The following is a 72089-nucleotide window of genomic DNA, read 5'->3' as shown; positions in this document are numbered from 1 at the left end:
AGACGGACAAGCAGCGCATCTTTCCAGACCACAGCATGTCTATTTATCTTGCGGAGACTGTGTCACCCGTACAATGTATTGGGCACAGTTATTCCACATGGTTCAATGAACACATGCGGAATCACCTTTGTTCAAAAGCCGGCAGCACTTTGGACGGAGTGGACATGTGCTGCCAGTTACTGACCGTGGGGAGTGGGGACATAGCCTAAAGCAATTGGAATCCCATTGGCCAATTTTCATTATCTTATTGTCACACAAACTAATCCGAGCTGCTTCTGTTGCTGCACCGATTCTAAGAGAATGTGAAGAGATTTTTAACCCCTTCACGAGATGCATCATACTAGTACTGCGCATGTCGTGTCCCCCCCCCCCCCCTTTGACGTGAGCTCCGACGGTGAGCCCACATATTTCCCGGTACATGTCAGCTGTTTAGAAAAGCTGACGTGCCCGCAACAGCCGCAGGTGGAATCGTGATCTATCCACGGCTACAAACCCGTTAAATGCTGCTGTCAAACTCTGACTGCGGTATTTAACACGCGCTTCCACCCATCGGGCCGGAAATCTGCCCACCGGGTCACCGGTGGGTTGACATGACAACTGGTTGTCACTGCCGGCTTGCTGTGAACACCGCCCAGTGGTCGGTACTCATAGCCAGTGAGTAATTCAGATATATATATATATATACACACACACAGTACAGACCAAAAGTTTAGACACATCTTCTCATTTAAAGATTTTTCTGTATTTTCATGACTATGAAAATTGTACATTCACACTAAAGGCATCAAAACTATGAATTAACACATGTGGAATTATATACTTAACAAAAAAAGTGTGAAACAACTGAAATTGTCTTATATTCTAGGTTCTTCAAAGTAGCCACCTTTTGCTTTGATGACTGCTTTGCACACTCTTTGCATTCTCTTGATGAGCTTCAAGAGGTAGTCACCGGGAATGGTTTTCACTTCACAGGTGTGCCCTGTCAGGTTTAATAAGTGGGATTTCTTGCCTTATAAATGGGGTTGGGACCATCAGTTGTGTTGTGCAGAAGTCTGGTGGATACACAGCTGATAGTCCTACTGAATAGACTGTTAGAATTTGTATTATGGCAAGAAAAAAGCAGCTACGTAAAGAAAAACGAGTGGCCATCATTACTTTAAGAAATGAAGGTCAGTCAGTCCGAAAAATTTGGAAAACTTTGAAAGTGTCCTCAAGTGCAGTGGCAAAAACCATCAAGCGCTACAAAGAAATTGGCTCACATGAGGACCACCCCAGGAAAGGAAGACTAAGAGTCACCTCTGCTTCTGAGGAGAAGTTTATCCGAGTCACCAGCCTCAAAAATCGCAGGTTAACAGCAGCTCAGATTAGAGACAGGTCAATGCCACAGAGTTCTAGCAGAAGACACATCTCTACAACAACTGTTAAGAGGAGACTTTGTGCAGCAGGCCTTCATGGTAAGACAGCTGCTAGGAAACCACTGCTAAGGACAGGCAACAAGCAGAAGAGACTTGTTTGGGCTAAAGAACACAAGGAATGGACATTAGACCAGTGGAAATCTGTGCTTTGGTCTGATGAGTCCAAATTTGAGATATTTGGTTCCAACCACCATGTCTTTGTGCGACGCAGAAAAGGTGAACGGATGGACTCTACATGCCTGGTTCCCACCGTGAAGCATGGAGGAGAAGGCGTGATGGTATGGGGGTGCTTTGCTGGTGACACTGTTGGGGATTTATTCAAAATTGAAGGCATACTGAACCAGTATGGCTACCACAGCATCTTGCAGCGGCATGCTATTCCAACCGGTTTGCGTTTAGTTGGACCATCATTTATTTTTCAATAGGACAATGACCCCAATCACACCTCCAGGCTGTGTAAGGGCTATTTGACCAAGAAGGAGAGTGATGGGGTGCTACGCCAGATGACATGGCCTCCACAGTCACCGGACTTTGGGGTTTGGGGTGAGCTGGACCGCAGAGTGAAGGCAAAAGGGCCAACAAGTGCTAAGCATCTCTGGGAACTCCTTCAAGATTGTTGGAAGACCATTCCCGGTGACTACCTCTTGAAGCTCATCAAGAGAATGTCAAGAGTGTGCAAAGCAGTCATCAAAGCAAAAGGTGGCTACTTTGAAGAACCTAGAATATAAGACATAATTTCAGTTGTTTCACACTTTTTTTGTTAAGTATATAATTCCACATGTGTTAATTCATAGTTTTGATGCCTTCAGTGTGAATGTACAATTTTCATAGTCATGAAAATACAGAAAAATCTTTAAATGAGAAGATGTGTCCAAACTTTTGGTCTGTACTATATATAACTGTAGCTTTACTGATCCATCAGCATCAACGTTTTGGCAGATTTCTGTGCCCTTCTTAAGCCGGACGTATATATACACTGCTCAAAAAAATAAAGGAAACACTAAAATCCCACATCCAAGATATCACTGAATTAAATATTACAGTTGAAAATCTTTATTTGTTACATAGTGGAATGTGTTGAGAACAATAAAACCTAAAAATGATCAACGTAAATCACAACTAATATCCCACGGAGGTCTGGAATGATGCTCAAGATCAAAGTGGAAAATGAAGTTACAGGCTGATCCAACTTCAATGTTAATGCCTCAAGACAAGGAAATTATGCTCAGTAGTGTGCTTGGCCTCCATGTGCCTGTAAGATCTCCCTACAACACCTGGGCATGCTCCTGATGATGGTCTCCTGAGGGATGTCCTTCCAGACCTAGACTAAAGCATCCGCCAACTCCTGGACAGTCTGTGGTGCAACGTGACGTTGGTGGATGGTGTGAGACATGATGTCCCAGATGTGTTCAATCGGATTCAGGTCTGGGGGAACGGGCAGGCCAGTCTATAGCTTCAATGTCCTCATCTTGCAGGAACTGCTGACACACTCCAGCCACATGAGGTCTGGCATTGTCCTGCATTAGGAGGAACCCAGGGCCAACAGCACCAGCATATGGTCTCACAAGGGGTCTGAGGATCTCATCTTGGTACCTAATGGCAGTCAGGCTACCTCTGGCGAGCACATAGAGGGCTGTGCAGCCCTCCAAATAAATGCCACCCCACACCATTACTGACCCACTGCCACACCAGTCATGCTGAAGGATGTTGCAGGCAGCAGATCGCTCTCCATGGCGTCTCCAGACTCTGTCACGTCTGTCACGTGCTCAGTGTGAACCTGCTTTCATCTGTGAAGAGCACAGGGTGCCAGTGGTGAACTTGCCAATCCTGGTGTTCTGTGACAAATGCCAAGCGTCCTGCATGGTGTTGGGCTGTGAGCACAAAACCCATCTGTGGATGTCGGGCACTCAGACCATCCTCATGGAGTCGGTTTCTAACAGTTTGTGCGGACACATACACATTTGTAGCCTGTTAGAGGTCATTTTGAACTGCGCTGGCAGTGCTTTTCCTGTTCCTCCTTGCGCAAAGGCTGAGGTAGCATCCTGCTGCTGGGTTGTTGCCCTCCTATGGCCCCCTCCACATCTCCTGGTGTACTGGCCTGTCTCCTGGTAGCACCTCAAGCCTCTGGACACTACGCTGACAGACACAGCAAACCTTTTGCCACAGCTCACATTGATGTGCCATCATGGATGAGCTGCACTACCTGAGCCACTTGTGTAGGTTGTAGAGTCCATCTCATGCTACCACAAGTGTTAAAGCACAACCAACATTCAAAAGTGACCAAAACATCAGACAGAAAGCATTGGTACTGAGATGTGGTCTGTGGTCCCCACCTGCAGAACCACTCCTTTATTGAGTGTGTCTGTCATGCTGCTGCAGTGCAGAATAGTGCAACCTCCACCAGAGGGAGCTTGAGAGGGAAGTGAGACTGCATACAGAGAAGCAGCACAGGCGCTACCAAGTGGCAAGACAGTGGTCAGACAATCAGAGGCAGAACTACAAACGGAATCAGCAATACACGTGGTCAGTTACAAACCAGAAGGTTCAGCAACGGTTGGAAGCAGATAAGACAAAGTCAGAAGGCAGAAGCAAGTCTGAATACAAGCCAAGTCAGAAACCAGGGAATCAAACCGATGAACAGGGAAAACGCTGAGAAAAGGGCAGACAGAGGGAGACAAGAGACACGGTGCAAGTTAGGGATCACAGCAGGACAAATCAAGAGCTACTTGAGTCAGGTTCACACACCGAAGGCAGAACTGTAGCTGACACTGCCAGCAGGATGCATAGGAGCGAAATAGCAAACCTGAACCCAGAATGAGGCAGAGCAAAGTTAACCATTGACATGATCCACCCGGGAAAAAGGAGAGACAGGATAAAACCCTGAAACGGATCATGACCGTGTCTTGATAATTACCAATAATTTCCACCTATTGTCTATACCATTTGCACAACAGCATGTGAAATTGATTGTCAAACAGTGTCGCTTCCTAAGTGGACAGTTTGATTTCACAGATGTTTGATTTACTTGGAGTTATATTCTGTTGTTTAAGTGTTCCCTTTATTTTTTTGAGTAATTATATAATGTCCAAATCACCCCCCCCCCCTTTTCGCACCATTCAAAATAAAATGTTTAAAAAAAATAAAGTAAAACATACACATATTTGGTATCACCGCGTTCAGAATCAGAAGCACCAAAGAAACAGCAGCTAAATATACTCTATCCCTGGCAGTCAACCAAGTGTTGTCCACCACACAGCTGTTGGTTCCCGTTGTACAGGTGCAGCAGAACTATCATTTGATGTGCTAAGTGGCTCTTTATTGCAGCTGTAGTTAATGCATAAACTAATTTCATATAAAAGATATAAAGAAGATTCCGCTTCATTTTACAGTAGCCAATCCTTTAACATCGTAAAGTGTACAATCTGTAAAAAAAAAAAAAAATAAATACTGTGCAGAAATGTGAGACACATCAATGTAACCCATGCCAGCTTCACATTAGTAATTTTATCTCATGACAAAAAATGTTACTGTTTGATGGTCATGGTTAAATTCTTTGTCAAAGAATCTAAGATCTAAAGAAATATCTATCTAATAACTTAGGCCAGGAGTGGGCAATTTACTTTCCCAATGAGCTATGAGAGACGATAATTGTTGTGGCGGGCCAAATAAGCCAGTTGAATCTGTCTGCTTATAATTGGATATTACTTTTTATCACTAAATGTTGAGCAAAATTAAAGTGGTTGTCCACTATTAGGACAACGCCTTAATCTAAATGTTTGGCCCCGATAAAATACAAAAGCCTGTACTCTCCCTCCCATGCAGGTGTAGTGCTTGCGGTGTCGACACTCGCTCACCTGCTGGTGTAGTGACACGTGAGCCCGGCACCCAATCAACGCTGGCGTCACTGTCTCTGCCTTCTGTCAAATTGAGCATGAAGAGGAAGTCAGATCAGCCACCCCGGACTTTCTCTTCATGTTCATTTCAACAAAAGGCAGAGACAGTGACGCCGATTGGGCGCTAGGCTCACATTTCAAAACAACAACACTGGAGACCTGGGGAGAGGGAGTTCCAACACTGTGGAAACGACAGCGCGGCATGGGAGGCTAGTATAAGCTTTTTTTATTTTATCAGGGCCAAGCGAGGGGTATGAGAAAGGGTTGTTCAAGCTGCTGTAAACTAAATTCTTACCTGTAGCTGTTAATCAAAATCATATCATTTAGTGATTTTTATAAAAACCAGTAATCATATTGCTCCTGTAATTCAGCCTTAGGGCTCACTCATCAGTGCAAATAAAATTGTTCCGCCATTGATTCAGAATAGTAGGATGAGTGTCATGCAAGTGCAGCGCCCCAGAGTCCTGGTCGTTGCAGTATTGTCGCTCCGCCTCTAAGGGGAGTGATGGCACGTCTGATGGCACTAAAGGAGTTCACCTGACCAGGTATCACAGTCACACATTACACTTCACACTCTGGCCACCAGGGGGAGCAAAGGGTTCTATGTATTAGGCCACTCCTCACACTCTGGTAAAACTGGGTGTTGGATAGGAAGTTAGAGAGAAGCTGACTGGGTTTTGCCCAGGTAACATCTAGTGAGAGAAGAGGTTACTTGGAAGGACTCAGGGAGGTCCCTGTCAGGGGTGGGATCCTGACAGTGGCCTAGCACAGGACAGATCGTTACGGAGCCATGCCTGCACCTCATTGCGGCGGCATCTTAAGAAAGGACACGAAGCGAAGTATATTGTGGAGAAGTGAGAAACGAGATCACAGCACAAAGGCGATAGAACCAGAAGGAGTCGTGCCCCGAGATCGGCAACATCCTTCTGAGGAGAGTAGCCGGCGGCCGGAACGCTGAGGAAGTAACAGACTCTACGCATTACTTTGAACTACGGCAGGGCAGTTAACTCTAGGTTGGCTGTCTCACCTTTACACCTAATGAAGACAACGGAGGCAATTGTGGGAGAGGGGCGTCTCTAGGGTCCCTATAAAATAACTCCAGGCCTACCCCGTCATACGGGTGCATCCTATCCAAACCATCTGGGGGACGGAGAGAGAGAACAGAAACATACACGACAGTTGTGAGGACGATCCCGTGGTGCTCAGCAGGGAGGTACTACAACACCCAGGCGCTAGTAGGTAGGCTACTGATTTCCGCCTGCAAAGGGAACTCTGGATGTGCCTTCGGACCGGCCAGTCTGAGCCAGCCCTGTTAGCAGTGCTCTGGATTGCGGATGCCGAAGCCTTCAGTGAAAAGGTAAAGAGACTGCAACCCTGTGTCCTCGTTATTTACTGCGACCTACATCATCACCTACATCTTTAATTGGGCGCCCCTTAGCAGGGCCACGGACCGGGTCAGGCCACCGTGACATCCCCAGAACCAAGAGACCCGGTACCGAGTACCCCGCTGCCCCGCGTCTGGGGGCCGCTCCACAAGTACAATGCGATTTTTCTCACATAGCATCCGCATGACATGAGAATCCAATGCGTGTTTTTTTTTTTCTCTGCAACTATTATTCTAGAATCATTTACAGGACCAGTTAAGTGTTCTATGCTACAGAATGATGTATTTGTAAAACGGAAGGTCCAGGTGACGTCTATTTTTTCTTGCACCCATTGACTTGCATTGGTGAGTCTCGTCCAATACACGCAGTCACTCACAGCATCCAGATTCCAGCTGAGAAGAAAAAAAAAATGCAGATCAGCTGTAACTCATTGAATAACATTGGAACAAGTGCAATCCGAATTTTTTTAATCCAAATTATTCTATATTATCTCTTGTAAAAGGACAGCGGACTTTATTCAAGTCTGGTCTCCCAGGGCTTGCATGACGTTGTTATGCCACGAGCCCTGCAGCCAATCAGCAGCCACTTCCCTCAGGAAGAGCATTGAAGATGGGTTGTGGCTGGGTCTTCCAGCATGACAATGACCCGAAACACACAGCCAGGGCAACTAAGGAGTGGCTCCATTCAAAGCATTTCAAGGTCCTGGAGTGACCGAGCCAGTCTCCAGACCTGAACCCAAAAGATCATTTTTGGAGGGAGTTGAAACTCAATGTTGCCCAGTGACAGCCCCGAAACCTGAAAGATCTAGATCTGTATGGAAGAGTAGTGGGTCAACATCCCTGCTGCAGTGTTTGCAAATTGACCTCTGTAATTGCAAACAAAGGTCTCTGTACCAAATAATAAGTTCTGTTTTTCTATTGTATTAAATAATTAATTTGCATTTTATTGCATGAAATAATGTAAAACTCATACAATGTGATTTTCTGTTTTTTATTTTTTGATTTTGTCTCTCAGTTGAAGTGTACCTACGGTAAAAATTACAGACCTCTCCATTCTTTGTAGGTGGGAAAACTTACAAAATCTGCACTGTATCAAATACTTATTTTCCCCACTGTAAACTGGGACTTTTTTTTTTTAGAACACCATGTTAGTGATTCACACATTCCATCGCTAGCAATACATTGGGGCAGTTTAATATGCAAAAAAAAAAAAAAGTGACAGGTTCTCCAAGTTTTAAAGGGAAGGTGCCACCAGTTTTTTTGTAGGTTTTTTTTTATGAAATTAAGCTTAAAATAGTAAATAAAATGTATTAATGCAATGTTTGCACTGTTTGCAAACATTTCTATATGAAAAATATTATACATTTTCTTACAAATATGTATATTGACCACTAGGGGGAGCATTTTCCGTTTTAGACCTCAAGCACCTATATTAAGACTTACCAGCTTTACTGTTAGCTGGAAAATTGGGGCAGTAACTGCTGATATCACCATTTCCCTCCCCTTTTGGGTGGTCTAATATCCCTAGGGTAGAATGAAGAGCAGCATCACAGGGCAGAGCCATTTTGTGTGTGACTGCCCTGTGATCTGCTATCACCAGCAGTTACTGCATCAGAAACACAGCTACAGAGTTTACAAAAGAGCAGAACACAGTGGGCTCCGCAGCATGGTGGACTGGAGGAAAAGTGAAGACATGTGGTGTGTATGGAGCAGCATTATCTGAGCGGAACTGTCTGTGACTCATCCCTCAGTAAGATAAGAAGGAGATCCAGGTCTGCAGTGAATGGCCAGGCATTGTGGAGGGAGGGGAGAGATACATTGGTATGGCTGAGAAAGACTGATGGGAGAGAGAGCTCCCTCTCTGCAGGCTGTGAATGCAGCTTACCGGAGATCTCCGGGACTGTGTGTGAGGAGGTGGAGACAGAGCAGGAGAAGCACATAGGGAGGGCAGTGTGTGAGAGCAGAGGATGTCTGCCCAGTGCCTGGAGTACAGAGGAGCAGGGAGGTAAATCACCCGCACTCCCCATCCTCCGGTTCCAGCGAGTGCTTCTCTCCTGTGATAGAGTAAGTGGAGCTGGGCAGATAGCACTGGGCTATAATAAAATGGCGGCCAGTCACACCTACAGCAGTGAATTGTGCAGCCCACAGAGGCGTGCCCAGCTCACTGCTAATGCTGCTACAATGTTATAGATAGGAGATAATAGACCGGCGCTGACCCTATGTCCATGGGGTGCCGTAAAATGACACTGATAGTGTCGTGAACTGCTGTGAAACCAAGATGTCAGCCCCCAGTTCCTTCTTTAAACTCATATAACACACGAAATCTGTTTCACATGCATTTAAAACTTGGTTATAGTAGCATGTTATGCTACATTACAGTGATTTATTAATGATCTACAAACGCGGTACCTTCCCTTTAAGATGGATTTTTATCACTTTTGTTTTTTTTTTTATATGTCATGTGTTAAATAAAAAAATTTGTTTTTCAAGCTTCTTGTTATTTAGCTTTGATAAAGTTGTATTGATTAAGTCCAGATTTCTGTTGTAGAAACACATTTAACACATGCATTTTTTTAACTGCAGATTTTTTGCATCTCATTCAAGTCATTATGGGGAGAATCTACAAAAAAAAACTCATTTACTGCAAAATAAATTGACATGCTGCGGCTTTCAAAAAGAGAACCACAGGTCAATTCCCCTATTTTGATAAGGAATTTGTGACTTGATTCATTTTGCTCAAACCATGGGCAGACTGAATCAGAGCCTCTCTGCAGCCAGTTAAATTTATATCTGAAACACTTGCATTTCAGAAAAAAATAAAGTTGGAAGATGCAGCCAGGGACCATAGCCAGAAATGAATATGTTCTGGTACTGCCCCATCTGGGTTTCCCAGCACTGCTCCAGGTGATTGACAGGTCTTTCAAATACCAAGAGTGAGGCAAGGAGAAGCTATCCAGGGGTGGCACCTAACTAGGCTCCTCTCTTCCCATGGTGCCAATCTGGATCTCCTTACTATATTTTTTTCTAAAATGTGCAGCAGAAAGAGAGAGCGTGTGTATATTCTGTCTTCATCTATTAGTCGGTGTCTGAACCGTAGTATCTGGACTGGCCGTGTTTTCTGGGGTTATGAACACAGCAGATGAGTATATCAATTTAGTATGAAGCCTTTATGACTGTAGGTTACTTTGATGTGTTCGGCTATTTTACCCCCGTGTGTCAGCCAGATGTAAAGACACTGTAATTATATATTTATATATGGCAATTATGTTTATGTTTATTGTATGTGGTCAGCTTTCTATTGTTATTAGGTGCATACTCAGTTCATCTTTGTTTATATAGATACTGCATTAGTATATACAGAATCCCTATCCTCTGCCTTACAGCACACCTAGGGGGGAGGGCCTGAGATTTGATGTAGCTTGGTCACATATTAATACAAGTTAATACCAGCCACCTGGCCTTCTTTTTCTGCCCTATTATCTTATAGGGAAACAATAGGAGATTAGGGGCAGCCATCGCACGAGCGGGGGCGCCATTCTCGCTACCTCTTAGGGTGTCAACCTCCGCATCTAGGTAGAGTGATTTGGGATGTTGTTTTGCAGTGTGGAGGGATAGGTCACATATATCTAGACACCCTTCTAGCAGTAGGTGACACATATGTTGATCACTGTTTATATTGTATGTACTATCTTAGTAGATATCTATAGCTTTGAGGGAGCTGAGTATTTCCCTTCTTCAGCTGACTTTTTATAGGGTATGTTCTTGTATGTGGGTTTTTGTATTTGATGGTAACAATAAAGTATCTTAGTTTTAATAAAAAAAAGGGGGGTTTATATGTGATACTAAAATGTGCAGCAGAAAGAAAAAAATATACTCATTGTGAGAGCTTAGCCTTAATGCCCACTGTTATGCCTTTTTAACATGGTCATTAAAAGTTGTTGCCCACTAATATGACAACCCCTTCTTGATCAAAATGTTTGGCCCCAAAAAAATAATAACGCTTATACTCCCCTCCTGTGCTGGCACAGTTTCCACGGTAGCCGAAGTTGCTCTCCCCGGGGCTCCTGTGCGGTTGTTGTGACACGTGATGCCGGCACCCAATCACCACTGGCATCACTGTCTCAGCCTTCAGCCAAATCGAACATGAAGAGGAAGTCTGTGCTGCAGCTGATCTCGGACTTCTTCTTCATGTTCGATTTGTCCGAAGACGGGGACAGTGACACCAGGCGCTGATTGGGTGCTGGCATCACGTGTCACACTAACAGAACGGAAGCCCCAGGGAGAGAAACTGCCGACACTGCAGGAACGTTGCTGGCGCGGGAGGCGAGTGTAAACTTTATTTTATCAGGGAAAAGTGAGGGGTATAAAATGAAGTTGTCAAAGTAGTGAACAACTTCAAGTGTCTTTTCCTCAATGCTGCTATAATACAGTTCACACCTTGCTGCATCGGCCATGATGCCAGCAATTATCATTGTCATTTAACCCTCTAGACGTTGCAAAAACATTGCAGAGTATTAGATTAGTGATCAGGACAGGCAAAGATGATTTCCCATGGAGGGACTAGTTTAAAAAAAAAATTAAATTGTACAAATATTTAACCCCTTTACGACCTTTGACATATCCATATGCCAATGTAGGTAGGTACTTACCGACATTGTACATATGGATATTTCTTTATCATTTTTTTAACGCAACATTAAAGGTGCTTGCTGATTCCTGGATAAATTGAGTCACCGGCAGGGAGGCGGTTTTGGTGACACCCCCAGCAACTATGATCACTGTGATTGGGTGTCCAGAACTGAACAATCACAGTATTTCATGCAATGAAATTGTCAGAAACACGGATGTCCAGCCTATGATCGGTGCTGTAATAGCAACGATCATAGGCTTGAGCCTAGCAACCACAGCGTCACCAGGGCCAGCTCTGTTTGGTGCGATCGGACGATGACATCGATCTCACCAATCAGAGTGCAGAGACGCGATCTTAACTCTCAAAACTCTCAGTGACTGCTCTGCACTTCCTCATTGTGGCTTCCAGATATAAGGAGAGCAGTCACGGAGTCACTCTGTGCTGGGCCTTGTGATGCCACAGACTTTCAAGCCTGTGCCATCAATGCTGGTGTTACTTCTTTCTTCTGCAGCAGCAAAATGTTTCTGACCCTTCTCTGATCCATCCTAATCCACCCCAATATCCCTCCCCGGCCCCCCTTCTGCCACCGAGCACTGGTCAGGACTTTATTGCTTGTTTTTGGCAGTTTTTTTTTTTTAAGTGCATCCCGCAGCCACCGAGCGCTGATCAGTGGCTTGAATCACCGATCTGCACTCATGCTCACAGTTTTCCACTACCTTTTTTTGTCCCAGTCCATTTTTCTTCCTCCTTTGCGTGTGTGCGCGTGTGTGTGTGTGTGCACGCGTGTGTGTGTCCTACAGCCGCCAAACTGCTGATCACTGAGGCACATTAGTGATAGGCCTCACTAATAAAATATATATATTTTATTTTTTCACACAAAAAGAAAATTAGATTGGTTGATGGGACTAGATCAGGGACAGTAAAAATATACCGTAGTAATTTGCATATACTACAGTATTTTTTAATCAATGTAGCCAGGGGTAGTGTAATACAATTGTGAATGTTCATTTTTAATAACATCCATTTAGTAAGTTTGTTTATTTTTCCAAATTTCTATATTTTTATCTTTTCTTTCTAGATTATTTTTTTGATTTTTCCTTTTTTTTTTTTTCTCTACTAAATAAGAAAAGTTTACACCAGGCACACACACACACACAAATACCGAATACGAGAAAAAATGTCCCGCTTGTCCCAATCACTGTATTCAGCAGAGGAGGTGTATGACTTCCTTGCCTCCGACACTGATGGTGAGGAAGAAAGGATACCACTTTCTATTTTTTCTCCTCTTCCTCAGCTGACCATTACTGACCTTGTATGTACCTCACCCCCTTATTTATGATCATGAGCCACTGACTCCTGATTTTGTGGCACAATCAGGAATAAAATTTGACACCACCGGCCTCACAGAAATAGACTTTTTCTGAGGTTTTCGTAAACTTCATGGAGGCCCAAACAAATTTGTACGCCCAAGCAATGTTTGCCACAAAACCACCCTTCATTTTCTAACTTGACCCCTGTAGGTGCAGTAGAAATGATGACATTTTGGGGCCTGGTCCTTCACTGTGGGTTAGTGAAGAAGCCAGAACTTTGGCAATATTAGAGTATTGACATTTTGCATGACACTCCACTGTTCAGCATGGCTATGATCCGTAAGTGATTTAAGGCAACCCAAAAATGTTTGCATTATAATGATAATGCACATTGTTCTCCCCGAGATGATCCCAAGTTTGACCGCTTCAGCAACAAGATGTAAACGTGCGCCAGAGGGACATCTGTGTGGATGAGTCCCTAATCCATTTCAGAGGTAGGCTCAAATTCCGGCAATACCTACCCAGGTACGAAATTAAACGTAAGGTCAGGTACACAAACTCTACAAGCTGTGCGAGAGCACCTCAGGGTACACTTACTGTTTAGCGTTTATAAGGGGAAGGATACCTAGATTGAATATCCTGAATGTCCCTCTGTCCTGAGAGTGACTGGGAAAATTGTTTGGGATTTGGAGCACCCACTGCTGAATCAAGGTTATCACCTCTATGTAGATCTGTAGATCAGAGGTCCCCAACCACTGGTTCGCGGACCAGGACCGGGCCCATTGTAGTTTTTTTGCCGGTCCGCGGTGCCACAGCTCAGAGCACACTGTAGGTGCCTGCCCTGGTGGTTCATTATCACAGGGGCGCATGTATGCACTCAGCGTTCATCATCTGAATGCTGCGACACACAGGGAGCCGGAAACTGTAGCACAGTGACAGCTGCAGCCGCCGGCTTCCAGAAGACATCAATAATCACCCTCCATCGCTGCTACGCTTTCCCAGCATCTTCCTGTGCTGAGCAGTCACGTGGTACTGCTTATTAAGGTCATGAATATGGATGTGACTCCACTTCCATAGGCATGGAGCGCATATTCATGACATTAATAAGCGGTACCACGTGACCGCTCGGCACAGGATGAAGCTGACGCGTCGGGATATTCAGCGACGGTGCGAGGAGGGCAAGTATGACAGGGGAGCCCAGCCATGCATACAAGATGGGACAGGGGAGCCATGCGTACAAGGATGGGTCCAGAGGAGCCATGCATACAAAAGGGGGAGCCACACAGAGCTGACAGGACGAGGGGAACCACACATACTGGGATAGGAATGAGGGGACAATACATACCCAGCTTATACTTGAGTCAATATGCTCACCCAGTTTGCCGTGGCAAAATTAGGTGCCTTATACTTGGGTCGGCTTATACTCAAGTATTTACGGTATATATATATATATATATATATATATATATATATATATATATATATATATATACATATACATACATACACATACATACATACACATACATACTTTGTGGGGCCATCATACTATACATGGGGGATTATATGTGTGGGACCATCATACTATACATGGGGGGATTATATGTGTGGGACCATCTTGCTATACATCGGGGGATAGTACGTGTGGTGCCATCTTGCTGTACATGAGGGATTATGTGTGGTGCCATCAAGCTATATATGGGGGATAATACAGTATGTGTGGGGCCATCTTGCTATACATGGGGGATTATATGTGGGACTGTCTTGCTATACAGGGGGGATTATATGTGTGGTGCCACCATGCTATATATGTAGGATTATACAGTATGTGTGGGACCATCTTGCTATATATAGGGGATTATATGTGTGTGTTGCCTTCTTGCTATATATGGGGGGATTATACAGGATGTGTGGGACCATCTTGCTATATATGGGGGATTATGTGTGTGGTGCCATCATGCTATATGTGGGGGATTATACAGTATGTGTGGGACCATCTTGCTATATATAGGGGATTATATGTGTGTTGCCTTCTTGCTATATATGGGGGATTATACAGGATGTGTGGGACCATCTTGCTATATATGGGGGATTATGTGTGTGGTGCCATCATGCTTTATGTGGGGGATTATACAGTATGTGTGGGACCATCTTGTTATACATGGGGGATTATATGCGTGGGACCATCTTGTTATACATGGGGGATTATATGCGTGGGACCATCTTGTTGTACATGGGGGATTATATGTGGGACTGTCTTGCTATACAGGGGGGATTATATGTGTGGTGCCACCATGCTATATATGTAGGATTATACAGTATGTGTGGGACCATCTTGCTATATATAGGGGATTATATGTGTGTGTTGCCTTCTTGCTATATATGGGGGATTATACAGGATGTGTGGGACCATCTTGCTATATATGGGGGATTATGTGTGTGGTGCCATCATGCTATATGTGGGGGATTATACAGTATGTGTGGGACCATCTTGCTATATATAGGGGATTATATGTGTGTTGCCTTCTTGCTATATATGGGGGATTATACAGGATGTGTGGGACCATCTTGCTATATATGGGGGATTATGTGTGTGGTGCCATCATGCTTTATGTGGGGGATTATACAGTATGTGTGGGACCATCTTGTTATACATGGGGGATTAAATGTGTGGGACCATCTTGTTATACATGGGGGATTATATGCGTGGGACCATCTTGTTATACATGGGGGATTATATGCGTGGGACCATCTTGTTGTACATGGGGGATTATATGTGTGGGACCATCTTGTTATACATGGGGGATTATATGTGTGGTACGCCGTTTGAATATTTGTCAAATTTTCTTACACCATGATTAAAAAATAATCAGCATGTACAGTACTCCAGTAAAATGTTTTCTAAGTACTCATTGCTCCATTTCCTTGTAGGTTCCAATCATCATCAGCAGTGACTGTCATCAGTAGGAGTAGCCATCTTTCAATGACAGCAGCAAAAATGAGATTACAGAGTAGACTGGACATAAGGAACACACTTCGGGTGTCGCTGTCTCCCATCACCCCTAGATGGTACGGTCTTGTTGCAGGAAAACAAGCCCAGTTCTCCCACTGATCCAGGTAAACAAGCCTGATGCTCCCACTCATTCTAAACCTATGGTGAGTTGAGTCACATTATAAATGTTATAATGATAAGCATACACTAAACTAAACCCCCACCCCCTCCATATTCCTGCCCTCATGACCAAAGCCCCGCCCTGTCCCACCCCACGCTCCCGAGCCATGGAAAAATAGTCTTGCTTGAAGCCGGTCCCTGATGCAAAAAAGGTTGGGGACCACTGATGTAGATAACCTTTATACCAGCATCCTACTCTTCAAGTTACTCTTTGCGCAAGCTACTGGAGCTTGCTGTAGTGTCCGCAAAAATCAGAGGCTAAGATGCTAATTAGGCAGCTGCTCAGTAAGGGTGAGAGCAGAGCCCAATGCAGCAACAAGATGCTAATGGTCAAATACAAGGACAAGAGGGATATCCTTTTCTTGATCACCATACATTGTGATGGCAGCACCCCCATCTCTCTGATCAAGTCCTCCAGCCAAGCCAAACAGTGTCATGAGAAAATCCAAGGTTTGGTACAAGAAGCTGACTGTGCACATCGTACAGATTGCAATGTACAACGCTTAAATGCTATCATGATGTGCAGGCCGACCGGTAGTACCTTCAGTTCCAGGAGATCGTAATCAAGGCCCTAATCTTTGGTGGTCAGGAAAGACCAGGCCATAACACTTACGGAACTGAAGGTGCTCATATTGTACCAGGCCAACATTTCCCTGGGACGTCCCTCACAGCACAAAAAAGGAAGGTTGCAAAAGAAGTGCGGATTGTGATACAGAAGGGGTTACGCAAGGACACCACTTATTAATTTTAGTCCATGGGTGCAGGTGTCTCTTTGATTTCTGACTTACACCACTCATGTATGCCAACCTAATGCACTGTACACTACTCACCTACACCACTACATTATAAAATTCAGATACCAGGAAACACTAGATCAGTTCCAAAATCGTGTCACTTGTAGGGGATTTCCACTGCTTAGGCAGTTCATGCTTTCTCCAAACGCGACAACACCTGCAGGCTATTCCATCAAATTCTGCACTCTCAAACGTCAGTCCTTCCCTTCCAAGCTCTGCCATGTGCTCAAACAGTGGTATTCCCCCACAAATGGGGTATCGGCGCATTCAGGAGAAATTGATCAATAATTTCTAGGGATTATTTTCTCCTATTATCCTTCTGAAGTTGAAAAATTTGGGGCTAAAATAGTTTTTGATGTGATTTTTTATTTTCACAGCTCTACATTATAATTTTCTGTGAAGCATGTGGGGGTTCAAGGTGCTCACCACACATCTAGATAACATAGTAACATAGTTAGTAAGGCCGAAAAAAGACATTTGTCCATCCAGTTCAGCCTATATTCCATCATAATAAATCCCCAGATCTACGTCTTTCTACAGAACCTAATAATTGTATGATACAATATTGTTCTGCTCCAGGAAGACAGGAGGAGGCCTCTCTTGAACCCCTCGACTGAGTTCGCCATCACCACCTCCTCAGGCAAAAAATTCCAGATTCTCACTGCCCTAACAGTAAAGAATCCTCTTCTATAAGTTCCTTGAGGGGTATAGTTTCCAAAATGGGGTTAACTTTTGTGGGGTTTCCTGTTTAGGCACATCAGGGGCTCTTCAAATGGAACATGGCATCCACTCTCGATTCCAGAAAATTTTGCATTCAAAAAGTCAAACGGTGCTCCTTCCCTTCTGAGCCCTGACTTGTGCTCAAACAATGGAGGTTTCTGCACATATGGAGCATCGGCATGCTCAGTAGAAATTGCACAACAAATTTTGGGGTCCTTTTTCTCCTGTTACCCTTGTAAAAATAAAAAAAAAATTGGGTTTAAAGTTGCATTTTTGTGCCAAGTTAAAATGTTCATTATTTCCTTCCACATTGCTTCAGTTACTGTGAGGTACCTGAAGGATTAATAAACTTTTTGAATGTGCTTGAGGACTTTAAGGGGGTGCAGTTTTTAGAATGGTGTCACTGTTGGGTATTTTGTGTCACATAGGCCTGTGAAAGTCCCTTCAAATGTGATGTGGTCCCTAAAAAAATGGTTTTGCAAATTTTGTTGGGAAAAAAATGAGAAGTTGCTGGTCAACTTTTACCCCTTATAACTTCCTAACAAAAAACATATAAGTTTAAAAAATTATGCTGATGTAATGTTAACATGTAGTAAATTTTACTAATTATCTATTTGTGTGATATAACTATTTGGTTTAAGGGAAAAAACAATAATAAATTTAAAACTTGCAAAGTTACCGCTTTTTTTTGCTAAATTTTCGATATTTTTTATAAATAAACGCAAATCATATCAACTAAACCTTACCACTAACATGAAATACAACATGTGCTGACTGCTGAATAAACAATCTCAGAATCACTTTGATATGTTGAAGCGTTCCAGAGTCATTGCCACAAAGTGACGCTTGTCAAAATTTAAAAAAATTGGCCTGTTCAAGGTGAAAACAGGCTAATGGCTGAAGGGGTTAAACTGCCAAATTGCAAACAAGTCAATGATCGGTGGTCATTTAGTGCCGCATATTGTGTATTGTAAATGAACATTATGAGAGAGTCCCTGTAAGGCGGCCAGGGTGGTAGTCGTGGCAACTAGCTGTAGTGTTCCCACACCCTGGCGCCCCAGATGAAACAATGTTCCTTCTGCAACATGTATAATGAGCACAACAGGACACTCACATTAGTTGCTGGAGCTCCCTCATCATCTGTCACTCCGGCTCCCGATCCACGGACCTCATAAATCACTTCAGATTCGTAATCAACAGGGTTTCCATCACAGATGCGGCACAATGTGTACAGAGTGACATTTCTAAGACTTTCCCTGCCTTCCTGGAAACCTCTATTTTTCCTGGCAGTCTCTACCTCGCTTCTGGCAATCCCTGCTCTTCCCAGACAATCCCTATCTCTCTCCAGCAATCACTGCTCTTCCTGGACAATCTCTGCTCTTCCCAGACAATCTGTTTCATCCCTGCTTTTAGGCCTACCAACTTCCTGCCATTCACCTAGCTTGGCTTCGAATTATAGGGTAACAGGCTCGCTGTCTAAGCTTCACCTAATCCCTGCTGCAAGCTTCGGATTCTCTTTAGAACGGTCCTGATTAAACTGGTGATCTCCTGCACGAAAGTCAGCCTGGGGCCCCTTCTTGCCGAAGCAACCTTATCCCCATGGCTGTCAGACTGTCTCAGTCCCCTGCTGCTACTCAACTGCTTCTTGCCCTGGGTAAGGCTGCCTGGGCAATGCTGTCTAACCAGGAAGTGTCTTCTCTATATCCCCACTGTTCTGCACTACATTACTCTAACTCCTCCAAGTCTGGAAAACCCCTACGCTGACTATACCTAAGCTTATACTCTTATTCCCCCAGATCTCTAGTATGCCCCCTCTATTCTAACCCCACTATTGTACTATACCACCTTAGTTCTATCGCTAATTCTGTACATAACACATATCAAATACAATCATATTGCAGGAAATGAGCACATTAACATTTATAAACATGATGGAATCACATGTAATGAATGTGAACAATGTCCAGAGAGGGAGGAAGCACATGACGGTCTCCGTCACCTCCTTACATCCCAGAAAAACTCCTGTAGAGGCTTACCTTCAGTAAAACAGTTGGAAACACAACAGGCCAGATCTTTACCTCCCCCTTGACATCTGTTGGAGAATTGGGTACTCCTGAATACACATGACAGTAAGTTCACACCACCAAACTACTGATTCAGCCAACTGTAGTCTAATGGAGGCCTTCAGCTGCAAAATGTTTCACGCCACCATAGTTCTATATTCACTATATTGTGTGTAGGATTAAAAATAAAAAAGCAGATATAATGCCAAAAAATGTTTAATCAGTCTATAATTAATGAAAGTCAGTAAGAGGCCGAGTACAGACTGCCATGTGAGGTTCGGCGATGAATCTCTTAACACGACTCCACAGCCTCATATAGGCATCTTAAGCTGTTGAGTTTGGATCAGAAGACGCATGGCCGGTCTGTAAATTGAGGTTCACACTCAAGCTGTGAATGTCAGATGTGAAACCGTTCTAACTATTCTGCGTCTATATCATAGAAGGATGTGGGAGTTGAGAGAGGAAAGGCAAACTTAGGCCCCTTTCACACATCAGTTTTTTGCTATCAGTCGCAATCCGTCGAATTTTACAAAAACTAATCCGGCGACTGATGCCGCCGGATCGTTTTTTTTCTCTCATAGACTTGTACTAGCGACGGATGACCTCACATTTCATCAGTCTTTCGCCGAATCCATAGAAAATGGTTTGTCCGGCGGCCGGAGACCACGGACAAAGTAACATTTTTGGAGTACGTCGAAAAATCGGACAGTGACGGATCCGTCGCTTGCTCGAATGGAAGCCTAAGGGTGCTGGTACCATCAAATGACGGAAAACGGTGACTGATTCTGTTTTTTTTTTTTTTTTAACTGAGCATGCTCCAATTTATTTAGGACCCAATTAGCCAGATCCGCTTGTCGGATCCGTCGAAAAAACTAATCAGTCGCATCAGTTTTTCACAATCGGCGACGGATCGAGCCAACAGATTGTGACTGACGGCAAAAAACTGATGTGTGAAAGGGGCCTTAACAGGAATGTACCACACAGAAAAGTACTCACAACAGCACAAAAGCCATCAGTGTAAAATGTTGAATTATGAGAAATTAAAGACTACAAATAATGTTTTTTGCCCATTTTTTTCACTTTGATGTTTCTAAAGAAGCCCTCTAACTAGACATCACAAAAGGAATAATATTGGTAGGCTCAATCAGCACATGCAGCAAGGAAAAAGAAAACAAACAAAACGCAAATCTCTACAGTTATTGCACCAAAATGAAGTACCTCAAGAATTTCGGAAGATACAATTTAAGATGGCTCTCTTGGTCTAAAAAAAATGTATGCCTAATTTGTTTAACTGAGTCCTACCAAAAATGTTCTTCATGTACTGATATTGCATTTAAATATTTTATTAACAGCTATCACATGAAATATAATGCTTTTCCTTATCCTTATTGTCTGCTTTACAAAGTATCCTTCTTTCCCTTTTTTCATATTTGTCCCTGGTTTCCCTAATTTCCCCTTTTTTTTGTACCCCTATTCCCCCATAAAATTTGAAATACTTTCAATAAAAACATTTTGAACAACAAAAAAAGTGCATAATGAAATTTAGCTTTTACCGTAAATCAAAGCACAGTTTCAAATAAAGTTAAGAATTTTAAAATTATTTGGATGCCAATTAATTTAATATTTACTTTTATAAATTAACAATTTTCAGAACAGAAAAAAACAAAATCATTCAACGAGAGAGCAATTATTGAAAACAACTTGAACATAAATATTATAAAACAATTTCAGTATTCAAGCATTTGCAAAGTCCACATTGAAACATCTGCAGGTTTTTGTGGAGAGCTATATCCAGCTCAAAGACCACAAGAGAGACAGCACCATTAATAGACAATTGTGTTTAGGAACTCATGGCTTTTCTCCACGTGACAATTATACCCAGTGTTCAGTGTATACATCATTGATTTTTTGTTCACTTCCCATAAAAAAAAAAAAAAAAAAAAAAAAGATTTTTGTCATTTGAGCCTTCTCCATGTTAAATATATAAATCCAAGGCAAAAAGCAAGCCTCCATTCATTACAGACGTTATCGTACCTAGGAGAGGGCTCGTAACGCTTTAAACAAGGAGGGTCACAATGTCCTATTGCCAACAGATAAATGAACTAAGAAAATAAATCTTTTGACATGTGTTTTCTCCCGAAACCGGCCAGGAAAACAGTTATTATAAAAATAAAGTCATTTTTTTTCAGGATTTCTCTCCTGACTTCTTCCAGCCACTAAAGGATGTTGACCTTCCGAGAACAGGTTAAGTTACTATGCACAAGTTCCCACATTTGTAGTAGGTCAGCAGGCAGCAGTTTGTGCACGACAATCATACTGCGATAAAAACATGGCTCCTTGTTCATTTTGCTGCTTTTATTCTTTACGATGCCAAATGTTTTAAACCCATCATGCATAATAGGGTTGACTTTAATAACTTCTAAGCACATCCCAAGAAAGACGTCATCAATAGGATACAGATCCAAGGTTTCTGAAGCTTTGAACAGTCTCTTCACCAAAGAATCTGCCATGATAAATCCACCACCACCAGCATATGGAGGATAGAAGCTTTTATTATAGAGGGAGTTTGGGATGTAGTATTTATTTTCTTTTTTCCGGATGGGTTTTGCTTTGTAGAGTACATCTCCAACGAAAAGGTCCGGTGAGGTTTTGCCATCCAGATAGTCCAAAACATTATTTGGACTGACAAATACATCATCATCTCCTTTAAAAATGTAGGTGACATTCTGACAGTAAATAGTCATCCACTTTAGAAAATGCACTTCCTTTAGAGTCAAGTTAAAAAAGGAATCTAAAAAATCCCATTGTAAAATATCTCCATATATCTGATTCTCAAAATCCAACAGTTTTTGGTAATTAGCTCGTTCCTCTTCTTTCATGGCAGTCCCTAGAAGAAATATGGTTTTTATTTTCTTGCCATTAATCTTTTTCTCTTTTCCCCACGTTTTGCGAATAACGTCCCGGCGATCATGTTGAGTTATTATTGACTTGACCACAATTAAAAGATCAATGTTTCCAAAACACTTCTGAGGGTTATTAATAATCATGGGGAAATAACGGCAGTGCCGATACAAAAGAAACTGCTGGAAGTTAGGTTCCAGCATATTGAACCAGTCCAACTTGGTAAGGTTCCAATTAGTAGTGCAGTTGATGGAATTTACATCCCATTCAGTAGGATATGCATCAGTAACAGAAGCTGTGGTCACTTGTTTCTCTGTTTTGACTGCCCAAAACCCGTCTGGGACAAGATGGGTGTCCCTTTTCATAGTACTCAAAAGCTCCTCTGAATCCATACTACTTTCAGTGAAAAGAAGTCCAGGTGATGTCCCCCTCTGGAAGATGGTCAACATGATTACCAAGCATAATGAGATGCACACACTTTTGTAGACTCTCTTTCTCCTGCAAACAGACCAGATGCCATTATTAGATTTTTAATTACACGGCATGTGAAGAAAAATAATAACTATGCAAAATCTATATACAACCGATCTTTTCTGGCGCTAGAGAGGACTGTCATGATCAGTTTCTATTTCTAGCATTACTACTTTCAGGTTACCGTATTTGTTTGGTGTCAATATTTTCTAAAATGTAAAAATGTGTCATTATTCCTAGCGCAAATTACAGTGTCAAACAGAACTATGTAAAGGATACCATACCCAATGGCAATAGGCTACTGCATGCACAGTTTGTGATTTTTTTTTCCCAACCAAAACTTCAATTAACACTTACATGTCGGATTTTGAGAAAAAATTTGCCTTAGAACTATTTGGATATTTAATGTACAAACTGCTGATGAGTAAGACAAGATTGCATAGAAGCATGTGGTAACATAAGCACCCCTAAAAAGAACACACCTAAAAACAGATTTAGGCTACTTTTAGCATTCTGAAAGTTTCACTGCACCCCATTTATTATTACAGGATGTGTACTACTGCTTCTAATGTTTACCTTGTACTTTTTTTTTCTTGAGACGATTTAGGAGTAGCTGGGGGGGGGATGTGAGAATTTGTAGGTTTGCATTTTCAGTGAATAGCACAATTATCAACAGGCTCTCCTGATCTTATGTGGATAGAGGCTTTAGAGGTTAACGTGATTCGGATCACCATCAGAACGCCTCTTACACACCCTACCTGGCACGTTTACATTACAGAGAAGCCTCTTCAGTTTCGTAGCAATTAAATGGGGCTTTGCAATGAAAGACGTCTTTCTACTCCATGAGCAGTAACATGCCGGTTAACGGGAAGGGAATAGAACATGGAAATCAAACTGAGCTTTGTAAGCAATCTGGCAGAGGGACACTTGGATTTGTATAAAACAGGAATACCTATGTAGAGATGTGTAAAATATGTGACCAGGGTAAGGAGGGGGAATTTATTAAGAAGAAGGTGCAGCAGATACAAGACCGAATACTTTAGGACAGGTTGCCCTACTGTCTGGGTGACATTCATAGCATGGTCCCCCAAACCTGAACATTTGCTCTGAAAAGCTCTAGTATCCTCATTTCCAGACTTGAGCTTGACACTTATAGCACTTATAAGTACCTTCTAATCTATTCATATAGATTAATTCCAAGTAGTTTGACAGTTTATTCGAGCTCCTATAATATATATTATACACACACACAAATGTACATACACACACTCAGCTGCTTCTCATAAAATTTGAATATCAAAAAGTTAATTTCAGTTCTTCAATATATAAGGAGTTTCACTTTTTGTAGAGTCATTACAAACAGTGATCTATTTCAAGTGTTTATTTTTGTTAATGTTTATGATTATAGCTTACAGCCAATGAAAACCCAAAAGTCATCATCTCAGTAAATTAGAATTAACAAAAAACACCGGCAAAGGCTTCCTAAGTCTTTAACCCCTTCACACCCGGAGCTTTTTTCGTTTTCGCTCCCCTCCTTCCCAGAGCCATAACTTTTTTATTTTTCCGTCAATATGGCCATGTGAGGGCTTATTTTTTACGGGACGAGATGTACTTTTGAACGATATTATTGGTTTTACCATGCCGTGCAACAGAAAAGGGGAAAAAATTCCAAGTGCGATGAAATTGCAAAAAAAGTGCAATCTCACACTTGTTTTTTGTTTGGCTTTTTTGCTAGGTTCACTAAATGCTGAAACTGACCTGATATTATGATTTTCCAGGTCATTACGAGTTCATAGACACAAAACATGTATAGGTTCTCTTTTATGTAAGTGGTAAAAAAAAATTCCAACGTTTGCTAAAAAAAAAAATTGCGCCATTTTCTGATACCCGTAGCGTCTCCAATTTTCGTGATCTGGGGTCGGGTGAGGGCTTATTTTTTGCGTGCCGAGCTGGCATTTTTAATGATACAATTTTGATTAAGATATGTTCTTTTGATCGCCCATTATTGCATTTTAATGCAATGTCGCGGCGACCAAAAAAACGTAATTTTGGTGTTTTGATTTTTTTTCTCTCTACGCCATTTAGTGATCAGGTTAATCCTTTGTTTTTATTGATAGATCGGGCGATTCTGAACGCGGCAATACCAAATATGTGTAGGTTTGATTGTTTTATTTTGATTGGGGGGAAAGGGGGGGTGATTTGAATATTATATATATATATATATATATATATATATATATATATATATATATATATATATATATATACACACACACACACACATACATATACATACACACCACAGGGTGAGCTCAAAGCAATCGGCCATCAACAACCATAGCGGTCTCAAGGAGACCTCTGGTTGTTATGGCAATGCACCGATGACCCCCGATCATGTGACGGGGGGGTCAGCGGTGCGAGCACTTCCGGCCGCACAGCCGGGAGAGCTGGTTAAATGCTGCTGTCAGCGTTAGATGGCGGCATTTAACTAGTTAATGGGCACGGGTGGATCGCGATTCCGCTCATTGTGCGCACATGTCAGCTGTACAAAACAGCTGACATGTCGCGGCTTTGAGGTGTGCTCACCACCGGAGCCCACCTCAAAGCAGGGGATCTGCCAGCTGACATACTATTCCGTCAGCTGGCAGAAAGAGGTTAAAAAGGTCCCTTAGTCTTAGTAGGCTCCACAATCATGGGGAAGACTGCTGACTTGACAGATGTCCAGAAGGCAGTCATTGACACACTCCACAAGGAGGGTAAGCCACAAAAGGTCATTGCTAAAGAAGCTGGCTGTTCACAGAGTGCTGTATCCAAGCATATTAATGGATGGTTGAGTGGAAGGAAAAAGTGTGGTAGAAAAAGGTGCACAAGCAACAGGGATAACCGCAGCCTTGAAAGGATTGTTAAGAAAAGGCCATTCAAAAATGTGGGGGAGATTCACATAGAGTGGACTGCTGCTGGAGTCATTGCTTCAAGATCCAGGACATGAGCTACAAGTGTAGAATTCCTTGTGTCAAGACACTTATGACCTTGGCCAAGAAGAAAAAGAACTGGCCTGTTGCTCAGTGGTCTAAGGGTACTGTCACACAGTGCCATTTTTATCGCTACGACGGTACGATTCGTGACGTTCTAGCGATATCGTTACGATATCGCAGTGTCTGACACGCAGCAGCGATCAGGGACCCTGCTGAGAATCGTACGTCGTAGCAGATCGTTTGAAACTTTCTTTCGTCGCTTGATCACCCGCTGACATCGCTGGATCGTTGTGTGTGACAGCGATCCAGCGATGTGTTCGCTTGTAACCAGGGTAAACATCGGGTAACTAAGCGCAGGGCCGCGCTTAGTAACCCGATGTTTACCCTGGTTACCAGCGTAAACGTAAAAAAAAACAAACAGTACATACTCACATTCCGGTGTCTGTCCTCCGGCGTCTCAGCTTCTCTGCACTGTGAGCGCCTGCCGGCCGGAAAGCGAGCACAGCGGTGACGTCTGATGTCACCGCTGTGCTTTCCGGCTGGCGCTTACACAGTGGAGAGAAGCAGAACGCCGGGGGACAGACACCGGAATGTAAGTATGTACGGTTTGTTTTTTTTACGTTTACGCTGGTAACCAGGGTAAACATCGGGTTACTAAGCGCGGCCCTGCGCTTAGTAACCCGATGTTTACCCTGGTTACCCGGGGACTTCGGCATCGCTCCAGCGCCGTGATTGCACAGTGTGACTGCAGTCTACGACGCTGGAGCGATAATCATACGACGCTGCGACGTCACGGATCGTGCCGTCGTAGCGATAAAAATGGCACTGTGTGATGGTACCCTAAGGTGTGGTTTTCAGATTAAAGTAAATTTTGCATTTCATTTGGAAATCAAGGTCCCAGAGTCTGGAGGAAGAGTGGAGAGGCACACAATCCAAGCTGCTTGAGGTCTAGTGTGAAGTTTCCACAATCAGTGATGGTTTGGGGAGCCATGTCATCTGCTGGTGTAGGTCTACTGTGTGTTATCAAGACCAAAGTCAGCCCAGTCGTCTACCAGGAAATGTTAGAGCACTTCATGCTTCTCTCTGCCAATAAGCTTTTTGGAGATGGAAATGTCATTCTCCAGCAGGACATGGCACCTATCCACACTGCCAAAAGTACCAATACTTGGTTTAAAAACAACAGGGTCACTGTGCTTGACTGGTCAACAAACTTGCCTGACCTTAACCCCCATAGAGAATCTATTGGGTATTGTCAAGAGGAAGATGAGACACCAGACCCAACAATGCAGACGAGCTGAAAGCTGCTTTCAAAGCAACCTGGGCTTCCATAACACCTCAGCAGTGCCACAGGCTGATCGCCTCCATGCCACACCACAATGATGCAGTAATTGATGCAAAAGGAGCCCCGAACAAGTATTGAGTGCATTTACTGAACATACATTTCAGTAGGCCAACATTTCGTATTTTAAAGTCATTTTTCAAGCTGGTGTTATAAAGTATTGTAATTTACTGAGATAATGACCTTTTGGGTTTTCATTGGCTGTAAGCCATAATCCTCAACATAAACAGAAATAAAAACTTGAAGTACATCACTGTTTGCAATGACTATTTATGAGTTTCACTTTCTAGATTGAAGAACTGAAATAAATTAACTTTGAGGATATTCTAATTTTGTGAGAAGCACATGTACATGTATATGCATACACACAAATATACAATATTCTAAGTCAGACTGCAGAATAGCTGGGCATTGAATGATGATTATTATGATGATTAGCCACAGCTCCACCACAAAAAAAGTAATCAGATGGAATGTTCCTTGGCATTTGGACATTTGGTGAAGTCTTTCAAGTTCAGCATACCTTAGTAAAAGTGTGACAGCATCCAATGGGTTCTCCAGCAATGAATCATAACTTATTTAATCAGCAAACCAGAACAAAAGAAACCTGTCAAAGATCAGGGTTGGAGCACTTTTCTGGTTTGCTAATGGAATAAACTGGATCTGGTCACACAAGAGAAACTTATAAAAGGGGTTGTGCTGCTGATCACTGTTCTGTGAAAGTTCACACTCTAGTCCATTTCAAAATCGTCTTACACATTGTAAGGAGACTATACATTTGATGGAAGCAAGGGATTTTTTTAAAGTAAAGCTTGAGATGGCTGATAAAATTGTGGACTCAAGAAGTTTCTAAGCAATTATCCGAAAATAAAGAAAATAATCTATTGTTTAAATCAATTAAATGCGAGTTTTGGGGGGCATATTTTTCCATGTTACAATCGGTGTTAAAATAAAGTTGAAATCTTGCAATTTGCACACTGCCACTGGGGCTTTTTTTTAGATGAACTTCCTGTTTCAGGAAACACATGTACATGGCCACAGTGAACAGTCGCGGATTCCATTTGGTTTTGAAGCATCTAATGCACGGGTGCAAAGGTCAATGTGAGTAAAAGAGGAGCAGGGTTAGCTGTGACATCACCTATTGTGATTGGTGGATGCGGTGTTATTTGCTGCTTATAGAGGAGTTACTGTCATTCCATTCCTGGCTCTGATGACATGGAACCTTGTTGAAACCTCAAACTCTAATAAAGGACAGGAATTTTAAATCTGAAAGAGCCAACAAAAAGACCTCATCTGTGACTACAGTGAAAGCTAAGCTTTAGTATTCAGCTAAAAACACACAAAAAAAGGGGCTCACGGTACAGACCTTCATTACATAAAAACTATTCTTAAACATATGATCAGCTCACTTTTAGGGGGCTTCCTGAATCTTCCCACCCCACCTTGACAGATGACATAAGGCATAAAAATAAATCGGTCATGTTGAATTTAAATGCCTAAGCTTTTTAGTCCTGGGTGATAAGATGCTGCTTGAGGTGTTTGCAACAGTCTCCCCTCCGCCAATTGAAAGTGCACATGGATTCTCCAAAAGGTAAACCCAACCCCCACCCCTTATCTACGCTTCAAGCTACCTCCAGGGTCCAACACTCTTCCTCCATAAATCTGGTCTGAGCTAACCCAGGGTCCAATTTGCAATAAGGATTATAGTTCCTATGGTATATAGTTGTAAATTAACCATATAATATAGGTGGTCAGTTGTAGAAACAATTGGGTTACCTTTTCACTACTCCATCCTTAATGGGAAACACAGATCCACTCCCTTGAATACATTCAACGGCTGTTTGATGTCCGAAAAAGGATAAATGCAGGTGATCCTTAGTTCATATTCTCCTATACTGAAAGTCCCACATATTAAAAGGGAGTTTTCAGCTATCAAAACTGCTGGCGGGACCATATAGAAAATGGGGAGGGCAATGTGAACATTTCTTGGGTTTTGGTCTGCAGGTTACATGTCTGAGAAATGTATGTTTCAATGCCTCCTGCACCACAATCATGAATGCCCAGCAGAAGGCTTTTTACGTGCAGCTCCCGGGGCGCAGTTCATTGAAGATTCCCCAAATCCTCCATCCGTGTGAATGTTTTAAGGCTCAACCAGGAGACCACTAAGTCTGTCTCTCATAGCAGAGGAGACAGGCAGTGGAAGTTCTGCGCAAAGCCCTGGGAACTGCAAATGGATGACCGATTTCCAGGCATTTGAGAGCATAGCAATTGGACACTGAAACCCAGATTTCTTGCGTCATGCAAACGGGGTGATAATCACCCCATGTAGGTTTACACTGCTCTCCATATCCTCTAGTGCTGTCACTTTTTAGGGATCAAAAAGCAACACATTATACACAAAAGAAGGAAACAAAATTGCTAGTGCGAAACAGGAACAGTTATCTTTATTATACTTGCATGATATTACATAATTACAATCAGTACAAATATGCTTCCTGGAACAGAAGGAAAATTCCAGCCCACTCAAGTTTATGGACTTTGTATTAAAGGGAACCTGTCACCCCCCCCCCCCCCCAGTCGTTTCAAACTAAAAGAGCCACCTTGTGCAGCAGTAATGCTGCATTCTGACAAGGTGGCTCTTTTAGTTCTGGGTGCTGTAACTTGAGAAATAATCAGGGCGGCCGTGCAGGAGCAGTCAGCTGGACTGCATATGAGGAAAGACGGACAGCGCTGACTGCGCCTGCACCAGGCAGGGGATAAGAGCGCAGGCGCCGACTACTTTTGAAAACAGCAGTGAGGAGGCGGCGCCCGGAGCCAAGAAGATGTGAGTGACAGCTGTGTGCTGTCTGAAGCAGGGAGGAAACGCCGGTCCACTTGACTGAGGAGCAGGTATTTCAGACAAAGTATAAAACTGATTATTTCTCAAGTTACAGCACCAAGAACTAAAAAAGCCACCTTGTCAGAATGCAGCATTACTGCTGCACAAGGTGGCTTTTTTAGTTTGAAACGACTGGGGGGGGTGACAGGTTCCCTTTAAATCTGCAGTGTAAAAACTGATTTCATGGTAATTTGGCAACTATAATTACATAATGACAGCTGGCTACTTTACTACAATATATAGTTTAAGCCTAAACAGTCATAAAAGTCTTCAAAAGGTATAGCTGATATTTTTTCACTTAAAAGAATACTTGGTAAGAAAAAAAATGCATCATAGGTACCCATTTATCCTGTCCCATATACAAGTGCTTCTCACTAATTTAGAATATCATCAAAAAGAATATTTATTTCAGTTCTTCAATACAAAAAGTGAAACTCATATTATACAGTTATATGAAAAAGTTTGGGCACCCTATTAATCTTAAGCTTAATGTTTTATAAAAATTGTTGTGTTTTTTTTGCAACAGCTATTTCAGTTTCATATATCTAATAACTGTTGGACACAGTAATGTTTCTGCCTTGAAATGAGGTTTATTGTACTAACAGAAAATGTGCAATCTGCATTCAAACAAAATTTGACAGGTGCATAAGTAAGTATGGGCACTTCACCAGAAAAGTGACATTAATATTTAGTAGATCCTCCTTTTGCAAAAATAACAGCCTCTAGTCGCTTCCTGTAGCTTTTAATGAGTTCCTGGATCCTGGATGAAGGTATTTTTGACCATTCCGCTTTACAATACAATTCCAGTTCAGTTAAGTTTGATGGTCGCCGAGCATGGACAGCCCTCTTCAAATGATCCCACAGATGTTCAATGATATTCAGGTCTGGGGACTGGGATGGCCATTCCAGAACAGTGTAATTGTTCCTCTGCATGAATGCCTGAGTAGATTTGGAGCGGTGTTTTGGATCATTGTCTTGCTGAAAGATCCATCCCCTGCGTAACTTCAACTTTGTCACTGAATCATGAACATTATTGTCAAGAATCTGCTGATACTGAGAGGAATCCATGCGTCCCTCAACTTTAACAAGATTCCCGATGCCAGAATTGGCCACACAGCCCCAAAGCATGATGGAACCTCCACCAAATTTTACTGTGGGTAGCAAGTGTTTTTCTTGGAATGCTGTGTTTTTTTGCCGCCATGCATAACGCCTTTTTGTATGACCAAACAACTCAATCTTGGTTTCATCAGTCCACAGGACCTTCTTCCAAAAAGAAATTGGCTTCTCCAAATGTGCTTTTGCATACCTCAGCCGACTTGGTTTGTGGCGTGCTTGCAGAAACGGCTTCTTTCGCATCACTCTCCCATACAGCTTCTCCTTGTGCAAAGTGCATTGTATAGTTGACCGATGCACAGTGACACCATCTGCAGCAAGTTGATGCTGCAGCTCTCTGGAGGTGGTCTGAGGATTGTCCTTGACTGATCTCACCATTCTTCTTCTCTGCCTTTCTGATGTTTTTCTTGGCCTGCCACTTCTGGCCTTAACAAGAACTGTACCTGTGTTCTTCCATTTCCTTACTATGTTCCTCACAGTGGAAATTGACAGGTTAAATCTCTAAGACAGCTTTTTGTATCCTTCCCCTGAACAATTATGTTGAATAATCTTTGTTTTCAGATCATTTGACAGTTGTTTTGAGGAGCCCATGATGCCACTCTTCAGAGGAGATTCAAACAGGAGAACAACATGCAAGTGGCCACTTTAAGTAGCTTTTCTCATGATTGCATACACCTGGCTATGAAGTTCAAAGCTCAATGAGGTTACAAAACCAAAAAAAAGTGCTTTAGTAAGTCAGTAAAAAGTAGGTAGGAGTATTTAAAACAAAAAAAATGATAAGGGTGCCCATACTTATGCACCTGTCAAATTTTGTTTGAATGCACATTGCACAATAAACCTCATTTCAAGGCAGAAACATTACTGTGTCCAATAGTTATTAGATATATGAAACTGAAATAGCTGTTGCAAAAAAACAATTTTTATAAAACATTAAGCTTAAGATTAATAGGGGTGCCCAAACTTTTTCATATAACTGTATACAGTCATTACAGAGTGATCTATTTCAAGTGTTTATTTCTGTTTATGTTGAGGATTATGGCTTGCAAGCCAATGAAAACCCAAAAGTCATTATCTCAGTAAATTAGAATACTTTATAACACCAGCTTGAAAAATGATTTTAAAATCTGAAATGTTGGCCTACTGAAATGCATGTTCAGTAAATGCACTCAATACTTGGTCGGGGCTCCTTTTGCATCAATTACTGCATCAATTCGGCGTGGCATGGAGGCGATCAGCCTGTGGCACTGCTGAGGTGTTATGGAAGCCCAGGTTGCTTTGATAGCAGCCTTCAGCTCATCTTCATTGTTTTGTCTGGTGTCTCATCTTCCTCTTGACAATACCCCATAGATACTCTATGGGGTTAAGGTTAGGCGAGTTTACTGGCCATTCAAGCACAGTGACCCTGTTGTTTTTAAACCAGGTATTGGCACTTTTGGCAGTGTGGACAAGTGCCAAGTCCTGCTGGAGAATGAAATTTCCATCTCCAAAAAGCTTGTTGGCAGAGGGAAGTATGAAGTGCTCTAACATTTCCTGGTAGACGACTGGGCTGACTTTGGTCTTGATAAAACACAGTGGACCTACATCAAAAGATAACATGGCTCCCCAAACCATCACTGATTGTGGAAACTTCACACTAGACCTCAAGCAGCTTGGATTGTGTGCCTCTCCACTCTTCCTCCAGACTTTGGGACCTTGATTTCCAAATGAAATGCAAAATTTACTTTAATCTGGAAACACCTTGGACCACTGAGCAATACTCCAGTTCTTTTTCTCCTTGGCCCAGGTAAGATGCTTCTGGCGTTGTCTATTGGTCATGAGTGGCTTGACACAAAGAATTGATTGTGCACCTTTTTCTACCACATTTTTTCCTTCCACTCAACTTTCCATTAATATGCTTGGATACAGCACTCTGAACAGCCAGCTTCTTTAGCAATGACCTTTTGTGGTTTACCCTCCTTGCAGAGAGTGTCAGTAGTGTTCCCGATGATTGTGGAGCCTACTGAAACAGAGTAAGGGACCTTTTTATACGCTTAGGAAGCCTTTGCAGGTGTTTTTTGTTAATTATTCTAATTTACTGAGATAATGACTTGAGTTTTCATTGGCTGTAAGCCATAATTATCAACATAAACAGAAATAAATACTTGAAATAGATCACTCGGTTTGTAATGACTATAATATATGAGTCACTTTTTGTATTGAAGAACTGAAATAAATTAACTTTTGATGATACTCTTAATTTTGTGAGAAGCATCTGTAAGTAAAGTAATAGAAAGGAGACTGTACCAAACACAGACGTCCAGGTTTGAGTGCGGACTTGCAATGCACAGGCTGACTAAGTCTCCAGACTGTAATGCCACAGCCTCATCATACATGCCTATAAGACTATTAAGTTCAGATCATGGGCTTAAGGACAGCCCATGCATCGCAGAGTGTACTCTGACCAGGATACACGGATGTCTGAATTTTGTCTTAAGATGTTAACACAAATAAATATATATATATATATAAATATATATATATATATATATATATATATATATATATATATATATATATATATATATATATATATAGCCAGATTACTTCAGAGGTCGCAAGCTATCCAGTGACTCGAGTGAGGCTATGTGCACACGTTGCAGATTTCCTGCAGAACTCCAGCGTTTTTTTTCCGCCCAGAAACGCTGCATATCTGCAAGTGATTTACAGTACAATGTAAATCAATGGCAAAAAAAAATGCTGTGGTGATGTGTGGAAAAATTTGCAAGGAAAATGCTGCAGATTCAAAAAAGGACCATGTCACTTCTTTTGTGCAGATCGGCAGCGTTTCTGCACCCATTCCATTATAGAAATCTGCAGGGGTAAAAACGCAGTAAATCCGCAGAAAAATGCATCAAATCTGCACCTGAACCTGGGCCAAGAGATGCAGAATCCGCACAGAAAATTCCAGAGGCAAATCTGCGACGTGTGCACATACCCCAAGAGTTACTGAGTATACACCTTTACATTTAGGTAGCAATTGAAAAATATGTGCAAAGTTAAGCAACTTTCTAAATTGCCGTTATTAATTTTCTACTATATTGCAGCTTCAGAGGGTCTGTTAGTCTTTTACAGAAGAACAATCACAGGGTCAAAAGTGGGCAATTTTCGCTCTTATTTTATTCCTGCTGTGATTTTCCAATTTTGTTTGCATTTTTTCATTCCTTTCTTCCAAGAGTCACAACTTTTTTTTTCATTTTTCTGTTAAATATGTATGAAGCTTTTTTTTTTTTTCGGAAGGACAAGTTGTACTTTCGAATGACACAATCCATTTATTATGTGATGTCCTGGTGAGTGGGAAAAAAAAATTTGTGGAGGGAAAAATTGTTTTGCTTTAACACCATCTATTATATAGTGAAAGGTAGGACTAGGGAGACACCAAATAGGCTTAGTTTTGTTTTGTCTTTGCGTGGTGAAAAAAAAAAAACAGAAATACGTAAAAAAAAAAGTTAAATATTCAATTCCACTGTCATTTTCTGACACTTGTAATGCTAACAATTTTCTGTCGATGAAGATGTGCGGGGGCTTGTTTTTTGCTCCTTGAGCGGATATTCTTATTGATACTATTTCGGATAGATATAATGCTTTGATCGCTTCAAATTATGGAGTTGGGGCAGCTGAAAGATTGCAATTCTGGTGTTTAGATTTTTTCCTCATCCGATTAATCCGACAAAATTAAATTTACCCTATTTTGATATGTAGTATCTCCATGTCCATAAAAGGTTAATCGATGTGTATTTATTTTTAATGGGAGAAAATGTGGGCGATTTGAACTTTTATTTTTTCTGATTCTCCTACGAACGCCAGCAACAGGATGACTTTTATAGGAATACCATTATGACCGGCATGGGGGTCTTCAGCAGACCTTCAGCTATCACTTAGTGATAGTGATGTAGGGACACCAGTGGGTAGTTAGAACAGAGCATCTCTTGTGCACTGAAAATGGCATTGTCACAGACTGACAGTAGCATTCAGCAGTGTACCAGCCTCGGGCAGAACACCACTCCAAGCATGGCTTTTATACTACGTTCACAAAATGAGTATTTTGTGAGGTTTGGATGTTGCCGATTTTCTGTATCTATTTAGTAAATTAAGTTACCTGTATTTTCTTCATTGCACTTTTAATTGCGTTTAATCTTACATAAGTAACATACAGTTAGGTCCATATATATTTGGACAGAGACAACATTTTTCTAATTTTGGTTATAGACATTACCACAATGAATTCTAAACAAAACAATTTAGATGCAGTTGAAGTTCAGACTTTCAGCTTTCATTTGAGGGTATCCACATTAAAATTGGATGAAGGGTTTAGGAGTTTCAGCTCCTTAACATGTGCCTCCCTGTTTTTAAAGGGACCAAAAGTAATTGGACAATTGACTCCAAGGCTATTTCATGGACAGGTGTGGGCAATCCCTTCGTTATGTCATTCTCAATTAAGCAGATAAAAGGCCTGGAGTTGATTTGAGGTGCGGTGCTTGCATTTGGAAGGTTTTGCTGTGAAGTAAACATGCGGTCAAAGGAGCTCTCAATGCAGGTGAAACAAGCCATCCTCAGGGTGGATAAAAATCAATGTTTTTTAAAAAAAAATCAAAAAAAAATCGGATTTTTTTTATTTAAATCGGATTTTTTTGATTTAAATCGGATTTTTTTCAATAAACTGCTTTTTGAGGAAAATATTTTACCATCCAAAGGTTCTTCCATCATGAGATAAAGCTGAGTTGTTTAACTCAGTAGAATAAAGGCTGTATATGTGTAACATTCACAATGCCATGCTCTTCCAGAGGTTTCTGTAGGATTAGTGGGCAGTTTCTCTCCTATATTATCACAGACGCTCGCTTTACTTACGCAGTTCTCAAAACTGAATTTGACTCCGCAGAGGTCCCAGCCTCTTCTTCATGGCAAAAATGTTACAACATGAACAGAGTTGAGAAAAAGACCTTAATCCTATTGTTCTACAAACCTATGAATACAGAATCAACCCCTTCAGTGCCAAGTCCAAGAAGTTAGACAATATGTTTCTGATTGTTTGGAGTGGAATAGATCTGCACAACACAAGAAGAATGTGAATCTAAGTGTTTTGAGGAGGAAGGGCAAGCAGACAAAAAAATGAAAGTGAAACTTTGAGCACAATACTGCAGCATAGCCACAGACAGACAAGTCTGGATCTGTTTGTGTGTACGATCTGAGGTTTATTACATTCTTTCCTTATAATGGCAGCAGGGCGTAAAAGAGACCCAGTTTGGGAATATTTTAATGAAGCTCCTTCGCCTATCGGTAAGGCAGGCATGCGTGCAAAATGCAAACGATGCAACAAAGAGATGCAAGGCCTGGTGGCGTGAATGAGGCAACATCATGAGAAGTGCGGTGATGAAGATGACCAAAGAAACACTTCACTATCAACATCTTCATTTCCCTTCTGGTTGCAGTTTTCATAATGTGATTTCAAACGGCAAACAAGTCCTTGGATATCCTTTTGACAGTATTTGCACTTTGCTCTTGCACCTTTCTTTCCAAGATCTGCTGCTGGCATCTCAACAAAATGAACCCAAATAGGGTCTCTCTTACGACCTGCCATGGCTCACACAGATCACTTATGAAGTTTGATTGTTACTACAGCCAAGTACTGCTGACTATCCAACAAGTTTGGGCATGTCAACTGAATGGAAAAAGAAACTAAACCAAAAGTGAAACCAAGCTAGAAGTGTGGAATTAAAGGGGCAGTATGAACAAAATGTGGAGGCTATTAATAGTTTATACAATTAAGACATGCTGCTTTTAAACACCTATCTATTGCCATATAGTAAAACAAAAAAGATTTTTACTTACTTTGGGGTCCCCCCCTCACCCTGGCGTTAGATCGTTGCCCCTAGTTTCGTCCGTGTAACTATGGGCGCACATGCGCACTGCTCTCACTTCTCATTTTAATCGTGATTTATATTAAAAAAAACCTTTTGATTTAAATCAGTGATTTAAATCATGATTAAAATCATGATTTAAATCGATCCGATTTAAATAGAAAAAAATCTTTTGATTTAAATTGTGATTTAAATCATGATTTAAATCGGCGTGATTTAAATCAATCCACCCTGGCCATCCTTAAGCTGTGAAAACAGAAAAAACCCATCCGAGGAATTGCTACAATATTAGGAGTGGCAAAATCTACAGTTTGGTACATCCTGAGAAAGAAAGAAAGCACTGGTGAACTCATCAATGCAAAAGACAACAGTGGTGGATGATCGCAGAATAATCTCCATGGTGAAGAGAAACCCCTTCACAACAGCCAACCAAGTGAACAGCACTCTCCAGGAGGTCGGCGTATCAATATCCAAATCTACCATAAAGAGAAGACTGCATGAAAGTAACTACAGAGGGTTCACTGCATGGTGCAAGCCACTCATAAGCATCAAGAATAAAAAGGCTAGACTGGACTTTGCTAAAAAACGTCTAAAAAAGCCAGCACAGTTCTGGAAAAACATTCTTTGGACAGATGAAACCAAGATCAACCTCTACCAGAATGATGGAAAGAGTAAAGTATGGCGAAGGCGTGGTACAGCTCACGGTCCAAAGCATACCACATCATCTGTAAAACACGGCGGAGGCAGTGTTATGGCTTGGGCATGCATGGCTGCCAATGGCACTGGGTCACTAGTGTTTATTGATGATGTGACACAGGACAGAAGCAGCCAAATGAATTCTGAGGTATTCAGAGCCATACTGTGTGCTCAGATCCAGCCAAATGCAGCCAAACTGGTTGGTTGTCGTTTCATACTACAGATGGACAATGACCCAAAACATAAAGCCAAAGCAACCCAGGAGTTTATTAAAGCAAAGAAGTGGAATATTCTTGAATGGCCAAGTCAGTCACCTGATCTCAACCCAATTGAGCATGCATTTCACTTGTTAAAGACTAAACTTCAGACAGAAAGGCCCACAAACAAACAGCAACTGAAAACCACTGCAGTGAAGGCCTGGCAGAGCATCAAAAAGGGGGAAACACAGCGTCTGGTGATGTCAACGAGTTCAAGACTTCAGGCAGTCCTTGCCAACAAAGGGTTTTCAACCAAGTACTAGAAATGAACATTTTATTTAAAATTATTGAATCTGTCCAATTACTTTTGGTCCCTTTAAAAACAGGGTGGCACATGTTAAGGAGCTGAAACTCCTAAACCCTTCATCCAATTTTAATGTGGATACCCTCAAATGAAAGCTGAAAGTCTGAACTTCAACTGCATCTGAATTGTTTTGTTTAAAATTCATTGCGGTAATGTCTATAACCAAAATTAGAAAAATGTTGTCTCTGTCCAAATATATATGGACCTAACTGTATATAAAACTCAGTGTACTCGCAAGAGAAATTCACTCTGATGATTTCAAACATGTACCACAGGTCAGTCTACAGAGCATTAAAAAAAATAACAGACGTCGCAGGACGAGACGGGGGGCTGCGGCACAGACGTCACAGGACGAGACGGGGGGCTGCGGCACAGACGTCACAGGACGAGACGGGGGGCTGCGGCACAGACGTCAGGGGACAAGACAGGGGCTGCGGTACAGACGTCACAGGAGCTGGTGCGGCATATACGTCACAGAAGATGCTGCCACTGCAGTATATACATCACAGCAGATGCTGCTATCCTCCTGTGCGGGACGTGAGAGCATCGAGCGCTAACTTGCCCTCGAAGTACGTCCTGAAGCTGGGACTGATCATTGTGAAGATGTAATCTTTCATTGCCCATGTTCTCGCATAGCAACCAGAAATAAAAGGGCTGGCAGCCGTCACGAGCACTGCAGTCCCTGGGAATCTGCCCGGGGGCCAGAGAAAAGGTAATTTACTGCCCGCAGGCCTGAGGTTCCCCACCCCTGATTTAGACTGTTGAACATGCATAAAACAGTATTTACCTGCAGATTATCACTATGTCTGCAGGTAAAAACGGTTTGTTTTTTTGGGGGGGCCTAGAGGTTCACTTTAAAATTAGTAGCACATCCTCTAACAATACTTTCCAATATGCAGTAATATAACTAGCAATTATTTAATAATCTGCTCTGGTATATACTCTTGCATGACTTTTCATTAACATATTGTGCTAGTTTTTTTTACAATAAACGCGACATTTGATATGTCCATTGTAAATAGAAATAGTTGATAATCATATACGTGAATGTATGTGAGCAAGTGCACCTGTGTGATCCAACAATGAATCTTTATGAGTCAAGTTCCAGAGATCAAATTTCTCTTTACTAAGGAATGTTATTACTGCATAGTTCCTATTCTTCTGTCTCAAGTGCTCATTTTCTATATAAAATGTGCCTACTGTTACTTGTAATAGATCACACACAAAATCTCAATATGTAGCACATAGTCCTGATGTGAATTGGGGATCTTTCTCTTGTCTGTGGTCATTATAAATGGACAGGTTTTATATTTTTCATCAGGACTACAAGATCCCAGATACGTTCAGCTGCATCACATCTAATGTGGTGTACTTAAAGGGAACCTGTCACCCCCAAAATCGATGGTGAGGTAAGCTCACCGGCATCAGGGGCTTATCTACAGCATTCTGTTATGCTGTAGATAAGCCCCCGATGTTACCTAAAAGAAGAGAAAAAGAGGTTAGATTATACTCACCCAGGGGCGGTCCCGCTCCGAAGGGCGTCTCAGGTCCGGTACAGCGCCTCCCATCTTCATTCCATGACGTCCTCTTCTGGTCTTCACGCCACTGCTCCGGCGCAGGCGTACTTTGTTTGCCCTGTTGAGCAAAGTACTGCAGTGCGCAGGCGCCGGTAAGGTCAGAGAGGCCAGGCACAATGCAGTACTTTGCTCTGCCCTCAACAGGGCAGACAAAGTACGCCTGTGCCGAAGCCGCGGCACGGAGACCAGAAGAGGACATCATGGAATGAAGATAGGAGGCGCCGGAGCGGACATGAGACGCCCATTTGACCGCGGACAGCAGCGGGACCGCCCAGGTGAGTATATTATAACCTCTTTTTCTCCTCTTTCAGGCAACATCGGGGGGCTTATCTACAGCATTAGAGAATGCTGTAGATAAGCCCCTGATGATGGTGAGCTTACCTCACCATCGATTTTGGGGGTGACAGGTTCCCTTTAAGTCTATGCACCAAATGTCCATCTGGGGGTCTGTATGTGGGGGAGTCAGGGCAAAATTCTCACCACCACACAAGAAAAAATATATCTACCTATGGCTAAACATTTTTGTATCCCTGATCACAGCACCATGGACATGAAGTTACTGGCATTGCACGGCGAATAAGACTCCTTACCTTGACAAGCCAGCTGGTATGTCACTCTCCATAAGGAGAAACGTTACCCCTTAGACCCCAGTCCAGAGCCTCTCACCTAGCCAAATTAGTTCTCATGCTTCGCACTGACGAGGGCCAACAGCCCGAAACACTGTGTCTGCGAATTGAGATACTGATTTGGCTTTTATCCTAAGTCATATTGCACGACTCGTTAAAGGGTTGATTGTGACTTGTAGGATCCCTACTTCCAACAGGTGGCGCTATAGAGTTTAAGTTTTCTTTTTCTCTGAAGAGGCAATTTGCATATGGTATTAAAAGGTAACTTCAAATCTCAGAGACAGAAAAATTTGGGAGTACAAAAAAAAAAAAAGTGACAGCCATTGACACATTCAGTGCATCAATGAAAGTGTCGCATGGATTTAGGACTTTTTACATCAACTAAGAATGTGCTCCTCAGACCTAGTGGGGTCATCACATCCGTGGACCAGACCTAAATCACAGGACAATAAAACTTTCACACTCCTCATCTATGAATGCCTCCATTATTTACTGCCACAACGGTTTGTCCTCTTCCAGACATTGATAGTTCTGCTTTATGTCTCGTCTTATTTACTGCACTATTCCGGTGTCCTCTTGTGTATAAATGTGACTCTTCAGATTTTGTGTTATACTATGCCTGATGAAGAGATTGGAGTAGCCTTGAAAGCCTCCTATTTGTTACCAGGACTCTCAAATTTTAATGTTTTTCCACCATACAGATGGCATTCGAGGGCAATTGGATTTGTTTTGCAGACCCATAAACTTGCATTGGCAAGTTTAAACCTACAAATGGATCAATAATGGCCAAGTCTCGGTGCTTTTATGCAGACCACTCGGACTGAGGGGAAAAAATAAAATAAACAGCCATGTAAACTGCCCCATAGACCATCACAGGTACGAGTGCTAGCAGTGAAAAACTGATGCTTCAAAGAACCAAAAAAACAGTCTCCAAGATTTTTTCCGTTTGTCCTCCTTGCTCTTTGCTACCAAAAATTATCATCAAGCTCACTACCTTTGAAACCTTCAATATTACCCCAAAACACCTCTTCAGGAAAGTCTACAACAACCCTGCTGCCATATGTATAAGCAGTTTTCCTAGTGGCAGGGGCAGAAGAAAAAGAGCGGTGTTCATAGTGGGCTCAGAGCCCAGTGCAGATACATTGTAGAGGTGCAACACCATCATCATTGATCGGCAAGCAGGTGATGGCACTTTTTGTGTGGTGGTACAAAATGGGAATTTATATTGTGAGGGGACACTATTGCTGTGAAGTGGGAACTGAAGGGACATTATTACTATTTTGGGATACCATTACTATGTGTGCACACAAGGGGGGCACTATCAACGTGTGAAGACACAAAGGGTGGTACTACTACTGTGTTGGGGAAACAAAATACCACAATACTACTGTGAGGGGAACAAAGGGGGGGCACCATTACCATGTGTAGAATAGGATGATGCTGTTAAAGGGGCAGCAGAATGTGCAGTGAGTTTAGATTGTGCTTTTAGGGACTGCGATGGGAAAGCAAAGGGCCAATGATGCCTCGGTCTCTGCAAAATCAAGATCACCAGATTTGCGGCTGCTAGACAGGCTGAATACATGTGGGAATTCCCTAACAAACATGCAACCCCCACATGTATTCAGGCTGTCCAGCAGCCACAAATCATGCAGCTGAGGCAACAAAAACTAAAATGTCCGAGCATTACAAAATACTCAGAGACCACCCGAGCATGCTCTGGAAAACCCAAGTAACAGGTATACTCGCTCATCATTATTCAGAACAGTTTCATGACTATGCAGGTGGTCGGAACAGTTAATCTTCAGGAGTGGACAACCATCCGTGAGCGGCATGCGCTCCTGAAGATTTATATTGAGACAACCCATTTCCTATATTTTAATAGGTCAGAGTGACCATGCTGAAATTATAGCCATTACAATATGGTGGCAATGTTGGTCTTTGTATAGTGAGATTTGACTAGTAAGGCTTTGTGCTGTACAGAAGTTTCTGCTGAACACTGGCAGCCACATTCTATAGTGACAGCCTACCCTGCCTGTCAAGTCACTTGCAAACTTGCTTAATTGCATGCAGTCATTACTAATTAAAGCAATGTAATAACATGAGAATAGCCTGTGAAGTATTCAGACATAGAGGGAGAATTACCTACTTCATCACAGCATGGAGAATTACAAGAACCGTTGCAAACTAGAAATGTCATACAATACAATATGAAAATAAGAATTATTAACGGCATATGATTTTATTCTCAGGTTTGGACGTTATCCCTTATCTATTGAATATGTGATAAATTCCCAAATCGCTGGAAGTCCAACTGCTGGGAATCACACTGATCCCAAGAACTGGGACTGTGAAGAGACAAACGTGAATGGAGCAGTGGTTGATCATGCGCACTGCTGCGCCATTCATTCTTATTGGGATCACTGGAGACAGCAGATCGCTGTACTCGGCTCAGCTAACAATGAATACGGCTGCAGTGCACATGGCACTCGTCAGAGCCCAGGTTCTCAGGAAGAGTGGGGATCCCATCAGATCATCAGGGGATAACTTCCAAACTTGAGAATACCTCTAATATATTCTTCCCCAGGATATGCCTGCAGTTGTCTACGCCAACATACTGTACTGCACATTTTGTTCAGAATTTCCGTGCCAATTCCACAACCAATATTTCATGCAAATTTTTTTACCCTAACAGATAACCTCATACTTATAAACTTACAATTATTAACTTGTGCCTCACTGATTACATATAAATATTCCTATCTTATCTTGCTGACTTAATTTTTTATGGAAGTGCAAAGTTTAGTATAAAAAGCAATAAAAAAGTGAAATGTTACATTTTAATAGGAACAGATGTAGTATTTAATCTTTTATATGGACCCTTCAAAATATATTGGACAAAAGGGGCTAACATTATATTACTTTAAGGGAACCTGTGGGCAGTTTCATGCAGCATTACAATCAGGCATCCTTGTGAAAGTAAGCTGTGGCATTTAAGAGAAAGGATACCCTTTAAAGAAAAAAAAAAGGATGTGTTAAGAAAGAATTGTTTCCCTGCCATGCTGCTCAACATGATTAACAGGTATCTCTCTATACACAAAGGAAAGAACACCTGTCAATCATGAAGAAAGGAGCCAGGGAGAAGCCAGAGGGAGCTGCACAAATGCTTTAAGGCTATTGTATCTTTAAGATACTAGAACTTCCCTTACCTACCCCCAAGGTTTATTTAGTAAAACACAGCCTATTATAAAGAGGGAGGCAGTAATTGGGCTGCTCATGTTTTGGTCATTGTGAAATGCCCAACAGGTTCCTTATATGCTGGGAGCCATTTTTCATCATCAATGCTGGCGGCTTCATTGGTGGCGGCTTCCTGCCCTGCCCGGTATTTCTGTCTGTGACCACAACAGTGAGGTCTATTAGAAGACTATATTCCACTTGATTGACAGATGAAGAAAAATGACTGCAATTATGTTAATGGCGCCCTGGGCCCGATACACGATTCATGTGCTGCCACTGGACTGTACATGTGGGTCTGGTCGTGACTCCAACTGGTTTGGACCTACGGAAGGGATATGGTGATGTGTGGACCCAGCATAAAAGTCTATTGTCACAGGTTGCCTCAGTGCCTGTACACCCTTCCTCTGATAAGCAGCTCACTGTCAATAAGACATATAAAGAGAGCTGTCCTGGGGAACAATTAACTCTCAGACCTCTGCTACATGCTAGACCTAAAAAGACTCCTAGCTTAGTCTGTGTCATGGAAATTTGGATGAGACAGGATGAATATTCCATGTAATATCTTAAAGGGAATCTGTAACGCTAAAAATCGTATATGAGCTAAGGTCAACAGCATCAGGGGCTTATCTACAGCATTCTGTAATGCTGTAGATAAGCCCCCGATGTAACCTGAAAGGTAAGAAAAACAGGTTATATTATACTCGCCCCGATGCGTTTCGGGTCCGATGGGCGTCGCAGTCCGGCACCTCCTATCTTCATACGATGACGTCCTCTTCTTGTTGAGGGCAGAGCAAAGTACTGCAGTGCGCAGGTGTCGGGAAAGGTCAGAGAGGCCCCCTGGGCGAGTATAATATAACCTGTTTTTCTTACCTTTCAGGTTACATTGGGGGCTTATCTACAGCATTACAGAATAAGATAAGCCCCTGATGTCGGTGGCTTTAGCTCATATACGATTTTTGGGTGACAGATTCCCTTTAACCCCTTAAGCCCCGAGGGTGGTTTGCACGTTAATGACCGGGCCAATTTTTACAATTCTGACCACTGCCCCTTTATGAGGTTATAACTCTGGAACGCTTCAACGGGTCCCAGTGATTCTGACATTGTTTTCTCGTGACATATTGTACTTCATGATAGTGGTAAAAGGTCATTGATATTACCTGTGTTTATTTGTGAAAAAAATGGTAATTTGGTGAAAATTTAGAAAATTTCACAATTTTCCAACTTTGAATTTTTATGCCCTTAAATCACAGAGGTATGTCACACAAAATACTTAATAAGTAACATTTCCCACATGTCTACTTTACATCAGCACAATTTTGGAACCAACATTTTTTTTTGCTAGGGAGTTAGAAGGGTTTAAAGTTGATCAGCAATTTCTCATTTTTACAACACCATTTTTTGTTTTAGGGACCACGTCACATTTGAGGTCATTTTGAGGGGTCTATATGAAAGAAAATACCCAAGTGTGACATCATTCTAAAAACTGCACCCCTCAAGGTGCTTCAAAACCACATTCAAGAAGTTTATTAACCCTTCAGGTGTTTCACAGGAATTTTTGGAATGTTTAAAAAAAAAAAATTAACATTTAATTTTTTTTTCCTCTAAAAATTTACTTCAGCTCCAATTTGTTCTATTTTACCAAGGGTAACAGGAGAAAAAGGACCCCAAAAGTTGTTGTAACATTTGTTCTGAGTACCCTGATACCCCATATGTGGGGGTAAACCACTGTTTGGGCGCATGGCAGAGCTCGGAAGAGAAGGAGCGCCATTTGACTTTTCAATGCAAAATTGGCTGGAATTGAGATGGGACGCCATGTTGCGTTGGGGAGCCCCTGACGTGCCTAAACACTGAAACCCCCCACAAGTGACACCATTTTGGAAAGTAGACCCCCTAAGGATTTTATCTATATGTCCTGTGAGAGCTTTGAACCCCCAAGTGTTTCACTATAGTTTATAACGCAGAGCCGTGAAAATAAAAATTCTTTTTTTTTGCCCACAAAAATTATTTTTTAGCCCCCAGTTTTGTATTTTCCCAAGGGTAACAGGAGAATTGGTACGCTGATACCCCATATGTGGGGGGGGGGAACCACCGTTTGGGCGCATGGCAGAGCTCAGAAGGAAAGGAGCGCCATTTGGAATGCAGACTTAGATGGATTGGTCTGCAAACATCACGTTGCATTTGCAGAGCCCCTGATGTACCCAAACAGTACAAACCCCCCACAAGTGACCCCATATTGGAAACTAGACCCCCAAAGGAACTTATCTAGATGTGTTGTGAGAACTTTGAACCCCCAAGTATTTCACTACAGTTTATAACGCAGAGCCGTGAAAATAAAAAATCATTTTTATCCCACAAAAATGTTTTTTTTTAGCCCCCCAAATTTTTATTTTCCCAAGGGTAACAAGAGAAAATGAAGTTGTTGTCCAATTTGTCCTGAGTACGCTGATACCCCATATGTTGGGGTAAACCCCTGTTTGGGCGCACGGGAGAGCTCGGAAGTGAAGGAGCACTGCTTTACTTTTTCAACGCAGAATTGGCTGGAATTGAGATCGGACGCCATGTCGCGTTTGGAGAGCCCTGATGTGCCTAAACAGTGGAAACCCCCAATTCTAACTGAAACCCTAACCCAAACACACCCCTAATCCCAACCACACCCCTAACCCCAACCCCAACCACACCCAACTCCAATACACCCCTAAGGCAATGTGCACACGTTGCGGATTAGGCTTAGGAATTTCTGATGCGGATTCTGTCTCTCCTGGCAGAAAATGCACCTGCGGGTTTGTCGCGGTTTTTGTGCGGTTCCGCAGCGTTTTTTGTGCGTTTTTGCTGCGGTTTTCTTGCGGATTTGCTGCGGTTTTTTATAATGGAGTGGGTACAAAAATGATGCGGATTCACAAAAAAGAAGAGACATACTACTTCTTTTAATCCGCAGCGGATTTTCCGCAAAGTGTGCACAGCATTTTTTTTTTTCTCATTGATTTACATTGTACTGTAAATCAATTGCGGATCTGCAGCGTTTCTGCACCTCAAAAAAGCTGCGGATCCGCAGCAAATCCGCAACGTGTGCACATACCCTAATCCCAACCATAACCCTAATCACACCCTTAACCCTGACACACCCCTAACCCTAATCCCAACCGTAAATGTGTTCCAAACCCTAACCCTTGCGCCAACCCTAACCCTAATGGGAAAATGGAAATAAATACATTTTTTTTATTTTTCCCTAACTAAGGGGGTGATGAAGGGGGGTTTGATTTACTTTTTATAGTGTGTTTTTTAGCGGATTTTTATGAGAATAGTGGTTGTCGATTGGTTGGGGACATGTTAACAGACAATCAGTGTCCTCTTACCTTAGAAGACACGGTCTTTAAATACCCAGTCCTGGTGGGAGATAATGTTACTATTACCCAAATTAGACCATATATAAGCTCGGTACTGCGGGATATACCGGACGACGTTAGAATACACCCTCTAAACTTAATCTCCATTAAAGCCCACACGAGGAATAACTGAGTTTTATATACAAATCAATAAAATCTTCCATACAGTGGTCAGACTCTTCACCGGGCCCAGGGAGGTGGGTATCTGAACTAACCCACTTTCAGGTAAAAGACCTCTTGAAAGCCACATTATGTATTAACTCTGTTACCATATGATAGTTACACAAACATGACTCATTATATTCTATAGAGCACATATCTCCCCAGAGATTAAATCTAAAATATCCCCCCTGATTTCCCCTGCCCTAAATGCTTACATTCTCCAGTTGATATTTTTCATTGTCTCTGGGACTGTCTAAAAATACGGGAGGTCTGGGATACACTCTTGCAACATCTCACTAATACCTTTGGAGTATCTATCTCTCTTTCTCCAGAGTTGGCCATATTCAACATTCTCCCACAAGATCGGTGAGGCTTTCTGTTCAGCAGCGCCGTATTCAATTTGCCTGGGCGGCAGCCACCCGTAAAAGTATTCTACATTTATGGGCACGGGGTAGTACTCCCACTTTGAGCTTAATTAATACGAAGGTAGCCTATCTCTTCAAGATGGACTGGATAGAGTCCATACTGAATAAAGAAAACTACACTGAACGGTTTTTAATTACCGTATATACTCGAGTATAAGCCGAGATTTTCAGCCCAAATTTTTGGGCTGAAAGTGCCCCTCTCGGCTTATACTCGAGTCATGATCGGTGGTGGGGTCGGCGGGTGAGCACTGTCATATACTTACCTAGTCCCGGCGATCCTGGCGCTCCCCCTGCCTGTCACACTGTCTTCGGTGCCGCAGCCTCTTCCCCTGAGCGGTCACGTGGGACCGCTCATTAGAGAAATGAATAGGCGGCTCCACCTCCCATAGGGGCGGAGCCGCCTATTCATTTCTCTAATGAAGCGGTGCCGGTGACCGCTGATAGAGAAAGAGGCTGCGGCACCGAAGACAGACAGGGGGAAGGAGCGGGACGCCGGGAGCAGGTAAGTATCGCATATTCACCTCTCCTCGTTCCACACGCCGGGCGTCGCGCCATCTTCCCGGCGTCTCTCTCTCCGCTCTGACTGTTCAGGCAGAGGGCGCGATGACGCATATAGTGTGCGCGCCGCCCTCTGCCTGATCAGTCAGTGCGGAGAGACGCCGGGAAGATGGCGCCGAGGAGCTGCAAGCAAGAGAGGTGAGTATGTGTTTTTTTTTTTTTTTATTGCAGCAGCAGCAGCTATGGGGCAATAATGGACGGTGCAGAGCACTATATGGCACAGCTATGGGGCAACGGTGCAGAGCACTGTATGGCACAGCTATGGGGCAATGGTGCAGAGCACTATATGGCACAGCTATGGGGCAATGGTGCAGAGCACTATATGGCACAGCTATGGGGCAATGGTGCAGAGCACTATATGGCACAGCTATGGGTCAATGGTGCAGAGCACTATATGGCACAGCTATGGGGCAATGGTGCAGAGCACTATATGGCACAGCTATGGGGCAATAATGGTGCAGAGCACTATATGGCACAGCAATGGGGCAACGGTGCAGAGCACTATATGGCACAGCTATGGGGCAATGGTGCAGAGCACTATATGGCACAGCTATGGGGCAATGGTGCAGAGCACTATATGGCACAGCTATGGGGCAACGGTGCAGAGCACTATATGGCACAGCTATGGGGCAATGGTGCAGAGCACTATATGGCACAGCTATGGGGCAACGGTGCAGAGCACTATATATATGGCACAGCTATGGGGCAACGGTGCAGAGCACTATATGGCACAGCTATGGGGCAATGGTGCAGAGCACTATATGGCACAGCTATGGGGCAATAATGGACAGTGCAGAGCACTATATGGCACAGCTATGGGGCAACGGTGCAGAGCATTATATATATGGCACAGCTATGGGGCAATGGTGCAGAGCACTATATGGCACAGCTATGGGGCAATGGTGCAGAGCAGTATATGGCACAGCTATGGGGCAACGGTGCAGAGCACTATATGGCACAGCTATGGGGCAATGGTGCAGAGAATATATGGCACAGCTATGGGGCAATGGTGCAGAGCACTATATGGCACAGCTATGGGGCAATAATGGACAGTGCAGAGCACTATATGGCACAGCTATGGGGCAATAATGGTGCAGAGCACTATATGGCACAGCTATGGGGCAATGGTGCAGAGCACTATATGGCACAGCTATGGGGCAATAATGGACGGTGCAGAGCACTATATGGCACAGCTATGGGGCAATGGTGCAGAGCACTATATGGCACAGCTATGGGGCAACGGTGCAGAGCATTATATATATGGTACAGCTATGGGGCAACGGTGCAGAGCACTATATATATGGCACAGCTATGGGGCAACGGTGCAGAGCACTATATATATGGCACAGCTATGGGGCAATGGTGCAGAGCACTATATGGCACAGCTATGGGCAACGGTGCAGAGCATTATATATATGGCACAGCTATGGGGCAACGGTGCAGAGCATTATATATATGGCACAGCTATGGGGCAACGGTGCAGAGCATTGTATATATGGCACAGCTTTATGTGGAGTATCTATGGGGCAATGGTGCAGAGCATTGTATATATGGCACAGCTTTATGTGGAGCATCTATGGGGCCATAATGAACGGTGCAGAGCATTATATGTGGCACAGCTTTATGTGGAGCATCTATGGGGCCATAATGAACGGTATGGAGTATCTATTTTTAATTTTGAAATTCACCGGTACCTGCTGCATTTTCCACCCTAGGCTTATACTCGAGTCAATAAGTTTTCCCAGTTTTTTGTGGCAAAATTAGGGGGGTCGGCTTATACTCGGGTCGGCTTATACTCGAGTATATACGGTATATGGTCTTCTTTTATTAATACCCAGACATTATCTAGACGCCAGACGATTCATGGTTGCTTCCAATTTACAGACTGGTACATGAGAGCAAATAGACGGCAGAATTCCTGTCAGGCTTGATTAATACTTTATGAATATACAGGTGTGTGCCCAGAGGGGGGGATGGGGAGGAGAAGTTGGTTATAGTTATAATACACTGTCTAATGTCCAAAAGTACTGTATGCAAATTGCCTCTTCAGAGAAAAAGAGGACTTAACTCTATAGCGCCACCTGTTGGAAGTAGCGATCCTACAAGTCACAATCAACCCTTTAATGAGTCGTGCAATATGCCTTAGGATAAAAGCCAAATCAGTATCTCAATTCGCAGAAACGGTGTTTCGGGCTGTTGGCCCTCGTCGGTGCAGAGCATGAGAACTGATTTGGCTAGGTGAGAGGCTCTGGACTGGGGTCTAAGGGGTAAGGTTTCTCCTTGTGGAGAGTGACATACCAGCTTTTTCTCTGAAGAGGAAATTTGCATATTAAATTTCCCAGAGGAGCATCTCATGGCGAATAAGCCTCCTTACCTTGACAAGCCAGAGCTGGTATGTCACTCTCCACAAGGAGAAACCTTACCCAAAAGTACTGTAAAATGTTATTTGTTGGATCTTTTCTGATGCCTTTGAACAATTTTTCCACACTCTCTATTTATTGTTCAATAAAGACGGTTTAAAAAAAAAAAAAAAAAAGAAAGAAAGATTAAAAGTCATAAAACCCTAAGAACACGCATTTTGCAGTGTTTCTTTTGAGACAGGCTGATAGAATACCTGGAATATTTACTTGCAATAGGGTTGATCGGTAGATAAATAAAATTAAAAGCTTGTATATCTGGCTGACTTGAAATGCTGCCACACAGTGAAAATGAAGTGTTAATCTCGGTGTAAACAACATGTAACCGAGTCACCGGGGCGGAGCAGGAGAGTGATTCCATCACTGCCAAGTATATCGCCCCGGCACAAGTTGCTCTGCACACACTGCATGCAGGCTGGCAGTTAAAGGGTGCCTTTCTTTTTGGTTGTGGCAATTCCCCCAATTTCTAAGAAAAATAGATTAAAAAATTATCAAAATACAGTGTGTCCGTAAAGTCATGGTGCACTTTAGACCAGTCACTGGAAAGCAACAAAAAACGATAGAAAATGTGAAATCTGCTCCAAATAAAAGAAACTCTCCCAGTTTCATAGCTATTCAGTGCAGTTCGATGTGGGCTCCATTTGTTGCCCTACACACATCCAAACGATGGTGAAGTTCTTTGCCACACATGGGTAAGGACGTCTGGCGTAAGAGAATGAATAACGCCTGTGATTCTCTGTTTTATGGAAGGTCGCTTCATCGCTAAACACAATCTTCTGCAAAAATCTTGCATCATTGTCAATCTCATGAAGCATATCTGTAGCAAATGCGCATTGTTTGGGTCTATCTGCCAGTTTGATAGCGTACAACAGCTGCAATTTGTACTCCGTTAAACAGAGACGTTTCTTTAACACCTTATGAACTGTAGTCTCGCTTAGGTGTAATTGTCGAGCACACGCACGCACAGATTTTTTAGGGCTCCTTAGGCTAGTTTCACACTAGCGTTAACTGCAATACGTCGCAAATGCGTCGTTTTGCCGAAAATACGCATCCAGCAAAAGTTCTTGCTGGATACGTTTTTTCGTCATAGACTTACATTAGCGACGCATTTGCGACGCATTGCAAAACGTTGCGTCCGTTTTGCGACGCTTGGGCGTGTTAGCGGACCGTCGGGAAAAAAAAACGTTACATGTAACGTTTTTTGCTCCCGACGGTCCGCTTTTTCCGACCGCGCATGTGCGGCCGGAACTCCGCCCCCACCTCCCCGCACCTCACAATGGGGCAGCGGATGCGTGGGAAAAATGCATCCGCTGCCCCCGTTGTGCGGCGGAGACCACGCTAGCGTCGGGAACCTCGGCCCGATGCACAGCGACGGGTTGTTCCCGACGCTAGAGTGAAAGTAGCCTTAGGTAGCTCTCCCGTATAGCCTCTACAGACTCGTCACTGACTGATCGCCTACCAGAACGGGGTTTCTCCACCAAACTGCCGGTTTCCTCCAACTGCTTATCCCACCGAGTAATGTTATTCCCATGTGGTGGTGCTTTGATATAAACGCGCTGATATTCACGCAGCACTTTGGTCACGGATTCGAATTTAGCGAGCCACAGAACACACTGAACTTTCCTCTGTACCGTCCACATCTCGACTGGCATGGAAAACCACACAGCTGGCATAAGCTTGTGGTTGCATGATGTCACAGACCTGGCAGTGTATTAATCAGAGTTCAGTTTTATCAGGGGTTAATCTGATTCGAGAACAGCAACAGCTTAAATGAGTTTGTGTTCTTTGATCGGTTCTTATCTCTCCTCATGAACAGATCTGATATGATTGGGCCAGAGAAAGGGCCCCAAAATGTAAACTATAAATAGATCCTGTGACTGGTCAAAAGTGCACCATGACTTTACAGACACACTGTATAATTTACGCTATAATAGTATAAAAAAAATAAATAAAAAAAATATAGATGTCAGCTAAGGGTTAAAAAAAATAAATCCATCATACAGCTCCATCTATGGTAAAAAAAAAAAAAAAAAGTCTCAGGAAATTATTTTTTTTTCAATTTTTTTTTTAACCAATAAATTAAGTTTAAGGACAAAAAAAGAAAATTGGTACTGGCCCGGAAAACCATTTTGCCAAGTCATTTTTACTATATAATGAATGCTGTAGAAAAAAAAAAAAAAAAATGGCAGAATTGAGATTTTTTTTTCAATTACTCTGCGCTTCGATTTTTTCCCTATTTCCAGTAAAGTGCATGGTGAAATGAATGGCGTCAAAACTAAATCTTTTCCCGCAAAAGAAAGCCTTCATGTGCTAGGTCAACAGAAAAATAAAAATGTTACGGCTCTTGGAATAAGATAAAGAAAAATATAAAAGCACAACATTTTGTGGTAATTAAAGGGTTAATACTCAAAGCCAATCATGTTTATTCTATCAACTGAGGTCTTACAAATATCTAAATTTGTATAATGAGTTAGGTATGAAGAGAAATGTCCAAGAATAGCCAGGTAAAAAAATAAAACTAGATCTGTAGATTTACATGACAAAATCTATAGATGCAAATGGTTTTACACTACTTGCAGAAACTGAAGAATGAAACACTATCAATGGACTGACCAACTACATTAACTAAGGCCAAGATCGCACATCTCGAATGTGTGGAGTAGTTGCTTACCCCAAATCCAATTGAGGCCGAGGTCACACTTGCGAGTGCAATGCGAGAAACTCGCGCATCAATACCCGGCACTGCCGCAGGCACTCGGGACAGGAATGTGCGGCTGTATGTATTTCTATGTAGCTGAACGATCTGGTCCCGAGTGCCCGGGTACTGATGCGAAAGTTTCTCGCATTGCACTGGCAAGTGTGACCCCGGCCTTACAATGCAAATAAGTACCGTAGGTTTTCCAAAATCCCATTCACATGTTGCGGAAAAAAGAATCCACAGCCTACTCATTCTTGCGTGGATTTTCCTTGCGGATTTCACCCTATTCAATGATTAGTCCTGAAGTAGGGGGAAGCCCACAACAAAATCTGAAAAAAAAAACAAAAAAAAACCATGCGGATTCTGTCTGCAGATTTGTTGTGGGTTTATTACCAGATCCGCAGTGGACATTTCCAGCAATGTGTGAACATAGCCTAAAGAATATCTTCAACTTTGACTATTTTATGCTATTTTTCAGTTTCATTTTATCTGTAATTAATTTAGAGTGTCCCAAATACACAACTTTCCTTCCAGCTACAGTGATAGCATTAAGATGATAAAGTAGCGCTAGAGAAGATTTATACAGTTCTCACTGAATTCATTATTAGAGCTGTATACACAGTCACTAGATGCAGGGAATCTGGAGGTCTGCATGACCTCGATAAAACTATCGTTTATCAAGATATATTTACATTCTGATTTTTATATTTTTCACAATAAAAAAAAATCATCTGATTGAAAAAAACTCATGTTCATGCTTTATATTGGTTCACATCTAAAAATTTCAATACTTTTTTTATGCCATCGCTGCAGTATTTATATTAGTAATATGATAGTTTAAATAAAAACTAAGAAAATAAAATTATATATAGCTCAGAAAAAAAAAAATATTGTAAAATCCATAAAAAAAAAAAATCTCCGAGAGGGACATATCACCCTCATATTGAAGATATAAGATTAACTATAACTGGAAAAGTGAGAAAGAGCTGACTCTTCAACATCCATTGAAGTGGGACCTCCTGCCGTGAACAGGTAATTACATTAGGGAATCTGGGGAGAGTCAGCCACCAAGTCTAGGATTTATTTACACAAAGGTGGAGAAGTACAAGGCAAGAGCTTCCTATGTTCAAAGGAATTATCTCAGACACTCTGGAGCCAGTGGTCAGTGATGAATATTGGGGTTTGCCTTAATCTGATATTTATGGAAGACATATTTTCTACTTCGCTGCGAAATGACAAAAATAAAGCACTGAAATCACTGTAAGGCTGTCCGAACAGCTCCAACTTAATATCGGCAAATGCATGATGCTATCCATGTCATGTTTCACTTCTATAGAAAGGTATAGTCGTGAGAGGACAGATAACATCTCCCGCCTGGGACCTCTTGTGGCTAAAGGCCCCGTCACACATAGCGAGATCGCTAGCGAGATCGCTGCTGAGTCACAAGTTTTGTGACGCAACAGCGACCTCAGTAGCGATCTCGCTATGTGTGACACGTACCAGCGACCCGGCCCCTGCTGCGAGATCGCTGGTCGTGTCGGAATGGCCTGGACCTTTTTTTGGTCGTTGAGGTCCCGCTGACATCGCTGTGTGTGACACCGATCCAGCGAGGTCTTCACTGGTAACCAGGGTAAACATCGGGTTACTAAGCGCAGGGCCGCGCTTAGTAACCCGATGTTTACCCTGGTTACCAGCGTAAATGTAAAAAAAAATAAACAGTACATACTCACCATCTGATGTCCGTCAGGTCCCTTGCCATCCGCTTCCTGCTCTGACTGAGTGCCGCCGTACAGCGAGAGCACAGCACAGCAGTGACGTCACCGCTGCGCTCTGCTCTCACTGTACGGCGGCACTCAGTCAGAGCAGGAAGCAGACGGCGAGGGACCTGACGGACATCAGATGGTGAGTATGTACTGTTTGTTTTTTTTGGTAACCAGGGGAAACATCGGGTTACTAAGCGCGGCCCTGCGCTTAGTAACTCGATGTTTACCCTGGTTACCCGGGTGCTGCAGGGGGACTTCGGCATCGTTGAAGACAGTTTCAACGATGCCGAAGTCGTTCCCCTGATCGTTGGTCGCTGGAGAGAGCTGTCTGTGTGACATCTCCCCAGCGACCACACAACGACTTACCAACGATCACGGCCAGGTCGTATCGCTGGTCGTGATCGTTGGTAAATCGCTATGTGTGACGGGGCCTTAAGATATCCTGAAAGTTGGGAATCTCAATTTTCTAAAGACCTAGAACATCTGACGACAAGCCCCCATATAAGCTTATCAAGGGAAGGTATGTGGGCATAACCTTCATACAATTTAAAAAAAAAAAAAATCTGAGTTTTTGTCACATCAGTCCAGGAAGACAGAGCTTGCTGTGGTTCTGTCCATTTTCCTAAAAGGAGTGCTTCCTTCTGCTAAGCTGCAAGCCATTTCCATGTCACAGATTTAGCACTTTTTGTTTATTATCCCCTTTTACACCATGTGATTGTACAAAACTGATAAAGGGGACTGACAGGTTTAGTACTTTTCTTTTGCATTCTCTTTTGTTCCATGTGATTGTACTGTACATACCATATTGTTTTGTTCCCATTTTGTAGCAGCTTTATAAATATATATATATATATATATATATATATATATTTTTTTAATAAACCCTGGCTACTTTTCCATGTTAATTACATAAAATTTAATTGCTCCATTCCTCTTGCTCTGGAAACCGCACCCCTGAAGCAATATGCTCTCTCAATGGGTGTCCAATCGGCCTGTATGAATGATTGGTGGTGACAGCTAATTCCTTATGTTATTGTGGAGCTGGCAATGACCGTACCAAGGTATACATATTCCATGCATTGGAATCGGATGTGTATATACCATATCCTCAATATGAGTTTCCCAATTACCGTATATACTCGAGTATAAGCCGAGATTTTCAGCCCAAATTTTTGGGCTGAAAGTGCCCCTCTCGGCTTATACTCGAGTCATGATCAGTGGTGGGGTCGGCGGGTGAGCACTGTCATATACTTACCTGCTTCCGGGGCTCCTGGCGCTCCCCCTGCCCGTCCCACGGTCTTCGGTGCCGCAGCCTCTTCCCCTGTTCAGCGGTCACGTGGGACCGCTCATTAGAGAAATGAATAGGCTGCTCCACCTCCCATAGGGGCGGAGCCGCATAATTCATTTCTCTAATCAGCGGTGCCGGTGACCGCTGACAGAGGAAGAGGCTGCGGCACCGAAGACCAGCTGTCCGGGGGAAGGAGCGGGACGCCGGGAGCAGGTAAGTATTACATATTCACCTGTCCTCGTTCCACACGCCGGGCGTCGCGCCATCTTCCCGGCGTCTCTCCGCACTGACTGTGCAGGTCAGAGGGCGCGATGACGCATATAGTGTGCGCGCCGCCCTCTGCCTGATCAGTCAGTGCAGGGAGACGCCGGGACCGGACGCTGGGGAGCTGCAAGCAAGAGAGGCGAGTATGTGTTTTTGTTTTTTTTTATTGCAGCAGCAGCAATGGCACAGATTTATGTGGAGCATCTATGGGGCAATGGTGCAGAGCATTATATATATATATGGCACAGCTATGGGCCAACGGTGCAGAGCACTATATGGCACAGCTATGGGCCAACGGTGCAGAGCACTATATGGCACAGCTATGGGGCAACGGTGCAGAGCACTATATGGCACAGCTATGGGGCAACGGTGCAGAGCACTATATGGCACAGCTATGGGGCAACGGTGCAGAGCACTATATGGCACAGCTATGGGGCAACGGTGCAGAGCACTATATGGCACAGCTATGGGGCAACGGTGCAGAGCACTATATGGCACAGCTATGGGGCAACGGTGCAGAGCACTATATGGCACAGCTATGGGGCAACGGTGCAGAGCACTATATGGCACAGCTATGGGGCAACGGTGCAGAGCACTATATGGCACAGCTATGGGGCAACGGTGCAGAGCACTATATGGCACAGCTATGGGGCAACGGTGCAGAGCACTATATGGCACAGCTATGGGGCAACGGTGCAGAGCACTATATGGCACAGCTATGGGGCAACGGTGCAGAGCACTATATGGCACAGCTATGGGGCAACGGTGCAGAGCACTATATGGCACAGCTATGGGGCAACGGTGCAGAGCACTATATGGCACAGCTATGGGGCAACGGTGCAGAGCACTATATGGCACAGCTATGGGGCAACGGTGCAGAGCACTATATGGCACAGCTATGGGGCAACGGTGCAGAGCACTATATGGCACAGCTATGGGGCAACGGTGCAGAGCACTATATGGCACAGCTATGGGGCAACGGTGCAGAGCACTATATGGCACAGCTATGGGGCAACGGTGCAGAGCACTATATGGCACAGCTATGGGGCAACGGTGCAGAGCACTATATGGCACAGCTATGGGGCAACGGTGCAGAGCACTATATGGCACAGCTATGGGGCAACGGTGCAGAGCACTATATGGCACAGCTATGGGCCAACGGTGCAGAGCACTATATGGCACAGCTATGGGGCAACGGTGCAGAGCATTATATATATGGCACAGCTATGGGGCAACGGTGCAGAGCACTATATGGCACAGCTATGGGGCAACGGTGCAGAGCATTATATATATGGCACAGCTATGGGGCAACGGTGCAGAGCACTATGTGGCACAGCTATGGGGCAACGGTGCAGAGCATTATATATATGGCACAGCTATGGGGCAACGGTGCAGAGCATTATATATATGGCACAGCTATGGGACAACGGTGCAGAGCATTATATATATGGCACAGCTATGGGGCAACGGTGCAGAGCATTGTATATGGCACAGCTATGGGGCAACGGTGCAGAGCATTGTATATGGCACAGCTTTCTATGGGCATCTATGGGGCCATAATGAACGGTGCAGAGCATTATATATGGCACAGCTTTATGTGGAGCATCTATGGGGCCATAATGAATGGTATGGAGCATCTATTTTTAATTTTGAAATTCACCGGTACCTGCTGCATTTTCCACCCTAGGCTTATACTCGAGTCAATAAGTTTTCCCAGTTTTTTGTGGCAAAATTAGGGGGGTCGGCTTATACTCGGGTCGGCTTATACTCGAGTATGTACGGTACTGGCCTAGTGGGGAAAACAGCTGCGACCTCATCCATCACTCGTCAGTCAATTGCATAATTGTCCTGATGATAGGAGGCAATGGAGTTGCGTCCCCTGACTGTTCCTAAAAGGGAAAAATAAAATACTTGTATGTAAATCCTCACATTGCTCTTTTATGTTAGCTCAAAATAACTTAAAATTAACATGTTTTAGTTGTCCTGGTCATCGAGATACTAGATGATTGTTGACTTAAGTTTTAGGTGCAACTTACTTGGCTTCATATACTCGACCTATATTATGCTAAACCTGTCATTTTTAAAGTATGGGATAATATTGCAAGTGAGAACTGATTGTCATATTGTATTTCGAGGCCATGGGAATAGTTATATAGTCACTTAAGCTGACACTTTTATGATCATATCGCACTTCTATAAATTTACAGTGTGGTTGATCCTTTGTCATCCCTCACACAGTAAAGATAGCTTTGACATGAATTCCATTAAGCTCATACCAAGATGGAGCCCAAAGAAGAAAGGTATAGAAAAGCATAGCAATCATTAATGGACTTGATACTAGATACATCAAGTCTAGGGTAAGGGAATATCTGGTTTAACTAGCTTTGCCACATACCTGGTAATGAAAAAACACTGACATGCATAATAATACGGTAATTAAAAAAAAGAAAAGAAAAGCGTTTCAATACAATTTTGGAAAAGTCCCAGGTGGAAACTCTAGAGATAGTATTCCATATGGTATTCAAATGTAGAAGAGGGGCAATTCTTCTATTTGATGGTAGGTTAAAATAAAAATAATATAAATCAGTTTCATTAATAAACAAACCCTGGACAACTTTTTGCTTTCATCCGTTTGCAATTTGTTTTTGGTTTTTATAGCAGCAGCTATCATTTATAGTTTCCTATTGTTAGAGAATTGCAATGTATCCACAAAAATCAGATGTTTTACTGTGGCTCCCTATGGCATCTTCGCTGTCCCATTTACTGTAATAACATTGGTCTGAGAGCAATGCGTCTTTCTTTCACGAACAGCACTCACATGAAAAATACGGTTGTATGAACGAGCCTAAAGGCTGATCCATGAACTGCATGGCTACTTGGGTACAGTTGGTTGCACAATTATTCTCACCTTGCTAAAACTGAAATGAACACTTCATGCACTGTTGCCTTATTGAATTTATGCTTTTGCTTTATTTATACAGCAAGTCTCAAAAGTAAGGAAAAGCCTATATAAAATGAAAATGATGTGGCAAATGGTTGGGGGAAGAGATAATCTTATTAAAAGGGTTGCGCGGTCTAAAATGACAAGTCTACAGTCATTATGTGACTGCAGACTTGTGAATCCTACCAGCGCACACACTGCACTGTGAGGATTTTCCGATGTCTGCGCAGGGAACGACAGTCAAATGATCGCAAGTCTGCGATCTGCCTACACAAAGACAGTCTAGTCAGATTTTGGATGGGAGTATGCATGTCAGACTTGCGGTCACGTGACTGTCGATCCCGGCGTAGACACCAGAAAATCCTCACAGTGCGTGTGTTGAGCATTATAGTAACTACAGACTTGTCACTTTACACTCTTTAAGCCATATCACCGACATAGCAGCCATCTAGAATGCAGTCATTAAATTCAATACACTTTTTCAGATGGACAGACACAAATTCAGTAGAAAACATTGCTGAATAACAACCCTGTAGTGTGCTTTAGGTTAACACAAGTTTAGTAGTTATATTAATAAACATTAATACTTCTTCTGTACAGGTGATGAGAAGGATGGCATTATCCCAAGCAGAACGTGTCTAGATCGTCCCTATAAGAAAAGTCCACATGACATGGCAAACTAGCATTGACACCCAAAAAGGCCTCCAATTATCCACAGTGCAGTTGTCAGACCTCGTCACCACTGAGTAGCGCCTGATTGGGAAACAAAGGGTTATCTGAGGTTTACCTGGAGTTGCTGCGTCACCTATGCAGAAAATTCTATCTGGCAGTCAGGATCGCCCACACTCTACATAGACATCAGCCACTGCATTGCGGGCTCTTGCTGAATGTAGCAGAACAGGTTGCTGTTACTCCATCAATAATGGTTTTTGGCAGTCAAGATTTCAGTCTATTTGCAACAGAATATTTTTCTGAGAATTTTTTAATTAGTCTGGTAAATGTACTGTAGATACCCGATTGTCATCACAGAAGATTTCAATCAAGACCCACTGCTTCATGTTGAGGTCTCGAGGATGAGCTAAATAAGTTCTGCTTGGATACTGAAGTTGAATTCCAGGTGGTTGGAAAACACAAGAAAGAATTGGCATTTTTTTCTTTTACCAACATTGAAAAAAAAAAAAAACTTCAGCATCCACCATATAATGAAGCCCAACAACTATCTCAGATTACAGTCTCCTGAAATTATTTTGTGTGAACCAAATAATTTATTGTTGTAGGGAAAATGAAAAGTCTTGGTCCTGAATACTAATCTGTTGCCATGGCCAGTGAATCCATAGTCTCTATTGGCATTGATTAAATGACTCAAACAGAAACTTGGATCACCATGAAATGACACGCTGTATCCAGGTGACAAAATTTACACAAGATTTATCAGTCCTGGAAACCTGACACACAAGTTGCCAAACTAGAAAACCACAACTATCCCTCCATTACTGAGCAAACAATACCCAGGACAAGAATGAATCACTATGCAGAACCTGGTTGTGTCCATGAAAAAGGAACTAAATTAGTCTGTACAGCGGTCAACTCATTAGTAAACCTCATATTACCAGTATGTACGAATGAAATGGAATGTCTGAAGCAGGGCACACACAGAGCAATCTACCACCAACCCAATCAGTATAATGATCCTATTTACTACATGGATGTGGATCTTTAGAGGGGAATGTATTGGAATATATCAGTTTTCTAAGTAAATACGGGCTTTAGCAAGTTTCCTACTTGCAGTCAGATCCTGGGTGTGGGTGATCCCCGTTCAGACATGCACTTCCATAGATTGAGCAGGAGAACAGACACGGAACGACAATAAGGTTATGTTTCCACAGTCAGTATTTGTTGTGGACTGGACGCTGCGTACAGCCGCAGCGGCCAGATGTTACAGCATAGTGGATGGGATTTTATGAAATCCCATCTCCACTATGCGTGCAGGGACGCCTCCGGCATCTCTGCGTACACGGACATGTCAATGTATGTAGCGGAGACGCTCAGTCTCAGCAAGAGAAATATCACAGTCCAGTGTATAGATTCTGCATGGCTCAATGGACACATACGGAATCACCGTGCACACAAAAGCCAGCAGCGCTTTGGATGGAGCTGCGTCCAAAGCGCTGCCGATACGGACCGTGGAAACATACCCTAAGGGAAACACACCTACGGACCTCACCCTTTCTCCATCCTCTTGAGAAACATTGCTGCAGGTGCGTTTCATCATCATCGGTCAGTGTCTCTGCTCTCCTGCTCAATCTATTCTAATAGCAGTGGCTATTATAGGTGTGGGAATATAGTATTAAAGGGAACCTGTCACCCCCCCCCCCCCAGGCGTTTGTAACTAAAAGAGCCACCTTGTGCAGCAGTAATGCTGCATTCTGACAAGGTGGCTCTTTTAGTTCTGGGTGCTGTAACTGCAGAAATAATCCGTTTTGTAATTTGTCCTAAATATCTTTCTTCAGTCCTGGAGGCAGGCCTTTCCCCCCTGCTGCAGATGCCACACAGCTGTCACTCAAATGTTCTTGGCGCCGGGCGCCGCCTCCTCACCGCTGTTTTGAAATCAGCCGGCGCCTGTGCTCTTTTCTCCTGCCTGGTGCAGGCGCAGTGAGTGCTGCCCGTCTGTCCTCATATGCAGTCTAGCTGACTGCGCCTGTGCGGCCACCCTGCCTGTGAATCCCAGCCCCGCAATGTGAATAAATCAGAAGACACTGCGGGGCTTCACAGGCAGGGCGGCCGCACAGGCGCAGTCAGCTAGACTGCATATGAGGACAGACGGGCAGCGCTCACTGCGCCTGCCCAAGGCAGGAGAAAAGAGCGCAGGCGCCGGCTCATTTCAAAACAGAGGTGAAGAGGCGGCACCCGGCGCCAAGAAGATTTGAGTGACGGCTGTGAGTAGTCTGCAGCAGGGGGGGAAAGGCCAGCCTCCTTGACTGAAGAAAGGTATTTGGGACAAATTACAAAACTGATTATTGGCAATAGCACCTTTTGAAATATATTTACTTAGAAAATTGTTAACGGGTTCAATACTTATTTTACCCGCTGTATATTTTCTGACAATGTTATTCAGCGAACAGGTCAATTTCAGTGGAATCAGATGACAAATCTTATGCTTGCCATTAGATCATTCGGCCGATCATCATCTCAGCTGGCTCTCCCGTACACCATAACGCTTGTTCCTGCTAGTGCTCCTGTGTTCCCTACAACAGATAAATCTTGCCACAGCCATCAAAGTGATCAGCAGTCCCAAATCGGTCATGCCCTATTGACATCTCCCCAACAATCAGTCATCCGGGACCCTCGCGCACATTAGATTGTGACAAACCTGTCAATACCGGCAGGATCGACCGACATTAGTCTAAAGTTCGTGGTTGTTTATAGCCTCCTGACTGTTCCTCAAAAGGTAGTGAGGGGGTTAATTGCAGAAGAGACAGGTCTGTTTGATTTTAACATTCCCAATCCGTAGTTCACAGAGGAAACAAGCCCCCACCAAAAAGGTGTCAGTCAGCATCTTATTCCATTCCCAAAACAAAATAACCTTAACCCATTTACATATTTATGGTGAAGGCCACAAAATAGCAGTTAGCCGTCAGACGAACACCAGTGCAGTCATTGCACATCTGCTCAGCTTTAAGACTGGGGAAAATGTAAAACAAGTTCTTATAGTCAATCTAGCAATCTCACAAGTAAGCGAATAGTAATCAATTTTCTTACAGTTTCTTTATTCCCAGTCATCATGTAAGCAGGTACATAAAAGTGGACAAAGAGGGTTAATTACGTTGCATCACTATATACACGTATATATATTTCTAACGTGACAAAAGCCATCACTGTATAAAAATGCAGAGTTTGCTGTATATTTCTGCCATGGTAAAGTAAGGCAACCAACCAATTAGGAAACACTGTAATTTTATATGGTGATTGCTGAGGTTTGATAATGTAATACATGACCCGCGGGCTTTTTTTTAATCAGTTCATGATGTGAGCAGTCACTGACAGCACAAGGGCAGGTGCAGACGAGCAGATTTTTTTCTCGTGCGAGAAAATCAGATTAATTCTGATGATCCCACTCTCCTTGGATGTGGAGAAAAAAACATTTCTCCACCTTCTCCATTCTTTCATTCCATGGAAATCGGATTGCACTCAGATGATATTCGATATGTGGTTTTCAAGGATAGAACACGCACCCATTATGGTCTATGGAGCTGTTCACATGTCCATGCTTTTTTGCAGACCAAGGGGATGTACACACATTGCAGATTTGCCTGCGGATTTTTCTGCACTAAATCCGCAGCTCTTGGCAGAAAACGCAGGTGCGTTTTTTGCGCGGTTTTGATGCGTTTTTTAATGCGTTTTTGAAAGCTAAAGGATTAAAATTAGGCTAGGGTCACGTCACACGCATATATTCACTCATCTAAGCAAATTGGGTAAAATATGCAAATCACACTCTGATCAGTGTGCGCATTAGTGTGATCTGATTCTTTCGGTTAAAGGGAAAAAAAATTTCCAACGTCGCAAGACTGTCAGTCCGTGTGATCTGAATATCGGCTCCAACTCAGACACTTGTCAGAGGAAAAATTCTGCGATATGCTCAGCCTCATTGAATAACAGACACGAGTGCGATCCATCAAAACAATGGACAGCACTCGCCCGATTAGGGTCTACATGAATGAGCACCAACCATTAACAATCAATGAGAGCACATTTTAATCAGTTGCAATGATGCGATCACTTTCATTTACACACAAATTCATTCTCGAGAGTGATTTTTCATGGGAAAGTAGAGGGCGTCAAATACACTTTTGGCATGTGATTAAAGCAGTTACTGTAAATAATGCATAGCTTCAATTAATCGCCGTACTTTACCATGGCTTTTACATAATTAATGAATTCTTTTTTTCGGAAATATTTATGCAATGGAAAGTTGACAAATTTGGAAACAGAGTTTAATCACATTAGGAATGTATTGGACGCCCAGTAATTCCCTGATCAATCATGAGAATTTGTGTATAAGAACAATAATCTCCAGATATCGCAGAAGTCACTCCCTGAGTACAGCGATCTGTAAAACCGCATATAGCCACAGGTCGGGTGTACAACAGAGCAACCTCAGTAATGCTGTAATGGCCTGACAGTGCCACCAGCATCACGGTGCCACCAGCCCCACAGTGCCACCAGCCCCACAGTGCCACCAGAACCACCCGCCCCACAGTGCCACCAGCCCCACAGTGCCACCAGCCCGCCCACCCACCCCACAGTGCCACCAGCCCCACAGTGCCACCAGCCCTACCCCACAGTGCCACCAGCCCACCCACCCCACAGTGCCACCAGCCTCACGGTGCCACCAGCCCACCCGCTCCACAGTCCCACCAGAACCACCCGCTCCACAGTCCCACCAGCCGCCCCTCCCCAGACCACAGTACACTACCACCAGCCTCCCCTGTACCACAGTGCCACCCGCCCACCAGTCTGAGAGACTGCGATGACTAGGACTCCATGGACGTGACTCCATCACCAAACATTGCTACTGCCTGTGCCTGCTGCTCCCGAAGTCTCCGGTAAGGTGACCGCTCTCCCGGGCAGTCCACATGACTCTGTACAACTCAAATAGGATCAAAACACAACAAAATGACTCCGTATTAAACATGAGATAAACGAGCCACCAACTACTCTCATCTAAGAACCAAGGACGTAACCAGGAGAAGGAGTCGGGATGCCGCTGGCGAGCAGCCATTACAGAGCACTCACCACTGCAACATCTTGTCCGGACTGCAAGGAGCCTGCTGATGAGAGTCCGCTGTGTGAGGAGGGAGGCATGGAGTGAGGGGAGTACAGTGGGATTGCTGAGAGGAGGCCGGCAGGAGGAGGAGGAGAGTGCGGCCACATTACAGAGGTGGAGTCCATGTTCTCTCACAGGTACGGACGTCACCTGCTAATTGTACCACACAAGCCTGGCAGGTACATGACGGACTGTGCGCCCTGCACACATATCTGCGAGGCAGTCTGTGCATACACACTCTGCACTATTGAGTATGTATGTGTATTGAATGCTAACTTCACCAGCCCTCACATGTATGTAATCTGTTATATGTACCTCACACAGCCCTCACATGTATGTAATCTGTTATATGTACCTCACACAGCCCTCACATGTATGTAATCTGTTATATGTACTTCACACAGCCCTCACATGTGTGTAATCTCTTATATGTACCTCACACAGCCCTCACATGTATGTAATCTGTTATATGTACCTCACACAGCCCTCACATGTATGTAATCTGTTATATGTACCTCACACAGCCCTCACATGTATGTAATCTGTTATATGTACCTCACACAGCCCTCACATGTATGTAATCTGTTATATGTACCTCACACAGCTCTCACATGTATGTAATCTGTTATATGTTCCTCACACAGCCCTCACATGTATGTAATCTGTTATATGTACCTCACACAGCCCTCACATGTATGTAATCTGTTATATGTACCTCACACAGCCCTCACATGTATGTAATCTGTTATATGTACCTCACACAGCCCTCACATGTATGTAATCTGTTATATGTACCTCACACAGCCCTCACATGTATGTAATCTGTTATATGTACCTCACACAGCCCTCACATGTATGTAATCTGTTATATGTACCTCACACAGCCCTCACATGTATGTAATCTGTTATATGTACTTCACACAGCTCTCACATGTATGTAATCTGTTATATGTACTTCACACAGCTCTCACATGTATGTAATCTGTTATATGTACTTCACACAGCCCTCACATGTGTGTAATCTCTTATATGTACCTCACACAGCCCTCACATGTATGTAATCTGTTATATGTACCTCACACAGCTCTCACATGTATGTAATCTGTTATATGTACCTCACACAGCTCTCACATGTATGTAATCTGTTATATGTACCTCACACAGCTCTCACATGTATGTAATCTGTTATATGTACCTCACACAGCTCTCACATGTATGTGGAGCGCCCCCACACCGCCGCAGGGCCGAGGGGTACCCGGAGCCGGGCCTCTAGGTCTCAGTCCTGGGGTTGTCACGGTGGCTAGACCCGGTCCGTGGCCCTGTCTGTCAGTGGGGGACGTCCGGTGCAATAAGTGATGTTGTAGCGGTGCAGTTGTGGGGTGCAGGTCGCGGTAAATAACGAGGACACCAGGTTGCAGTCTCTTTACCTCTTTACTGAAGCTCTCTGGGTCCTCAGTCCGGAATACGGCTCACCAGGCTGCGCAAGTCCGGCCGGTCCAATGGCACTTCCAGAGCTCTCCTTGCAGGTGGAAATCGGTGCCTTCCTTCTAGCGCTATGTGTTGCAGTCCTTCCCTGCTGTGCTTACGGAAAGTACCCCACAACTGTTGTGTCTGTTTCTCGTGTTCCCTCACAACAACTTAATTCGCAATGATCTTCCTCGTCCCTCCAGATACTATGGTAGGAACGCACCCGTATGACGGGGAGGCTCGGAGATCTTCCGGGACTCTATCTGCGCCCCTCTCCTGTTGGTACCCCCCTTTGCCTTCCTGGGTGATGCGTGAGACAGTCCGCCTCAAGCTAACTGCCCTGCCGTAGGTCTGAGGTATGGCTTGAAACTCTTTACCTCCTCGGCGTTCCGGCCACCGGTAGTGCGCCTCAGTAAGGTGCTGCCTCTTTCAGCACAACCCTCACTGGTATCTCCTTTCGCTTGATTTCGTTTCTCACTCAGCACAATCTATCTCGCTTCTTAGTCCTTCCTTGGGCACCGCCGCTATGCTGAGCAGGCACGGTCCCTTTACGTTCTTTCCATGCCAAGCCTCTGCCAGGATCCCACCTCTGGCAGAGACCCTACAGTCTCTCCCTTCACAACACCCTCTGCCACCAGGTGTTGCTCCGTTCAATTCCGTCAGCGTTCTCTCTAACTTCCTGCCTGACCCCCAGTTTACCCACTATGGTGGGGAGTGGCCTAATGAATAGCACCCTTAGCTCCCCCCGGAGGCCCAGCTGTGAAATGTATTGGTGACTGTGATACCTGCTCAGAGAACTCCTTCCGTGCCATCGAACGCAGCATGGCCCCCCTTAGTGGCTGAACCATGCTACTGCAACGACCAGGACTCTGGGGCGCTGCATATGTAATCTGTTATATGTACTTCACACAGCCCTCACATGTATGTAATCTGTTATATGTACTTCACACAGCCCTCACATGTATGTAATCTGTTATATGTACCTCACACAGCTCTCACATGTATGTAATCTGTTATATGTACCTCACACAGCTCTCACATGTATGTAATCTGTTATATGTACCTCACACAGCCCTCACATGTATGTAATCTGTTATATGTACTTCACACAGCCCTCACATGTATGTAATCTGTTATATGTACTTCACACAGCCCTCACATGTGTGTAATCTGTTATATGTTCCTCACACAGCCCTCACATGTATGTAATCTGTTATATGTACTTCACACAGCCCTCACATGTGTGTAATCTGTTATATGTACTTCACACAGCCCTCACATGTGTGTAATCTGTTATATGTTCCTCACACAGCCCTCACATGTATGTAATCTGTTATATGTACTTCACACAGCCCTCACATGTGTGTAATCTGTTATATGTACTTCACACAGCCCTCACATGTATGTAATCTGTTATATGTACCTCACACAGCTCTCACATGTATGTAATCTGTTATATGTACCTCACACAGCCCTCACATGTATGTAATCTGTTATATGTACTTCACACAGCCCTCACATGTGTGTAATCTGTTATATGTACCTCACACAGCCCTCACATGTGTGTAATCTGTTATATGTTCCTCACACAGCCCTCACATGTATGAAATCTGTTATATGTACTTCACACAGCCCTCACATGTGTGTAATCTGTTATATGTTCCTCACACAGCCCTCACATGTATGAAATCTGTTATATGTACTTCACACAGCCCTCACATGTGTGTAATCTGTTATATGTTCCTCACACAGCCCTCACATGTATGTAATCTGTTATATGTACTTCACACAGCCCTCACATGTGTGTAATCTGTTATATGTACTTCACACAGCCCTCACATGTATGTAATCTGTTATATGTACCTCACACAGCTCTCACATGTATGTAATCTGTTATATGTACCTCACACAGCCCTCACATGTATGTAATCTGTTATATGTACTTCACACAGCCCTCACATGTATGTAATCTGTTATATGTACCTCACACAGCTCTCACATGTATGTAATCTGTTATATGTACCTCACACAGCCCTCACATGTATGTAATCTGTTATATGTAGATCACACAGCCCTCACATGTATGTAATCTGTTATATGTACTTCACACAGCCCTCACATGTATGTAATCTGTTATATGTACTTCACACAGCCCTCACATGTATGTAATCCGTTATATGTAACTCACACAGCCCTCACATGCATGTAATCTGTTATATGTAACTCACACAGCCCTCACATGCATGTAATCTGTTATATGTAACTCACTCAGCCCTCACATGTATGTAATCTGTTATATGTAACTCACACAGCCCTCACATGTATATAATCTGTTATATGTACCTCACACAGCCCTCACATGCATGTAATCTGTTATATGTAACTCACACAGCCCTCACATGTGTGTAATCTGTTATATAAACCTTACACAGCCCTCATATGTATATAATCTGTTATATGTACTTTACACAGTCGTCACATGTATAATAATAATCTTTTATTTATATAGCACCAACATTTTCCGCAGCGCTTTATAGTTTGCACACATTATCATCGCTGTCCCCGATGGGGCTCACAGTCTAAATTCCCTATCAGGATGTCTGGCGTGTGGGAGGAAACCGGAGTGCCTGGAGGAAGCCCACGCAACAAACTCCTTAGGCCCCTTTCACACATCAGTTTTTTGCCGTCAGTCACAATCCTTTGGCTCGATCCGTCGTAGATTGTGAAAAACTGATGCAACTAGTGTTGAGCATTCCGATACTGCAAATATCGGGTATCGGCCGATATTCGCTGTATCGGATTTCCGATACTGAGTTCCGATACTTTTAAGATATCGAATACCGGTATCGGAAGTTCCTATAGTGCAAAGATGCACTATAATGGAGTGTGGGCGGAGACTGCGTGTCTGTGTGTGCAGGCGGGGTCTGTGCGGGCCTGCCGAGGGTCTGTACGGGCCTGCAGGGGGTGTGTGCGGCCTGCCGGGGGTCTGTGCGGGCCTGCCGGCAGTCTGTGCGGGCCTGCCGTGGGTCTGTGCGGGCCTGCCGTGGGTCTGTGCGGGCCTGCCGTGGGTCTGTGCGGGCCTGCCGTGGGTCTGTGCGGGCCTGCCGTGGGTCTGTGCGGGCCTGCCGTGGGTCTGTGCGGGCCTGCCGTGGGTCTGTGCGGGCCTGCCGTGGGTCTGTGCGGGCCTGCCGTGGGTCTGTGCGGGCCTGCCGTGGGTCTGTGCGGCCTGCCGGGGGTCTGTGCGGGCTACCAGGGGTTGTGTGTGTGTGCAGGCATCGTCCGATGGGACTACAAGTCCCATCGGGCTATGCCTGCTACAATGACAGTGATTGACACATTAGCCAATGATGGGACAGTAGTAGTCCCATCATCCGGCTAATATGTTGTATGTAAAAAAACACACAACCATACATACAACATACTACATACATACTGCATACATACATACATACAGTTATGGCCAAAAGTATTCACACCCCTGCAATTCTGTCAGATAATACTCAGTTTCTTCCTGAAAATGATTGCAAACACAAATTCTTTGGTATTATTATCTTCATTTAATTTGTCTTAAATGAAAAAAAACACAAAAATAATTGTCCTAAAGCCAAATTGGATATAATTCCACACCAAACATAAAAAAGGGGGTGGACAAAATTATTGGCACTGTTTGAAAAATCATGTGATGCTTCTTTAATTTGTGTAATTAACAGCACCTGTAACTTACCTGTGGCACCTAACAGGTGTTGGCAATAACTAAATCACACTTGCAGCCAGTTGACATGGATTAAAGTTGACTCAACCTCTGTCCTGTGTCCTTGTGTGTACCACATTGAGCATGGAGAAAAGAAAGAAGACCGAAGAACTGTCTGAGGACTTGATAAACCAAATTGTGAGGAAGCATGAGCAATCTCAAGGCTACAAGTCCATCTCCAAAGACCTGAATGTTCCTGTGTCTACCGTGCGCAGTGTCAAGAAGTTTAAAGCCCATGGCACTGTGGCTAACCTCCCTAGATGTGGACGGAAAAGAAAAATTGACAAGAGATTTCAACGCAAGATTGTGCGGATGTTGGATAAAGAACCTCGACTAACATCCAAACAAGTTCAAGCTGCCCTGCAGTCTGGGGGTATAACAGTGTCAACCCATACTATCCGTCGGCGTCTGAATGAAAAGGGACTGTATGGTAGGAGACCCAGGAAGACCCCACTTCTTACACCGAGACATAAAAAAGCCAGGCTGGAGTTTGCCAAAACCTACCTGAAAAAGCCTAAAACGTTTTGGAAGAATGTTCTCTGGTCAGATAAGACAAAAGTAGAGCTTTTTGGGCAAAGGCATCAACATAGAGTTTACAGGAGAAAAAAAAGAGGCATTCAAAGAAAAGAACACGGTCCCTACAGTCAAACATGGCGGAGGTTCCCTGATGTTTTGGGGTTGCTTTGCTGCCTCTGGCACTGGACTGCTTGACCGTGTGCATGGCATTATGAAGTCTGAAGACTACCAGCAAATTTTGCAGCATAATGTAGGGCCCAGTGTGAGAAAGCTGGGTCTCCCTCAGAGGTCATGGGTCTTCCAGCAGGACAATGACCCAAAACACACTTCAAAAAGCACTAGAAAATGGTTTGAGAGAAAGCACTGGAGACTTCTAAGGTGGCCAGCAATGAGTCAAGACCTGAATCCCATAGAAAACCTGTGGAGAGATCTAAAAATGGCAATTTGGTGAAGGCACCCTTCAAATATCAGGTACCTGGAGCAGTTTGCCAAAGAAAAATGGTCTAAAATTCCAGCAGAGCATTGTAAGAAACTCATTGATGGTTACCGGAAGCGGTTGGTCGCAGTTATTTTGGCTAAAGGTTGTGCAACCAAGTATTAGGCTGAGGGTGCCAATACTTTTGTCTTGCCCATTTTTGGAGTTTTGTGTGAAATGATCAATGTTTTGCTTTTTGCTTCATTCTCTTTTGTGTTTTTTCATTTAAGACAAATTAAATAAAGATAATAATACCAAAGAATTTGTGTTTGCAATCATTTTCAGGAAGAAACTGAGTATTATCTGACAGAATTACAGGGGTGTGAATACTTTTGGCCATGACTGTACTACATACATGCTACATACATAAAACATACATACTACATACATATTACATACATACATACATACATACAATACATTCATACATTACATACAATACATTCATACATTACATACAATACATTCATACATTACATACAAAACATACATATAGACATACAGTACATAT

General features: G+C 43.2%; 1 protein-coding gene across 1 annotated transcript; it reads right to left on the bottom strand.

The window, feature by feature from the left end:
* Window positions 1-21304: 21304 nt before the first annotated feature.
* Window positions 21305-65592, bottom strand: B3GNT7 (UDP-GlcNAc:betaGal beta-1,3-N-acetylglucosaminyltransferase 7). Its single transcript, XM_077290176.1, has 2 exons — window positions 65339-65592; window positions 21305-22780 (listed from the first exon to the last, which is right to left on the bottom strand). Exons 1-2 carry the CDS (start codon window positions 65347-65349, stop codon window positions 21598-21600), a joined length of 1194 nt encoding a protein of 397 aa, XP_077146291.1. The 5' UTR covers window positions 65350-65592; the 3' UTR covers window positions 21305-21597.
* Window positions 65593-72089: the final 6497 nt, after the last annotated feature.

This window comes from Ranitomeya variabilis, chromosome 2 (assembly GCF_051348905.1).
Source record: "Ranitomeya variabilis isolate aRanVar5 chromosome 2, aRanVar5.hap1, whole genome shotgun sequence".
Taxonomy (NCBI): Eukaryota; Metazoa; Chordata; class Amphibia; order Anura; family Dendrobatidae; genus Ranitomeya; species Ranitomeya variabilis.
This window is presented reverse-complemented; position numbering and strand designations above follow the sequence as displayed.